General features: G+C 39.1%; 1 protein-coding gene across 3 annotated transcripts; it reads left to right on the top strand.

The window, feature by feature from the left end:
- The first annotated feature begins 39,751 nt into the window (after positions 1–39,751).
- On the top strand, positions 39,752–66,817 carry LOC131244598 (uncharacterized). Of its 3 annotated transcripts, XM_058244112.1 has the most exons (11): positions 39,796–39,942; positions 40,519–40,606; positions 41,947–42,414; positions 47,411–47,585; positions 48,480–48,777; positions 51,282–51,354; positions 51,518–51,608; positions 53,270–53,349; positions 55,481–55,760; positions 66,185–66,408; positions 66,526–66,817. In XM_058244112.1, the coding sequence occupies exons 3-9, from the start codon at positions 41,959–41,961 to the stop codon at positions 55,724–55,726; spliced, it is 1,419 nt and encodes a 472-aa protein (XP_058100095.1). In that variant the 5' UTR covers positions 39,796–39,942; positions 40,519–40,606; positions 41,947–41,958; the 3' UTR covers positions 55,727–55,760; positions 66,185–66,408; positions 66,526–66,817. The 3 variants fall into 3 exon arrangements, with proteins under 3 accessions (XP_058100103.1, XP_058100087.1, XP_058100095.1); XM_058244104.1 differs by lacking the exon at positions 40,519–40,606 and having other exon boundaries at positions 39,755–39,942; XM_058244120.1 differs by lacking the exons at positions 40,519–40,606; positions 53,270–53,349; positions 66,185–66,408; positions 66,526–66,817 and having other exon boundaries at positions 39,752–39,942; positions 55,481–55,754.
- The last annotated feature ends 5,272 nt before the right edge of the window (positions 66,818–72,089 follow it).

The following is a 72,089-nucleotide window of genomic DNA, read 5'->3' as shown; positions in this document are numbered from 1 at the left end:
AAGTGACCTACTCGACTATGGAAAAGGAACTCTTAGCCGTAGTGTTCGCCTTGGACAAATTTAAATCCTATCTAATCGGATCCAAGATCATTATCTATACAAATCATGCGGTACTTAAGTATCTTCTTTCTAAGAATGATTCTAAGCCCCACCTGACAAGATGAATCCTTCTACTCCAAGAATTTGATTTGAAAATTAAAGATAAAAAGAAAATAGAGAACGTAGTGACCGATCACCTTTCTCGCCTTAATACCTCTGATTCCCTTGAGTCAACCCATATCAATGACATGTTCCTTGATGAACAACTGTTCAGAGTCTCTCATTCACCTTAGTTCGATGATATTGCTAATTATCTTGCCACAGGTTCCATACCGACACATTGGACTGCACAAGATAAGAAGAAATTCTTTACCGAGGTGAGTAACTTTTTCTGGGATGATCCATATTTATTTAAATATTACTCAGACCAAATCCTAAGGAGATGTGTGCCAGACGATGAGCATCAGAGTTTCATCTCCTTCTATCACTCACAGGCCTATAGTGGTCACTTTTCTGCTAAAAAGACTATGGCCAAGATTCTGCAGTGTGGCTTTAATTGACCCACTATGTTCAGGGACACTCATGAGTTTTACAAGGCTTGTGAGTATTGTCAGAAATTGGGAGATTGTCCCATCGAAATATGATGCCTTTGAATCACATTATTATCATAGAAGCATTTGATTGCTGGGGCATTGATTTCATGGGACAATTCCCCCAATCCTTTGGAAATTTATATATTTTACTCACTGTAAACTATGTCACTAAATAGGTCGAAGCGATTCCATACCAAAATAATGACCATCGCACAGTCATTAAATTCTTAAAAGAGAACATCCTTTCTCAGTTTGGAACACCTCGAGTTATCATTAGTGATGGGGGCTCACACTTTTGCAATAGACTATTCGAGAGCTTAATGAAGAAATATGGTATCTCTTATAAGGTGAGCACCCCATACCATCCACAGACAAGTGGACAAGCTGAGATTTCCAATAGGGAGATCAAACATATCCTGGACAAAATAGTTAACCCTCATCGTAAGGATTGGTCAACCCAATTGACCGATGCCTTATGGGCGTACCGTACTGCTTTTAAAACCCCTATTGGAATGTCTCCCTTTAGACTTGTCTATGGGAAGGCTTGTCACTTGCCTGTGGAGTTGGAACATAAAGCGTACTGGGCAATCAAAAATCTGAATTTCAAACTAGACATCACTGGCTTGCTACGCAAACTCCAGTTGAATGAACATGAAGAAATCCGGAATGACGCATACGAGAACTCGAGAATTTACAAGGATAGGATGAAGGCGTTTCATGATCAACATATTCTGAGGAAATCATTCACACCAGGTCAGAAGTCCTTTTGTATGACTCTCTACTACATCTCTTTCCGGGTAAGCTTTGATCTCGTTGGACCAGCCCTTACATTGTTGTTACTACTTATCCTTATGGGGCCGTCGAGATAAGAGATCCCGACAATGGCAAGAAGTTTAAAGTAAATGGACATCGATTAAAACTATTTGTTTAGAAATTTAATTCAGAGGACATGTCCATGCCTCTGACTGATCCTGTTTACCAGGTTTGATCTCCTAGTCTGATGGAGGTATAGTTAGGTTTATCGCTTTCATAAGACTAGGATAGTTTGCTTTATGTTGTTCTAGGATAGACGATTTTATGCCATTAGGTTAGTTTGCTTTACACGTTATTTTAGGATAGTTTACTTTCGTGTTTCACTCTCGTGCTGCCTCGCTCTCCTGCTGAGATCTCTATTGAAAAATCTCTCTTGATTCCTTCATTCAGGTACTATCTTCCCATCATGTTTCATTTACTTTCGTTGTCCCATGTGCATTCTATGCTTATTTTCTTTTACATTGAGGACAATGTAGATTTTAGGTTGGGGGTGGGAGATTAGGTAACCTAATCAGTGTTTTCTTGGTCTTGAGCAAAAATTGTGAAAAGTTTTAAATTTTTTCTGGAATTTCAAAACTTTTTTTGGAATTTCTTGTAACTTCGATGTGATCTTGACGGCCAGCTTTGATTTAGAATTACAAGATATGTAATGTTGGATTTATGACTCTTGGATTCAGTTATCTATTATATTTCACAATTAAGTGCGAACTGTTAATCCATGATTAGAAGTTTGAAACATTGATTGAGTCATGATTTCACAAGACACATCTCGCTTACACATTAAGGTTTCAGTTCGATATTGAATGATTAACTTGGTAATCACTAAGCATGAAAGAAACCAACCTGAAAAATTTTAGCATCAGTTTATAAAGAAGAATTGAAAAGGTCAGTCGAATAATCTTCACCATAGGTTTGCTCCCTATAGATGAAGATTTAATTTCCCAAGGTTGACATTCGAAATAGCTGGGCTACTGGTTTTCACCATAGGTTTGCTCCCTATAGGTGAAGATCTGATTCCCTTAGGCGTTACTTTAAAAGTTATGAAAAAAAAAAAGAGTCAAAGCTGGAAGAATGAAAGAATGATCTGTGAGGCACGTTTAGTTTTTGGGTGTTCTAAATGCTCTTGTTACTTACCAATGGTATCATGAAATAGAGAAGTGAATTTTAATGATGATAAGCCGAGATTAGACTATCCACTCATGAATCATAATGTTTAGAATTATTGTTTCTAATTGATGGATTAATACTTTGAACTTGACTATGAAGTTTACCATGCGCTTGAGGCCAGGAGAAAATAATGACCAACATTCATGAATCTTAGAATTCTAGTATATAGATTGTTTTTCAAAAATCACTCGAGTTTATAGAAATTGTCTTGTAATTCTCAACTTCTTTTTTCTTATACTTTGCTCGGGACTAGCAAAGTGCTGGTTGGAGGTTGTGTTGAGGGTCAAATATTGCATATTGGACCCCAATTATTACCTAATTTTATGTACATGACAATGCTTAATGTCCTATTTTAATTGTATTTTTGTTGTAAGGTGAATTTATAGAGCTTGGACGGAAAAAGGTATTAAAAGCATAGATTTAATGCTCAGAATTCACCAAGGCAAGGGATGGACGCCAAGGGACTAAGATCGATGAATTTACACACCAGTGATCTAAGAAATTCGAGAAAGAGAAGCTTAAATGGCATGAAAGTCATCCAGAATGCTATATCATAGGGTTTCCACTATCCGTTCAGCTCGAAACTTCATACGTAGCCTAAGGACCATAAATAAACTGTACAAGTCAATTTTCAGCCATTGGATCTCTTTAGAAGTGGCCCAACAGACAGATCAGCCTATAAATCAGCGAATTGGGGCCCACTAGATATCTGGATATGCTTCAATTTTGGTTTTAATCCCTTAAATGGGGTGGCACAATGAATGATTGGAGCAGATTTTCTATACACATCATGATGGACCGCAAGTGGGACCTGTGTGCACGGTGCACCAGTGCACCGGCCGTGCACTGCATCTCACAAAGTCGGTCAGCGTGCACTGACCGACTCAATCCGGATTCTTCACGCCAAACGTCCAGCGGACTCACCTGTCCGTCCGTTTTTCAGTTGTGGGGCCCACTCATCATCTTATTTGATGATCTGAACCATTCATTCACTCCAAAGTGTAGGCGTGACCATCACCTAGGTGGTGGAATCCCGGAAGACAACGAAGCGCTAATTTCAACCTTTAAAACGGAAGATCGACAGGTAATGAAAAAATCCGTGGGCCACACCGAATTGTTGGGATATGGAGTTTGAAAAACTATTTAAATAAAATAAATTTAAATTGAGAAAAAGAGAAAACTTATCGGTTTATATAAGTCGAGGCATAACGTGAGTCACTCGGCTTGAAATCGAATTTGCTCCCCTTGGACAGCGTCCCAAGTGCAACAGGTTTCCAGAGCAATCGACCTCTAGGATACAACGACTATGACCCGGTCCCAGCGGTGCACTCACTGTACACGAGCTCGAACCACTTTATAGTCTTCACCCAAACTAGAAAACACTTAAACCATACTTTTAATATAAAACAAACTTTTTCTTACTTTTTTAAAACAAATGAGAGTAAGTCTATTTATAGACTTTGTGAAGACACCCTTTCACAAAGGGTTGTTACTATTGGGTTTGAACCCAAGTGATGCGACCCTTAGGCTTCAAAAGAAACAACTTTTCAAAACAAAAATTGAAAGAATATAACCTTTCAGTGAAAAGACACATCCATAGGGCACATGCACACCTATAGCCACAGCTATGGTCCGTCCCAACGGATATTTTGAAACACTAAATTATTTTAAAATAATTTAAAATACAACAATCCCCCACATGTTTCAAAATTTTGACATTTGGGGTTAAGATGGAAGAGTTGTGCAATGGTGTCGGTGTCACCATAGACTTGAACCGACATTAGAGTAAACATGACAGGTCTACAGGAATCAGGTGACACCATAGTCTTAAACCCGATTCCTTTTGATGTAGATCGCAAGTACATGCCACACACAACTTTTCCACTACAAGTGATTCTGCGGTTCGGTGCGTTTCGGCCATACACCATTACTTGGATTTCATGAGTGCTCTAGAGAATTCGCCTAGATTCTCATAGGAAGCGGCCTCCACCTCTACACCCATATAAGTGAATTTCATCAAGTGTACGCAGCAATTAGGTACACCACCAAATATATGCCTATGAATTCATTAAGAGTTCAAAAACTCATCCTTCTTCATTGCTGCTTGCACTGTACACCATAGAAGCTCATTTACATCAGTGCAATCGTCTACCTCGTATCTTGTTGTTTACCCATTGAACCTATCTGATAGGATCTCTACTCATATAGGTTGGGTTGCCAACACTGGTAGCTCATATATTACGCTAAGCCTCATTCCCTTCGATGTATCATTGACTAATCTTTTAGATAGTCACTTGGTCAGAGGATCTATGACCCGTGGGCCTTTTACCTCCACCCATCTTTGCTCCATCAGGCTTTCTTCTCATACAAGTTTAGTCATGTCTTAGTCCCATTGTGGTTAATCATCCTTTCAGATCAGGTAGGGATCATCATATTGACAAGCTATTGCCTCACCAAATATCTACTCATAAATGAGCCTCTGCCTAGGCTGATTCCTCCTTTTGCTCATCGATCAAGTCTTCGACAGTCAGCCGTATCCTCTTTGACTATTCATATTTCAAGCCAACACATACATTTCTAACCTCACAGAGTCAATAATTACGACTCCATCAAGCAACAGATACTAAGCATCAGTTTTATTATGATACTTGTCGTATCACCGGCTCTAAATACAACAAACTTTTTTAGCCTTGAATGTACTCTTACAATTCAAGCAACTTCACTAGCCCACCATTTAACTAATTGGTGATAAAGTTAACATATGAATACCAATCTCAAATGTCCAAATATAGTCTCTAATGAGAATAAAATATAGCCTAAAATTCTCATTGATCCAACAATCATCTTATGAATTCAGACCACTACCAATATTCTTTCTACCATTCATTTGATGGCTACCAATTTGATCACTAAAATATGCAATATGTTTAATTAAAGACACCTTGTCTCAAAGACCTACACATCAACGTTAAACATGTGCATATTGATCCATAACATTCAATATATAGTTTCCTTAGTGCAAATCTTCAATTTTATATAAATCCATTTATCAAATACATATTGACTAAACTTGGATTCCATGCGTTAAGTGGTTTATGCATCCGAGTGTACCCCCACAATTTCAGATTTAGCCTTGATAGATATATCTATGGCCTACCTGATAAACCCATTAACTAAGAGTTAAGAGAAATCTTTGGTAGGAACTATCATATGAATCGACTGGATCTAATAAGTGTTTTAAGTTGGCACATGATCGGATGGAAATAACATTTCCTCCGTCTTTCTAAGCAGGTAATATTATTTAGAGAGTATTGTGAACGATGTCAAAAGTGAATGTAACTTATCTCGTAAATTAGGTATGCGTACTCGTCACTCTATCAACAACTTTATGTATAAGAGCAATAATATGAACTGTTTATAGAAAGCAGCGATAAGTGTGTTAAACAGTTAAGTGATATGTGCCGATGGTCTGTCTGTTATTCGACCCAATATTCTATATTACTTTCTACATAATAAAATGTAAGTCAGAATTAACATTAAATTAATGCACATTTACTACTAGTCCACTTACGAAACTCAAGTCACCATTTGCTTCATGGTAAGTGAAACTCCAGAACGACAAGCATTCATATAATGTGAGTTTCAAATACTTAATATTCATAAAAGTAATACACATGCAAGATCTAGACCTTTTATCTATTGGGCCTGCAAAAGGTAATATTTAAAAATGTACCAGCCTAATCATCCCACATAGGCCAATATAATATTTATATGGAACATTGTAGTTCATATAAGTACATAACCCCCATAATTTCAAATCTTTATAAATGGGATATTTTCCATATATGTATAATTTCTAAGTGTCTGCGTATCAAGTGTCATACATTATCTAATGTATCATATTATAATAGGAAGACTATATTTTGTACATATGACACATGGATACAGGATTCAAACATATCAATCATCAATTCACATAGGATAGATCAAAGGCCACAAAATACATGCAATGATACAAAATGAATAATGTGCATTGTCTATAGATACACAGTGATAAGTGAGCCTATGGTTTGATAGACTTGGTCATTGATCTGATCAAGTTTAATATAACAAACTTATTTATTCCTTGTGTGCATTCATTATTATAAAAGTTATTCATACCAATGGTTGGTTCACGTTATAACTTAATTTTTAGGTCACTATAAATACAAAGAATAACAACTAATGAACTATTTATGTTACAAACATATGTGCAGTGACGACCTTAGTGTGAAACCGTCCATTCTACTGCATTTCTAAAGATCAATATATATCAATATCGATATTCATTCTATGCACATCAATCACACAAAAATCAACTCCTTAACATGCACTTGATCAAAATGATATGTTATATCTGTTCAAACACCAATAATATAATAGGCCATATTTTTTCACGATTCAGACCATGCACTCTTGTGCTACCCACTATTAGTCGCCATCAAATATCTTCCCAAAATCTCTTATCATAAAGTAAACAGTAAACCATCCACTTACAGTTTATAAGTTGGACATGTAAGATTGTCCAATGGAAGAATATTTTGGTGACACATTACACATGGTCCAGCACATTAACTGAATAGTCTTGATCATCAAAATTGGACAAGAGTATAAACCCATGAGCAATTAGGATAGATGATTCTAACCGTCCACTTCATTTTCACTGAATAAGTGATTAGAGTATCAGTTCATTATTACTTTTTTTAGACCCCTTTAGATTTGAGTCATTTTCACCTATTTATTTATTTATTTAATGAGATTGTCCAAGAAATCTCATTATTGGGACATTCAAGTCTTTCCATATTTGGCGATTTTGTTCCCATGTGAGGTCCATCAGATCAGTGGACTGGATCAAGGGTCATCGGAATGCCATTTGCTCTCATGCAACATGTCAAGTTCATATAGAACTATTATAACCACCAGATGCTCCTTGTTAAAACCCTTAAGGGTTGCACCAACTTGAAAATGATGGGAAGACACATAATTAATAATTACATTTTCCAATACTAAGAATTTATTTCTGGCACGTACGTGACGGATTTAGATCCATCAACCGGTTGATTGTACAATGAATATTACCCATCCGCATGTGAGCAACTAGCAAACTTATGAGATAGTGACCACACCATCGACCTATCAGGCCCATTTTAGAAGATACTTTAGAAGATTGCATTTTTAAGTTTCTTTCATATTTTTCTTTTCAAAGTTTTTTTTTAACCATGCATGGTGGTCTACAAAGAAGAATTCCTAATATGATGGGAATCCCAACACAATCTCATTTTGAAATGTATTTTGGGTTGATCTTTATTGTACATGGATGTTAAGATTAGTATATATCCTACTCAGTATGGTTCAACAGTTTGATTTATTTTCATGTGAAGGTTACGTCGGCTCAAGCTATGAGAAAATAAATCACAGATTTTGAGATTTAAAAAGATATGTTCCTTAATGTCATATCATGATTTTGAGAAAATCTACTAAATACAGGCTTTCTTATGAGTGAATAGGGCCTGACAGATTTTACATGTGTGTATGATAGAATGACATGTCTTTGGGACATAAAGACCATATGTATGTCATAGCTCTAGTACCCAAGATAGCCTTAGCCCGACCCATCTGACAACTTGAGGATCATACTTTGTGCTAACGAGGGTTACAACGAACCCGGTCAATTGTTCAGGAATCCAGGCCTCTTATATGTTTGATCATTATCTAATCATTCTCATTTATAAATATCAAGATCTAAAGTACTCTAACCATTCTCAGTCGGTGCATACGTTCACTTTTGTACATGTGGTCCAAAGAACTTACATAATAAGTATCTACAAGAATTTGACCATTGGGTGAGATATAACAACTTTAAATTATATGAGTCATGGCCCACAAATCGGGTTGGTGTGGTTTCATTTTGGGCTATTCCAATCAAATAGATGCAATCGTAATTCTTAAATAGTTTTTCAAACAAATTCGATTTCAAGATTGTTGGGATATGGAGTTTGAAAAACTATTTAAATAAAATAAATTTAAATTGAGAAAAAGAGAAAACTTATCGGTTTATATAAGTCGAGGCGTGACGTGAGTCACTTGGCTTGAAATCGAATTTGCTCCCCTTGGACAGCGTCCCAAGTACAACAGGTTTCCAAAGCAATCGACCTCCAGGATACAATGACTATGACCCGGTCCCAGCGGAGCACTCATTGTACACGGGCTCGAACCACTTTCTAGTCTTAACCCGAACTAGAAAACACTTAAACCATACTTTTAATATAAAACAAACTTTTTCTTACTTTTTTTAAAACAGATGAGAGAAAGTCTATTTATAGACTTTGTGAAGACACCCTTTCACAAAGGGTTGTTACTATTGGGTTTGAACCCAAGTGATGCGACCCTTAGGCTTCAAAAGACATAACTTTTCAAAATAAAAATTGAAAGGATATAACCTTTCAGTGAAAAGACACATCCATAGGGCACATGCGCACCTATGGCCACAGCCATGGTCCGTCCCAATGGATATTTTGAAACACTAAATTATTTTAAAATAATTTAAAATACAACACGAATTTGATCCGAAACCAGTCATTCCCACCTGATTTTTTGAGCTTCAACTAGTAAACGGAGTAGATTTATTTGGCATCACCGATCGTGAGCCCCACCAACGTCGCAGCGTAAGCTCTGTTGCGTAAGGCCCTGTTTCAGCGTCCGAAACCGACACGTTTTGAGGATCTTATGCGATCACGGTCATGATCAAATGGAAGATCTGATCCGTTCATCATGAATACCACCCAAAAATGTCCCAGGGGACGTTATTCTTTTGGGAATAAAGGAAGGAAAATGGGTATTTTTGGTGCTGTCTTAGTGACTACGTAACAAAGTTTACGCAGGGGAGTGCGGAACAGTCCACCGACCCCAGCTGCGTAAAGGAGGTTCTCCACCGACTCCAGCCTCTTACGCACATCTCCACAGCCCCAGCACCGACTCTCCTATGCCTATAAAAGAAAGAGAGGAAGAAAGGAAAGGGGATCCACGGCTGAGACGTCTGAGAGAGAGTTTTAAGAGAGAGTTGTGATTTCTTTATTTTATTTATTTTTATTTTACTGTTTCCTTCTCTTATGATTTTTATGAGAGCTAGTCCAATCATGTTGGGCTAAACCTCTTAGCTAGGGCTAAGAGGTGAAACTTGTAACGTGATGGGAGACTCTTTGCTTGTGCCTTTTTGTTTAGACTGAACTGATGTTGATTTCAGGTTAATTAAGGGGTTGTTTTCAGTTTTTAATGATCTATTGTGACTAAAATTACAATAGTTCTGCGATAGCTTTGAGCATGTTCCTTTCCTTTTTATGTTATGACGTCAGGAAGCCCTGTTGTTCACCATCATCTCTTGGGCATAGTCGGATGACGGTACCCTTTCTAACCTTCATACATTGTTGATTGGTTGGTAATTAGTTTAATTTTGTTGTTTACTTTATCTCCTGGGCATGGTTTGGTGATAGAATCTATTCTAATTCATATACCTTTCATCTCTTAAAAACTATATCAAAGGAAGTTCAGTCTTAATTTCCATGGTTACACTCTTCAACTGGATGAAGATGGGACTCTAAGTCCAGTTGAGTTCTTAAAGCAAGCATAAGATCACCCTGATTTCTACAAGTGGATCCTCTGAATCCCTAGTTTCCTTTCCCTGAATTTTTTAAATTTTAGATAAATATGTCACCATTACTCCTTAAATTTATTTGATTTAGATTTCGTCTTAGTTTAGTTCTAATTCTACTTAGTTTCAAATTACGTATAGGTTTCAGTTCCTTGGGATTCGACCTCGGTCTCACTGAGTTTATTACTACATCACAACCCTATACTTGGGGAGTGAACACTTGTCTCATTCCACCATTAGATTGCAATGGAAGTCAGGGGGAGAGAGAGAAGAGAAGAGAGAGCGGGGGGTGGCTGTTGCACCAAGCCCTCTCAGCTGTCGTGCGGAGTCAGGCAGGGTCCATTGGTGTTGTTGGACCTTTAGCAGACAAAAAGTGAGAGAAAGTAGGAGAGAAAGAAGGAGAGAAAAGAAGGAGAGTAGGAGAAGGAAGATGATGTTTTTTTTAGCGTGATGGTGTTGCACCATGTTAAGTCAAGTCACAACTGCGACTCAGACCGAGTCTGGACCATATTAGTCACGCTGACTCACCGAGATAAATGGGTTTTGTTCTAGTCCAACAAGTCCCGCTGGCATGATCATGATAGCTAAGAAGAGGAAGGGAAGAAGAAAGGAAAAGAGAAGAAGAAGAGAGAGGGGGAGAGGTGGATACTGAGTCAAGTGGGGTCGACCCGCTGGGCTGAGATCGGCCCAAGTTGGATGTGGGTCTAGTCACATCCAAGCTATGTAGGGACTAGAGAAGAAGAGAGAAGAGGAGGAAGGAGAGGCTACGTGTGGTGGTTATTTGTCGCACTAGCTCGACTCGCCCGAGTCAAGGAGCTGAGTCAGGATCGAGTCAGGGCTAATTGGGTCCAGCACGCTGTGGCAGTTCAGGCCTTCTCACTGGTTGAACTGAGTCCTACAACCAGTCAACTTAAGTATGTCAACTTCTAATTTTTATACATTTGAATTGTCAAAATCAAATTATCGTTCTTTTTACTATTGTTAGAAATTATTATTAAACGTTATTAATTCTACTACTTGATTGTTAGTATTAGATATTAACATTTATCATTATTAATGATATTCTTATTTTGTCATTAGTAGATTATTGATTATAAGATTAGTGTTCTTAGTATTAACTGACAATTATTACTTATTATTACTTTATTTCTAATATTATTATAAATTAATTATATGATTTAGATTTCAAACTCTAAACCAAAGCCTAAAATTAGATTAGTGGATAAAACCCTAAATCTAAGTGATCCAAACCATTGGTTATGATCCTAATCGTTGATAGTGTATGAAACTTGAATCTGATCGTACAAATTTTATAATTCATGGTAGGATTCGGTTCTAAGGGCGCACACACCTAGCAACACTAGTGGGTGATTCGATTCATCAGGTGATGATTTCTTCCCCTTGAGCTTTCCGCTTTCCCATTAGCTTAAGTGGTAGTTTTTATTTTAATTTCAGTTGATAATTTATATCTCTATTTCTTAGTTATTTATGCTAGTTGTTGGAATTGAATCCTAAATTATGTACTCAATATTTATCCTGCATGAACATCTATATATTGCACTTGTACATTTTCTCATGCTTGTGGATTACTTGTGGATTGCTTGTAGAACTTGAATTGGTACATCTATCAGTGGAGAACCCTACTTACATATGTACATCCAGACTTGGGATGTAACTTGATTAATTGTGATTATAATGGACCTTCGACTTAGTGGCTACTTGAATGTTGGGTTAAATGGAATATTGATGTGGGCCTACCATCCATAGGTTGTCTACGTGGCTTTTGAGGATGTTCTTTTTATTGTATCGATTTGGTATTTGCCTTATGTAGCATTTAATTTAATATATTGACCTATGTGGCTTTAATTTAATATTTACTTTATGTGGCATTTGATTTGATATTTGCCCTATGTGGCTTAGTTTTGATATTTGCCCTATGTGGCCTAGTTTTGGTATTTGCCCTATGTGGGTTTGACGTATTATTTTTGTGCAACCATGCGATGGTAATTCCACATGTTGAACTATGATTGGCCACTAGTCGATGAGATTTCATTAAACATCCCAACTTGGATTCTCATGAGCCGAGGATGGTGGTATGGGACATTATGCCCAAGATGTCGGCCTACACTGGGTGATGAGCCCCCATAGTGACCTTTGAGCTTTCTTAAATTAGCTGATTGTAATTGGAATAATAATGGTTCGGCTAATCATGCATTCATAACATACGAGAGATGATAGGTGGCTAATTCTGAATGTCGTAGCACGTGCCCTTAAGCCTTAGTTGTAGCATCGTTTCGCTAGCTACCAAACCACCGACTATTGGCCCACTTTGGTGAGTTTGGCACTACGCACGTATGGGATATACTTTCACTGGTGACTGGCTACATGCATGGGTTTTGCCCAAAAGCCAACTGGATGAGCATCCCCAGTTGATGTGCATTCAGGCATCCATGCATTTAATAAGACTGCATCATGTATTATTTTGAATTTTTTATTTACAACTATGCTCTTAACTAATGCGGTGGTGTGTAATCTTAAGAGAAATTCACATTGAGCTGGCCACTCGTTCATTAAATATATAACCGTATAGGTAGTGCAGGTGGCTTAAATAATATCCATGTCAAGATTGATAAAGAGCAGGGTACACTTATCAGGAGCGCATGGCTGTATCTGCCAAGTGTAATTATGCAATCTTGCTGCTCAAGTTTATATGCATTTTATTATTTCTCATGTGTTAAATTGTGTAATTCTTGTATTTATTAACATAGAGACATTGGTTTGTATAAGTCATTTTGGGAAGCCACTGTATATTTTAAATGTGCATGAAAATTCCTTTTATACTCGATTTGTTTCTCTTCCACTAAACTGCCAACTCTAAAAAAAAGAAAAAAATGCACGTGAAATTTAGATTGAATGTCTTTAAAGGTTAACACTCAAGTTTTCGAAAAACGAGTCATATACTTGGGTTTTGAAAACTCACGGCGTTTCACCAGCAAAGCTCTCCAGGCATTTGGAATGATCTGGCCCAAAGTCAGTCTCGAGCGAGAAGTGACCTCCCGCAAATCCGATGGATGGGGAGGCAAAGGCCACATTGGAAGGTGACCAAGTAGATAGCCGCATTGCCCTCATGAGGATTGCCAGGGATTTCGCCAGGCTCGGGAACTCAAAGCACCACAGGGTCTGGTATTTGGTGCTCCGACCTAATCTGAGCTAGGTCAGTCCCTCTCAACCTTGACCCAGAGGGACCAACGTCGAGAGGTTGGTCAGCCGAAGACTGAGTTGTCGTCCTCTGTACTGGGGAAGTCTCCGTCACCCATTGTGACTTAATGGTACTGAAGATGGCGAATCATGCGAGGTCCCTAATCAGGAATCCTGGCTCACTGGCTCAAATTTACCTTGGAAAGCCCTAGGCTTGACCCATTCGTCCAACATGTCGCACATATTGCTCAAAATGAAAAGGAAAAAGAAGAAAGCAGGGGAAGAGGAAGGAGAGGAGCTCGTCGGAGCAGGGTTTCCGACTTACCGAAAATTGCCTCGTCTAAGAAGTTTAAAGGACCAGCAGCGAAAACAAAAGTAAACAGTCGATCTAGTAGGGTTTTCCCCCTTTTATAGAGATCCTTGGCCATAGGCAGTAAATGCTCGTATTTAATGCCACAGCCAAGGAGGCGCTACAACTTACATTACTCTCCACGTGGCGTCCGCCCCTTCGCGATCCCAACCCGATCTCTGAGATAGGGCCATGTGCCTGCACACCACTGGTTGAAAATCGAAAGGATGTCGTACCAATGCACGCACCCCTCCACGTGGTGGCTTTCTATTCGAAGGGCGACCCCACTTCTAAGGCAACACTACATGTTCACACACTATTGGTTGTAAGCCAAAGAGACATCGTGCAAGCCTATGCCTCCACGAGCGCACTGTCATTATCATTATAAATCCTCCTTGATTTCTGCACTTATCCTCCTCGATTTCTGCGCTTACCTGTAACGTCTTGGAAAAATTCATACAAAGACCCAAGTACCACCTCAAGCAGAAATCACTAAGGACCAAATCCTTTAGAAATTAGATGAAAATTGATTAAGAACTAAACTAAGTAATCAGTGGAATTAGCTTGAACCACTTTCTATACGAACTGCAAGACCCAAAACCATTAGAATCGTTAACTCAACATTTCCTAGAAACCTAGGATCAGTCTCAAAACCCAATTGCTCCCGGGAGCACGTGGAAACTTCGTATCGAACCTGGACTGCACGTCAAAAGTACGATAACCGCGAAAGTATACGGTTATGACCACCTTACTGGGCTTGACAACCATCACAGGAATCGAGTCCAAATAGTATCAGAACCGCATAACTTGAGCCAGGAGCGAAGTGTGTGAGAAACGTGAATATCTTTAGAAAATGAACTCAAACTTAAGTGAATTGGGTCGTTCGCTTGCAGGCCAAATTTAAGGTTTAAGACCGTCAGATTCTGACCCAACTATACCCTTGGATCAGGGAAATTTTCCTATACATGTCAGTATACTTGTGGCCCTGATCAAGTGATAATGACCGTTGAACTGAAACGGGTCCTCCACGATCGATCCACTAATTTGATCGGACCGAAACCTGAACCTGGCATAGATCTATTGTTAGGAAACTTCCTTCAAACCGTATGCGAGCAATGGACCTCCAGATGAGCTCCGTTGGCCCGAAACAGACGTCTTTTGGCTATAACCCAAGTATACCATGGCCCTAGGGCCATTGACGTCAGTTCTGGGCCTATATAAGGGCCTTAACCCACCCCTCTCCCATTTCATACGAATTCTCTAACCCTACGAGAAAGAAGAGAGAAAAGAGGAGAAAAGAGTGAGGAGAAGAGAGAGAGATAGGGAGATCGTTGCTGGGATTCACTCCCACGACTCCACACGCTGAATCGCCACCCCACCATCGCTACACCGTCGATTCTGACTTCGATTTGGGTAAGAAATCTTAACCTTAATATTGATTTAGGAATCCAAATAGAGTAATCGATGAAATAACTAACCTATTTCGTGAATCAGGTAGCAGTTGTACTGTAGACAAGGACGTAGTGTTCAAACTGAGTTCGATACGAGTTTACTGACGAAAGGTGTGAACTATAAACGCTTAGGTTATGGTTTTCAAGGCTTTCAATGTTAGGAATGATTTATGTCTGACTTGATTGCTACCATGTGACCTTAGTTACAATGTATTCGATGAATTATATATGTGTGTGAACTATGTGAATATAAAATGCATTTTATGTGTTTGTTGAAATGTGAATGATCTCTTTTCGAGCTTGTGATGGCGATCTTTCCCTTTCCACACTCCTTTCCCTCATGGGGAAGAAGAGGGCTTCCACGAATGAAGTCGGGCCTAATCGCCCTACCCGTTCGAGGAGGCAGAAAAGCGCCGAAGCAAGTTCAAGAGTCGATCGAGAGATCAGGATGAAGCGGGATCTTGATCCCTAGCTTCCTCGAGAGAGAGAGCTCTACTGGCAGATATGACACATGGGAGATTTAAAGGCCGTAGGGTCCTCTTCGAAGCACATATGGACGAGAAACTATTTGTACTTTATCCGACGATGGATCTCCTGTTGGACGCCGGTTGGGGTCCCGTATTTGAGGGCAAGTCTCGTGCGAATGAGAGCATTGTCTAAGCCTTCTATGCCCATATACGAGAGCCACTGCTGGAGCCTTTACAGTTCTCTATACCCATGGGAAGGCGGGAAGCCATTGTTAATGTGGACTTGATAGCCTGAATCATGGGGATGCCGCGTGGAGAGGTACATGCTAGCGAGAAGAACCTTAGGAGTGTGTGTGAAAGAGATCGCCGCACGTGATTTCTTTATGGCCGACTAGTCCACTAGAATCTAGGCAATTGCCTCCGGGTGTCAAAGATGACTCCTGACTTCCGTCTACTCCACCACATCTTCACACACAACATGTATCCTAGATGAAGCAATCGCAGCGAATGCACGCGTCTGATGGTAGACTTCATATACCGAGCTAGGCAAGGAGACAAATTATGCCTGCCTACGTATATACTACTACAGATAGTTCAGACCGCACGCTCTCTTAGGACAGACATTTCACTCCCATTCGACCGACTTATATGCAAGCTTGCTCGTGAATTCGGCTACAGACTTGGCTCAGAAAGGCTTGCACCGATCCATTTCATTAACGACACTACTCTCAACAACATGAATGTTGGGCCACGACAATGTCAAGCCCGACTCAATGAGAGTAAGGATGAGACAGAAAGTGAAGGGGAATAGAGTGATGAAGAAGGTGGAGATGAGATAAAGGAAGAAAATGAGGAAGAGGAAGAAGAGGAGGCCCAAGACTTTGATAGGGGCTCTCCACTTGCTACACATGAGCCCCTCCGTGGTCGGGCTACTATGGAAGCCCGCTTAGCTTAGATCAAGGAGGGCCAGGTCGCCCTACGTCAGGAGGTTAATGAGACCTGGGCCAAGCTTGAAGAGAGTCATGCCTTCATGAAATAGAAATTCAAGAAGGTGTCTCGCACCTTGAAGGCTCTCCTATGCTGCATGCAGGACAAGGGTGCTCCTCCTCCATCACCAGATTCTGACGACTAGTCATATGTGTAATTGTCTCGTAGATTGCCTTGTTGTTAGTCTTTGTTTGTACTAGCCTTAGTAGGCATGGTTGGTTGTTGGTGTGTTTTAGTGGTTAAAACTTGTTTAAATTAGCTAAAATACAACTTCTGTCATGATCCATGAAAGAATAAATCTCAAGAATTGTGACGAATTTGGTTAAATGAAATGCACAAAGCTTCTTTTGATTTGGAATGTAAATGATGTTTCTCATGGAGATGACTCCTGACTTACACGTGTTGCACCCTATGTTGTATGTAGGGAATGCCTCCAAAAACCACTCAGAGTACGACGTGTCTTGCACTTGGCGGATCGATTGACGGGGCATCTCCCCTGAACGATAGCCATATGGACCCTAGCTTGGGCTCAGACTTTGAGACGATGCCGGATTCACAGTCGACCACTAGCCCCACCAATGGGCCAACACCTTTTGCACCACCAGTTCCAAAGCAGAACCGTGCGTCTACATCGACACCTCACATGCCTCAGGCAGCTTCTCCTCCTGATAGGAGGGAGCAGATGATGCTCCTTATGTAGCAGCAGCAACAGCAGATTTAGACCACCATAGCAGGGACCCTTGCCTAGAACATGAGCGTGGCCCCGTCTTCACCACCTATGCACCCTGCTGGAAATACTAGTGCCAGCGACTTATTCGAGAAATTCCAGCACTTCTGACCTCCCACTTTTGGGGGTACTCATAGACCCGAGGAGGCCGAATATTGGCTTGACCATATCTCTAAGATGCTGAAGCCGCTGCACTGCACTGAGTCGGAGCAGGTTGAGCTGGTCACCTACATGTTCGAGATGGGGGCCAGTTTGTGGTGGGATAGCATCCTGCGGATAGTTCCCATAGGGCATGTATGGACATGGGCAACTTTTGAGGCTCGCTTCCACGGGAAGTATTTTCCCCTCACTTACCGTGATGAAAAGGAGGGTGAGTTTCTCCGCCTCCGACAGGGAGGAATGACCGTGTCAGAGTACGAGAAAAAATTTATGGAGCTAGCCAAATACGCTCCTTCGATACTAGCAGATGAACCGATGAAAATGCGGTGTTTTTCATATGGGTTACGGCCCGATATCCGCACTAAGATGTGTTGCGCTTGCATTCCCAATTACGCCGAGCTAGTCAACATGTCTTTACAAACTGAACAAGATGGAGACAGAGTTTCTCAGGCACGTATATCAATGGGCTCGAGGCCTCAGCTCGAATTACAGTACCGCCCAGTCCTAAGTAAGAGGCTACATGTAGACTCACCTCACAGACCCATGGCTCCGCTGACCCAGCAGAGGTGAACAGGCCGTTGGTGTACATATTGCAACAAAGGGGGACACACTAACCCCTTCTATTTTACTAAGATAAAAGACATTGGTCTCACGCCACCTCAGAAGATCGACCATCAGCCGCCACGTGTTATAGCTACTCCACCTCAACACCTATGGCAGCGCAACCAAATCACCCTCAACAAACACGTGTACATGCACTAGCGGCTGGAGCATCTAGGAAAGCAGTTGCGGCGCCCTTAGCCTCTGAAATCACTACCCACATTCAAGGTACCAATGCTATAGTACATATCATCGATGGAAAAGAAGACCAATGTATAGAGAGATCGCTCCCCATTTCATATCAAGGATAGGTCTCGAATTTCAACTCGCTCTAACATACAGATCGATAGACAAATTCTTGAACCCTGAGAGTAGAAACAATTTTAAAGAGGGTAGAAAAGTTATGAACTCAGTCGGGTTAAGTAGGTATACACGTCTACCCGCTCATAAGCACAACAGAGGCTTGGTGGACTAATAGCCCACTGGCCCAGGATCGAGGGAAATTTATCCAGGTTATATGTGAGGTTAGGTCACTAAATAGGAGTTGGATCTTCCTTAGAAGGTTAATAATGAAGTCGTCGAAGGAAAACAATTAGGGTTCAAGTATTAAACCAATTCATATGAAAGAATAGGCCTAACAATGGATTACTATAAAAATTATAAAAATGATATGGTAACTAGAGGTGAACAAATATGTTATAAATAATAGAAGGGTTAAAAGAAAAAAAAAATCTACAACTTCGAGTTGCCAATAGATTAGTCATATCTTTTCACATTAAAGTTTAGTGTTTGGTGTCTATTTAGGAATTATTTATAATCATACTAGGAATCATCCTGTGATTAAATTTAATTATACATATATATATAGGTATATATATATATATATAGTTGTTTTTGTGCAATTAAATTAGGGCCCTTGAGTAGGATTGAGTTTCATAGTTTAATGCTCCGTAAGCTCATATTAGAGGCAGACTACAATAAAATATTATAAGTTTCTTATCCCCTTGTAAACTCAAGGTTCATACCGCGTCGAGGGGATGTCCCTCTTCTATCCTTTTCCGCGGCCTTGTGTTGCTAACATTCCAAACTTCTGAAATATTTTAGAACTCTCGACTCTTCCTTCCCTCTCGAAGTTAATGAAATCAAAGTACAATCTGCCCATAACTCCCTAGCCGTATGATCGAAATGGTGGCATACAAATATAATTTTAGAAAATTGAAAACCCTTCTAGTATAGCCTTTTGACTATGAGCACCATGGAAGAACTTATTATCCACCAAGTTAAACATAGGTTAAACAAGAACTCTCGTTGAACAAGACTCAAAGAACAACCTTATAAACATGAGGCTTGAACCTCGTAATGAATACTAATACTCCTTAAATACTTAAGATGATCAGATTTCGGAATTTCAGAACCATGTCCCTACGAGGCATTTGCAGCTTAACTCATTCTCAATCCTGGGCGATTACCAAAGGACTCACTGCTTTGACCGAACAGAAGACCAGGATTCATCAAAATTAGGAAGTGATACAACGTGTTGTCTGCCTTGGTCAGGCGGGCAATCGACGTATCGGATTTGAGCTTACCACAACTTTCTTTCCATATTAACCCAATCATAAAGAGTAGATTATACCACCCTTAGGTGAACTTTATCATCAAACACTTGGCATGACAATAATGATTTGGACATTTGTTTTCAAACCTCAAAGGTAGAAACCATTATGAGCTAGGCTAGTGTAGTTATTATATACCCTAACACGTATATAAACCTGAAACCAACAGAACTAAGCAAATGAAATAATAAAACTTTTACTTATTACCCTTAGGCAATTTTGAGGATGAAATTTTTCTTTAAAGGAGGTAGATTATAACGTCTAGGAAAAATCCGTACAAAGACCCGAGGGCCACCTCAGACAGAAATCACTAAGGACCGAATCCTTTAGAAATTAGACAAAAATTGATTAAGTATTAAACTAAGTAATCAGTGGAATTAACTCGAACCACTTTCTATACAAACTATAAGACATAAAATCATGAGAATCGCTAACCCAACATTTCCTAGAAACCTAGGATCAGTCTCAAAATCCAATTGCTCCCGGGAGCACGTTAAAACTTCGTATCGGACCTGGACCGTGCGTCGAAAGTTCGATAATCACGAAACTATACAGTTATGACCGCCTTACTGGGCTTGACAACCAACGCGGGAATCGAGTCCAAATAGTATCCAGAACCGCACAACTTGAGCCGGGAGCGAAGTGTGTGAGAAACGCGAATATCTTTAGAAAATGAACTCAAACTTAAGCGAATTGGGTCGTTTGCTTGTAGGTCAAATTTAAAATTTCAGACCATCAGATTCTGACCCAACTATACCCTTTGATCAGAAAAAATTTTCTACACATATCAGTATACTTGTGGCCCTGATCGAGTGACGATGATCGTTGAACTGAAACGGGTCTTCCACGATCGATCCACTAATTCGATCAGACCGAAACCTTAACCTGGCATAGATCTATTGTCAGGGAACTTCCTTCAGACCGTATGCGAGCAATGAACCTCCAGATGAGCTCCGTTAGCCCAAAACAGACACCTTTTGGCTATAACCCAAGTATACCATGGCCCTAGGGCCATTGACGTCAGTTCTGGGCCTATATAAGGGCCTTAACCCACCCCTCTCTCATTCCATATGAATTCTCTAACCCTAGGAGAGAGAAGAGAGAAAAGAGGAGAAAAGAGTGAGGAGAAGAGAGAGAGAGAGAGAGAGAGATAGGGAGATTGTTGCTGGGATTCACTCCCACAACCCCACACGCCGAATTGCGACCCCACCATCGCTACACCGTCGATTCTGACTTCAATCTGGGTAAGAAATCCTAACCCTAATATTGATTTAGGAATCCAAATAGAGTAATCGATGAAATAGCTAACCTATTTCGTGAATCAAGTAACAGTTGTGCTGTAAACAAGGACAGTGTTCAAACTGAGTTCGATACAAGTTTACCGACGAAAGGTACGGACTATAAATGCTTAGGTTATAGTTTTCAAGGCTTTTAATGTCAGAAATGATTTATGTCTGACTTGATTGCTACCATTTGACCTTAGTTACGATGTATTCGATGAATTATATATATGTGTGAACTGTGTGAATATAAAATGTATTTTACGTGTTTGTTGAAATGTGTGAATGAAATTACTATCATGATTTGTACTTGCAATGAAAATTAATCTAGAATACATGTTTGTTATATGTATGACAACTCCTTTATGAAAGGATTTGCTATAATATATGCTATAACTAAGTTAGGGCATGTATGTAGTAATGTGTAGGCTAAGTGTTTGATAAAATGTCTAAATGAGTAATTGTTTGTTGAATTGGGATTCTTAAGGGTGTTGAGATAGGCTTCTCAACTACCTTATCTATGTGTATAAATTCTTTCATGTAACCTTAATTTCACACACGTAATTTATGTATAAAAATGCCTATGTACAGTAGCATGCTTTATGTGTTTGATAAAATGCTCAAATGATTATTGTATTTGAATTGTTTGTTAAATGTTGTTATAACTATCATAAGTGATTACGTATTACAATTGAATGCGATTGGGACTGCTACGCAATCCAGGCCATTGGTAATGGATTTTGGTTGAGTGGCCGAACTAGATTCACCACATTGGATACGTTCGATGAATCTGAGTCGTACGATGATTGTCGACAGTGGTTAGGCCACGTGGAGTGCTTATGCGCTCCATGTCGATCAATTCAGTGTACGCTCGTACCAATCTAACTTGTTAAATAACCCGATTTGCTTATTGTGTGTTTACCATGTATGGACGCTACTGTTTGAATCTAAGGTACCACTTACCAATTAAAACTCATTTCAACCATGGTACCACTATCCGCTAAGACTCATAAGCCAGGCATAGTGGTATGGGACAACGTAGTCGAGTTGTCAGCCTATGCTGGGGTGACGAGCCTCCCCGTAGTGACCAGCGAGCAATCCAAACTCATGAGCCGAATATGGTGGTATGGGACACTGTATTCAAGCCGTCGGCCTACCCCGGCGCAGCCTGGCTGTGGTCCCCAGTCTGTTTGGTGACAAGCCTTTGAAAATAAACTGTCAGTTGGTAGGGCGTTGCTGGTGTGACCTTGAATACAAAATAGGCCTACGCTGACGGTGACGAGCCTCTCGTAGTGACCTAGAGTGTAAACTCTCGAACTTGCTTATCATATGTGATTAACTAGGATTGACGACCCTAGATGGATCATTGTTTGGGTAAATGATATAAAGGGAGGTACCTTAGCTTCCCAAACCTGCTGTATGAACAGGTCTAATTAAGAACTTGGCTAACACGCACATGCACTGCATTGCATGTGCCTTTGGCGATGGAGTTGAGCACAGCGGGAGTGTTGGATGCGCGACCGTGAGATGATGTCGCTAAGGGAGTGCAGGCGAGGGCATGCATCATTATATCATATCATCCCTGTATTAACAAGAGTACTTAGGACATGATTGTTGTACTGCTTTATCATTACTGCTTGACTGAATTGATAACATGTTAACTTTCGCTTTATAACTCCACTGAATTAGCTACTCATTTTCACCTGGGATGATGTTTTAAAACACCAACCAGACTCTGTTGTAGATGCAAGTGGCGACGATGTCTACATTATTGATTTGGATTTCATAGACAAAGAGGAGTTCTCCTATGTTCAGCTATCAGGCGGGTCTATGTAGACCATGTACTGATCGACGGGATTACAGGGACTATATACATTTACATTTTCATATTTTGTAAATTTTGGGACAATACATGTATATATTCAACCTGGAATCATTCTCATACTCTGGGGATTAAGAAACACCTTTATACATTATATACCTATCTCAGTCTTCTACTTGCTTAACTTAATTATCTCTAGAGAATGATATGTTGTTTTAATATAATCTCACTCATGTTTAATACTCTAATATGGACAATATTTAAACATCATTATCTATGTTGCATAAGTGATGCGTTGGAACTCGAGAATTGAGCTTCTGCTCGACCCCCGATTTTCATGGCGTTACAATGCCGCCCTCTCTCTCCTGCAATGATGACCAATTGATCCGACCTCCCAAACAATACTGCATAAGTGTCAGTCCTTATTGACTTACTTCCCAAGCTTATGGAACAAGTTCGGGAGTATGGGGTTACTATTATGGGTAAAAATGAACTGAACTAAGATGACCAATATAGGATAGCAATTACAGGAAGGTAACTCAGGTCACGTGACTGAGCACGGCATCCATGAACGGCTCGACGACCCGACCACAAGCAGAGAAGCCTGTCACCGTCGAGCTCTCGTTGCCACAACTAGCAAGTTACTATACGGGTTAACTCAGTCTCAACCAAACTCTTAACTCTAGAAAACAGACATCAAGACAGCATCAAACCTTAGACTTACAGCTCGGCCTCAGCTGGTCGAGCTCGACTATCTATTACAGTCTTCTCAAGGCCTGACCACTTAACCTTATCGCTAAAATCGTTCTGAAATCTCCACCGAAGATCTCAAAAGACAACAACAAATGACACCTGCCAAATAGAGTACTTTTCCATTCACGAAACTCATCCCGGGGCTATAAATGGAGTCCCAATCTACATAGAGCAGTAAGCACAAAAACCCTAACACATATATACCCAAATTCCCTGTCTAACTTTAACATCGGAGGGTCCCCTACTTGAGTCTAGGTCCCCATTGTTGCTTTACTTGTGCAGGGACTCAGAGTCTTGGTTAGGACGACCAAAAAGCAGCATCAACAAAATATTTGTGTACCACTGTGTGGCCAAGTTCTTTCAAGCTTACCTTGATATATGTGTTTTATACATGCTGACCATCCATTTTTCCAACTTGTTTAGGGCATGATACAAAAAAAAATGAACAGTTTCAAAGCTCAAATGTACTGCATCACATGAAATAGTGGGATGATGAAGCTTTCTTAGGGTCCATCTTAATGTTTATTTGCCATCTACCTTATTCATAAATTAATACAAACGTTGAAGAAGTTAAAAAGAAAAAAGAAAAACATATGCAAGCTTCATTCAAAAATTCCATGCCCCGGAAAGTTTTAACCGCGGGCATTCAATCCTCGTAGTTTCTTGTATGTAGTTTACTTGAGCTTTGGATCTGTTTCAATTTTGTACTAATGCTTTAAATTAAATGAGTTAGAAAAATTGATAGAGGGAATAAAGCACATAAATCCCAACGGCTTAAAATGAGTTAGAAAAATTGATAGATGGTATAAAGCACATAAATTCCAACGGCCTTATCTGGGATGGATGCCGCTGTCAAGGATGGCCACGCAGAGCAGGTATGACTGTAACACCGGAATGGGATTAGGAGCCACCCCCTCCTCACCTAATACACTGTGGCCCTTACTGTGGGGCCCACCTTAATGTATGTATTCTATATCATACTATCCATCCGTTTTGGTGAGCCTAAAAATGAATCCAAATTTCATATGGGCCACACCATAGGAAACAGTGGTAATTGACCGTTTAAAAACTTATTTTAGGCTAAAGAATTTTGGATCAGGCCAATATTTGATTTGCCCTTTCATGTAGGTTTTTGTAACCTTATCAACAGGTCAGATGGGAAAACATTACAGTGGACCTGAGGAACTTTTTAACGGTGGAGCACTCAATCACCACTGTTTCCTGTAATATGGTCCACCTGAGTTTCGGACCTGGTTATTTTTGGGCTCATGCACTGAAATGATCTGGAAAAACTGATGGACGGCGTGGATGTAGAATACATATATCAATAAGGTGGGCCCACTGTGAGAACCACGCCGTCTTCGGTGAAGCTGGGCCGGCACCTGATCCGCTCCCATGAACGTGCAACGTAAGACGTGGGACCAATCGAATCTCGCCTGAGGCCTCGCCTAACAGGACGCGGATTGCGTATCCAACCCCAGCTAGGAACGACATTGGCTCTGAGGGGTCTAAGTGATTTTATAGTTTTATCCACACCGTCCATACATTTTTTCATATTACTTTAGGATAAAATCCCTAAAATAAGATAGTTGAAAGGCTCAAGTGGACTACACAGTAGTGATTAAATACTTACCGTTGAAAACATTTTGAGGGCTACAAAAGTTTTGGATTAAACTGATATTTATTTTCTTCCCTTAATCCAGATATATGTGACTTTATGAACAGGTTTTATGGAAATTAACCATCATGTTGGGCCCTATAAAGGTTACAACGGTGGGTGCCATTTCCACCGCTGTTTCCTGTTGTGTGATCAACTTGAGCCTTGGATCTGCCTCATTTTTTGGATCCATATCATAAAATGATATTTTAAAATGGATGGACGGTTTGGATAAAACCAAATTCATCACAGTGGCCCCTCAAAGCTCCTGACCGGATGGGAAATACCCAGTCCGCGTCCCGCCGAACTCGATGTCTCCTCAGCCTCGCCGAATCCGGTTCCTCCAAACGGACCTATATACCTTTCTCTCTCCACGTGAGTTTCACGTGTGTTCGGCAGTAGATGCCAGCCTTAGGCTATTGTCAAAATGTCCTGCTAAGGCTACTCGCGCATGCACGTTGGATTAGAGTCGTAAACGTGACGCACACGAACGTTCCAGTGGCACTAACGTGTGAGAGATCCCGATTGTTCATCAGATATTATCCCACATTTTATATGTCCTGGTCCAAAATTATGTCCTTGAACTCATCGGACCGTTCACGAATATAACAACAAAATAGACGGCTAGAAATTGACAGTGGCCCGCATTCAACTTGAAGGTAGATCCGTCCGATTCTGGGACATATAACATATGACAAAGAAGATCTTCCTCATGAGCTAACCATTTCTCCATCCACATGTTCCGTTGTGGCACGTGCTAGCAAGAAAATTAAAGTCCTAATCGCGCGTGTAACTACCGTGATTTCAACCGATCTGAACGACCTGAAGAGATTTGTTCGAATACATCCCGAATTACTGTAATATGGTACGTCGGTACTTAATCCTAGGAATTCGATATGTTTCAATGAGGAAAACCGCTTATGTGATTAATCTACCCTTAGATGGGTATTATCTGAAATATTTATCATGTTTATTATTTTAATCTTTCGATTTCACAAAATTTATTTTGATTGTCCATTTTCAAAGCAAAAGATCCAAATTTAAAATTTTAAAATAATCCTATTAAATATATTTTATTTGCTATTTATGTGACAAAATAGTCTAGACCCATCGTATAAACGGCTTGGATCATTGAAATATTGTCCGTATTCGAAAGATAAACTCCTGACGTATCACATTGCAATCCCTCGGGATGTATTCGACCAAACCAAAGCGTATATTCGCGTGTTTGAGGTGATGATTATAATGAAATAAACAATCCTTAATCGAATTTAATAATATAAAGAGAAATGCTCCAGTGCTCATTGTTGCATAGGTTCACTTGGATAGTACATTCAATCAATCTGAACCGTCTATCAAGTTAAAAATACATTCCATGGACTACTACAAAAAAACACAGTGATGAAATGATCCAATCCATTCTTCAATTGGCCTTATGTTCTTTAGCCATCCCCTCTCTAAGCAATGGATAGAACGGTTACAGTTTTTAACAAAAGTAATTCTTTATAATTATAAATAATCCATGATAGACCCTAGTAATAGATGGATCAGATTGTGGATGAGGAATTGTCATGTGTAAATAATCTTGACCGTCATATTAAAGGCCATTGATCAAGTGGTTAATATTTATTGGATTGACATGATTTTAAGATGGTTTCCTATGAAATGTCCTTTTTACCTAATGAACGGTCTGGATTAGTGGATTGGACTATTCAAGTCTCCCAATGCAACTAGTAGCACTATATCTTGCACTGAAGCATTTCTCTTGTATAAACGAGGTGGTAATAATAGAAGATACTCATCTGTTAGTTTTACACCATTTAAAAAATACTGGTGACACATCTCCTCACATGTTGCCCTGATGTACAGTTATCTAGGTCGTCTAATTGTAAGGGAAATTGTGTGTGGAGAATATCTTCAAAACCACACTTTCTAACCGTCCAAATAATGGCTATGAAGTGGACATTTGAACAAAAAATAGTGACCGGCCTAAAATTGAAGGGATAATAGATGATTAGTGTTATCCTATCTCGATCCACAGTCGGTTCAGTGGTTTGGACGGTCCTGATTTCCGTAAAAGTATGTAATGGTGGGTTCAAGAGTCACCACCATTTTTTATAACGTTGAAAATAAAAGACTTTATCTATAACAAGTCATAACAGGAACATTTCGTGGATCGCACTGAAAGTGATCGAAATCATGCCAAACGGAAATCTTTTGTGTAAATGACGAAAGTGCCCATGCGTTTGAAATTTCTTTGACTCAATGATGTTTGATACAGTACATCTGCACGTATTGCCCTTTTGCATCAGGACTTCAGCCATACGGTCTAAGGTCAATTTTAAAATCATCCAAACCGTTTATATGATCTGCGTTAATGTGGATAGAAGATACTCAGGAGAGCGCTTGTATTGGAAGATAGACAGATGGACGTTCTTGTTTTGGTCCATCTACGGTATCTTTCATTATTGAAAAGTTTTTGCTATCCTGCAAATAACGATGAGGTCAATGGTTTTAACGGTTATGATATTTGAAATGTGACCCAGATACAACGGCTAAAGTATAGGTAGTGCATTGAGTAAACTTTGTGGGACCACCCGTGGTGTATATGTCTAATCCACGCAGCCTATTCGTTTTATCAATTCATTTTATGTCATGAAGCCAAAATTAAAGCATATCCAAATCTCAAGTGGATCACACCATTAAAAAAAAAAAAAAAAACCAGTGGGGCTAATGATATCCACCGTTGAAATGTTACTAGAGCCCACGGTGATGTTTCTTTGTCAATCAATCAGCTCATAAGGTCATGCAGACGTAGATGAAGGGAAAATGCGAGGGAATTTTACAAATCACCAGCTCATTAAATCAGTATTTACTTCTGATACCTTTTCAAAAAAGATTTTTAAAAAGATAACCTCATCAATTAGAATGTATTATTACTCCACTGCCTTCCCTTAAGCGGTGAGCAAATGGTTGATGATGCAACTGAGCTCTGCCCGGGTGCTTATGTGAAATCCATCCGAACCATGAATTGCCTCATGTTAAGCCTTAGGATAAAAACTCGCTCTCATCTAAGATTCATGCGAATCAAATTATGAGAAACAACGTATAAGGAAATGCTCACCTACGAAGTGTTTCTCCTAATGCTGTCCACTTGAATTATAGACCGATGGGCCTAATTTTTAGGCCTTATAAATATAAATTATAGGTAGCATTTAATGGTTGGAGTAGATTTTATATAATCATCATAGTTGACCCTATAAAAATCTTGCCCTCATGCCTAAAGTAGGGTTATACATCTAATGTTAGAGTGATTTTCATACAAACATCGTGGTGGGCCCACCAAAATCAAGTAGTTGGTTGTGTGGTAACTTTTAAGACAACCACTCCAACGATGCATCAAAAGGGAAAAAAAAGGCCAAGTCCATAGGTTGGAACAAAGATTATGGTCCACCAAGTGGATATTTTCTAATATATTAAGTGCATGGGACATCCAACACATTCACTAGAATGGACCCACCACAGATGTTGTTTCAACATTGATATCATGGGATCAAGTGCCCATGTGATGGGGGGGAGGGGATGTTGGAAGTTATCCATGAGGTGGACAATAAACTATGATCCATTCGACACCACCCACTCTTGATTGTTCACTATGATGTGCATGTAAGATTCAACTTAGATCATTAAATATGTAATCACATGTTAATCCCAAAAGTGGAAAAAGGAAAAAAATATAATAAAATTAGATTGACTTTTGATTCAAGTGGACCATACACGAGGAAAGAGTTAGGAGAAAGATATCTACCCTTGGATTTTATAGAGACATTTGCAATGATTATATGAAATTCACACCAACCATTAGACGCATACCATAATTTAGACTTGGAGTTCAAGAATTAACCCTATTCGTGATTCAAGTGAGCCACACCAAAGGAAACATTTTGGAGGTCAAGCATTACCTTGTACATTAATTTCCAACCATGTGGTTCACCTGAACAACAATGGGGATGGGGGTTGATTTTTGGGCTTGAGCCTAACTTGGCCTGACGCACTTGGTGGTAGGAATGAATTTTACATAGCATTGTGGTGGGGCCCACCCCACCCTTTGATCATTTCTTCTCGTGATGGAGGGGACAGGTTAATGAATGTAAGAGAAGATAGATTGATAATTATTTCATTAATAAGTTAGGCTTTTGAAAACCTTTCTGAAAAAGGCCCTTAAGATATTAATTAGTTAGTTATTTGTAAAATTTTCTAAATACAAATATTAGCTTCATCCAAAAGTTCAGCGGGGCCTTGTAAGTTTTCAACGTAGGTGTTCAATTGCCACTATTTACTTATGGTGTGGTTCACTTAAGCATGGATACACTTTCTATGATACTTGAGTTTTGGATATGCTTCAATTCTAAGCTGGTGTCCTAAAATAAGCTGATAAAACAGGTGGACAGCATGGATACAACACATATATCATAGTTGGTCGTACAGAGTTTACCCTAAAATGAGTTGATTTCGAGTCCACTCGCCTCAGGGAGGAAGGTATGTATGTGCGTGTCTGAGCTTCTCATTAGGTGATTCCAATATTGTGTATCACACCTCTAAAAATACAAGTTGCATTATGTGGGGTGTGGGTCACACCCAAAAAAAGGAAGGAGAAAAAAAGCTAAGGTAAATTAACCAACGGTTAATATTCTCTACCATGTGTGGCATTTGCCATTTGTATCAACGTGTTACATGTTTTTGCATGTAAGGCGGCTGCTATTGGCAAAATGCAGGTGTTAAATCACGTCCAAGTGAGAATTACAAAAGATGCCATTCCTTCAGTGCTAAGTAGCTTGTGCTTTATGTCACTGTAGCCCCAGTCGAACTCAAGGTGGCATATATGTCAACACCAATCCAGACCGTTCAAATTGTGGGCCCCAATTCTTTGCACTTATTACAAAAAATTAACACGATTGGACAGTCTCAACTATCCTTTGGATGGTCATCGATCCAACGGCTTGTAATAAACCTTAAGGTGGATTTGTTCTCGAGTATAACCACCAGAATAGGGAGCGGAATTGCCTGTGACCCCAGGCTGTGTGGGGTCTACAGAGATGTTCTTGACAAATCAACTCTTCTATCTGTTTTGAAAGAGCACAAATGGACAGGGATTCTAAATATCAGGTGGGCCACACCAACAAAACAGTGGGAACAGCAACGTCCACCGTTGAAACCTTCCAGGAGCTGACCATGATGTTTATATGTCATCCAAACCGTTAATAGAATTATTACCACTCAGATAAACCGTAGGAACAAATACTATCCTGATACAAAACTTCTGTGATAGTCAGACGTTCAATCCCCACTGTTTCGTACAGTGGCCCACATGAGTTTTGGATCTGCCTAATTTTTAGAATCTGCCCTACTGTGGTCTTTCAAAACAGATGGACGGAGTGGATTTATCATTGACATCTCTATGGGCCCCAAAAAGCCCCGGGCACAGAGAGTCACTGCAGTCCTCCCAGGTGATCATATCCATTTTGTGGAGCCCACCGCATATCTTTCATCGAGAAATGGCCCGCACGTATGAAGTGAGTATGCAGGCATACTACCACAGAGAAATGCTCCAGTACACTAAGACACTCCAATCCATTGATCCAGACCGTTCGTTAGGGCCAAGCCACATTTCATAAGATGCCATGCAAATATGATTAATCCGACGAATATTTACTATTTGATCGGTGACCTTTAATACGGACGGTCAAGATTATTTACACGAATATAGGTCCAATCAACAATTTGAACCACTTATATGCTAGGGCCCGCTAGGATTGCTTGTGTTATAAAGAATTACTTTTGTCAGGAAATCATAATCATTCTGTCCATGTCCATAAAAAAAATAAATGATGTCTATAAGAAATAAAGCCAAATTATGGGTGATTTGGATCATCTGATTGATGAGATTTTTTTAAAGAAATTCCATGATGTGTACTTGACTTAATAGACGGTTCAGATTGATCTATACACTGAGCATTTCTGGACTACACGTATCTTCAAATCATATGGTCCTCGGCCATTTTCTACTAGTGGGGTCCATGATTTAGTTATCCAAACCACTGGTCAGTCGGGTCCTACAGTGAATGGGCCACTCCTACCTAGTCTCATGGATGGGAAGATCGTATCCATCCATCTTGGGCAACTTAACTGAACGTCTATTACTGATGTATTTCTATTCTTACCATCTAAGCAAAAATTGAATGGTTAGGAGTTGTCCTACCCAGGAGATATACGGTCATGGTCCATCCACAGACGTGTCCAAGGGAACAATGGACTGGATCAGTGAAACATGGGCAAGTGCATTTTCTCTAGTGGAGGATGATATTATTCTCCGTAAGTTTGACTCTCCAACTCTAGGTGTACGGACTGCAAATAGTTTCCTGATGCGTTCAGGTGCCTTGTTAGACCATATTATTCCAGATTAGAAGATCCTAGCCATCCAATGTATTATTAAATTAGGTTTCTTTAAGCTTTTTATTTAGAGGCCATTGATCAAGGAGTTAGAACCTTTCAAGATGGGAGGTTTTTGGAGGATCTCCAATCGATAGTGTGACCCATCAAATTAACGGTTTAGATAACCTATCCACGGGCTCTCCTTCTACTGAAAGGAGTATGTGACACGGTTCACGGGGAACAGTTTAGGTGTTAACGTGGTTGGGTCCCAACTTGATTTTTTTTGGTATATCCATGCCGTTCATCGGTATGTGATGCCCACCGTTAAAAACTTTTTAAAGGCGCATCGTAATGTTTATCTGCCATCAAATCTATTAATTTGATTGTACGACTCGATGAAGGGAAAAAATAAATATCAGCTTCTTTAAAACTTTCATAGCCCCTGAGAAGTTTTCAATGGTGGACATTCAATTCCTAACTATGGTCCACTTGATACTTGGATCTACCTTGTGTTTTTGGAGCACGCTTTAAAATGAGAGTGTAAAACTGATGGAGGGCATGGATATGGGCCCCAAGGTCCGGGAAACTTCTATTACAGTGTTGTTTTGAGTAACACCTGATCTCTCCCACTCATCGCGCTTTTGATGCACGCTGAATTGTTGTCTAAGATCACCGTCTTATTAGGTTCATGGGATTAGATGGTATTAAATTGTATCTAATAATTCTCTCTCCTTCCTGCTCTGATGCATGTCAAATTATTATGCCCAGATCACTGTCTATTTAATTCATGGGAGTAGATGATATAAAACTGTATTAGATGAATTTAACACTATTATTGCATGGCTGGAAATACTTATGGTATTTTGGCTATCTAATTTCCACATTTGAAATAAAATTCTCCCTCAGGAAAAACACTACATTAAGCAAAATTCTATAAGGTGGATTATAAAATTATTATCAATGGACCGAATTCATAAATGAAACACCTAATGACATATGTAAATTGTTTATATGGATGGATGGTGTAGATAAAATACATGCATCAATGTAAGGCTTATGTATAGTAAATTTCAAATTTTATTGGAAAATCTAATTAGGACCATGTGCAATTTCATCCAAGGTAATCTCAATCCTTGAACTTCCAAGGGGGCGTTTGGCTAAGGGTATTAGATAGGATAGAATTACATTTGGTCTGTACAATTCCATTCAACATTTGGAGATGATAGAAAATGTTGGGAATAAGTGGGATGGAATTTCATTTAGTCCTGTGGAATTGCACTTGGTCTATGCATGATATCATGGATTTCGAAATCCATTACACATGTGGCCCCCACATTGATGCATGCATTTATCCATGTAATCCATCCACATAAATTGCTTACACATGACATTCTGGTTATATATGTGTATAAGTAAATAGCATCTGTTTTGAATTTGTCCGTTGATCACAATTCCACAGTCCACCAAACATGATTTTGCTTAATTCAATATGTTTTCATGGCAAAATTTTTATCTCAAACATGGGATTGGATGGCTACAATACCACGATATTTTTAAACATGTAATCATTGTATAATAATGATGTTAGGGGTTGTTTGATTTTTAATTTCCCTAGTAAATACAAGGAAATAAGTAATTATTACTTACCCCACCAGTTTGAAATTCACCAGAAATTACGTTTCGAAAAGCGGTCCATATCATACCTGTTATTACTGATTTAAATATGTGGGCCCCACCATGATATATGTGAGTTATCCACACCATCCATCATTTTTAAAAATACATTTTAAGACATGAACTCAATAATTAAGAAAATCAAAAGCTCAAATGGACTACACCTTAAGGAACAATGATCATTAAGACGTCAATGGTTGAAAGTTGTTTTCTCCCTAGGGCCCACATTGATGTTTATTTGTTATCCAACCTGTTCATATGGTCACACAGTCATGGATAAAGGGGAAACAAAAATATCAGTTTGATCCAAAACTTTTGGGGTCCTCAAGAAGCTTTCAATAGTAGGAGCTCAATTACCATTGTTTCTTATGTTGTGGTCCACTTGATTTTGGGATCTGCTTCATTTTTCGGTTCATTCCCTAAAATGAGTTGGTTAGAGGGATGGACGATGTGGATAAGACACACATATCATGGTGGGCCCCATGATTTAACATTTTTCTCCTCGGGTGACGTGAGGAGTGTTATAAACGAAAATTTGCGGTCAACATCACCTTGGGAATCTAACTAGAAATATACTGGTAAATAATTATTACCCATTTACCTTGAATTACCTCTGTAATTAGAAAATCAAACAAGCCCTTAATCTCATTTAATCCAATTCAATACTATTTAAGTGCAGGGACAAACACATCAAATCAAATGCAATTTCATCCGAGAATTTTAGGACTATGGACCCCACCTTTTATCCAGTTGTTTTTACGAAACAATACAAACTTAGTTTTGGAGCTTAGACCTGCTCATAAGGACAACAAATTTGAGGACGAAAATACCCCTCCCTTCCTTTCAAAGACGAGCGCTGATGCTCCTCCAACCGAGAGTTGTACGATCGGCTCAAAAGAGATCAAATTTACATGGCCCCACAGCTATGTATTTATTATATCCACAACATTCATCCATATTTCGAGATCATTTCGGAGCATTATCCAAAAAAAAAATCATATCCAAAGATCAATTGGACCACACCACAAAGAGCAGCTGGAAAATTAATTTTCACCGTTACCATAACATTTATTTTCCATCCAATCTATTCATATGGTCACAAAGGCCTAGATGAAGAGGAAAAACAAATTTCATAATGATCCAAAACTTCTGTAACCCCTAAAGGGGTTTCAATGGTAGACGTTCAATTCCCCATTGCCTTTTACAGTGTGGTCCACTTGATAGTTAGATCTATCTTATTTTTTGTCTCAAGCATTAATATGAGCTTGCCAAATAGATGGACAGTTTGGATATAACACTGACCTCATAATGGGACCCATAAAAGAAACACAAAAAAAAAAAAACACACAAAATGCGGCGGCACTGCCGCAGCAGTCTGGCAAAATTTTTTTTTTTTTCAGGGAGAACTTTTTCTTCCTTACATTTTTCTCTAATATATAATTATGTAAATATGTATATATAAGTATATAAAAATATTTTTCTATCTTTTAATTTATTTCTCTGTCTATTTATTTAACAAGCATATCTCCTAAACTAGAATGATTTACTTAACGTACCACATATGATTTTGGGTTAGGAGAAGCTAATTTAGCCAACCAACCTAGTTATTTTCCAAGATTCCATCGGGTTGATGGTCGAAAATCCATTTCATTCACTTTGTGGTCAATTTCAATTACTTCGTGGTCAAACTGGAAATTGAGCAGGGTAAACATGAAATTGAGCAGGCCAAATTAGAAATTCAAGGGGCAAACTAGAAATTGAGCGGGGCAAACATGAAATTGAGGCAAACTAGAAATTGAGGGGGGCAAACATAAAATTGAGCTAGGCAAACATGAAATTGAGCAGGGCAAATTAGAAATTGAGTAGGGCAAACATGAAATTGAGCGGGACAACTAGAAATTAAGCGGGGCAAACATGAAATTGAGCGGGGCAAACTAGAAATTTAGCGGAGCAAACATGAGATCTATGTTAAGGACCGAATGCATTTTATATAGGGCAGTGGCTATGGGAGAGATTCTACCCATTGTAAAACTCTTTCACTTACCTATGTCTTCTCAATCTCTCACGTATAAGGAGAGAAGTTATTCTTCAATACAATTCTATCTTGAGTTGTCTATAGTACTTTATGCCTATAAAACCGTATATACTCAATGTGATTAATTTAAACCAATCGTTGCATTACCAGATGAAAACATGTCATACATGGCCAATGATTCCAATATTCTCTAACTTGGGATAATCATGATATTCTTCAATATGCAATGTATTATATGGTACAGGGTGTAATCCTTTCAAACTCTTAAACATGTTTAGCAGTAACCTTAATATCGATTACACCAGTATATATAATCAAAACTAGAAATAGAAACAAATTGCATAAAAACACTCAAAACTGTGTAACATATCTATCCATCGAGTCAACCAATCGAAACACTTTGATCGATCGGGTCGACATGTTAACTAAAGTTTTCGATATGTCGAAAACTCCAAAACTTTCATGTTTGCCCCGCTCAATTTCATGTTTGCCTCGCTCAATTTTCTATCTATCTCATGCTAGGCTTGCTCAATTTTCAGTTTTCCTCGCTCCTTCTCATGCTAAGCTCGCTCTAATTTCAATTTTCCTTGCTCCCTCTCATGTTAGGCTCACTCAGTTTTCATTTTCACTCGCTCAATTTCAGGCTACTTAGACAATATTGATAGTATTTGATCCTCTCTGACGCAATAGATCATTATTGCATCATAAAAGCATGAATGCTCACTAAGGTACCTACAAAACAATTTCTATGTACTGTGAATTCTTTTCATTTGCTTGGCGTATCCCTTCTTTCACTTTTAATGAAATTATTGTCTTTCATTAGATATTGAAGATTGGATTGACAAACACAATAATCACTATTCAAAACACTTCAACCAAAGCAAACTGTTCTCAAAGGCTGGCTTGAAATGATGTTTACTTGTCACTAACTTGAGTTGGTGTAAGGTATTTGGCTTTTAGGGCCTATTTGGATACCCCGAAATAAGTTACTTTGTATACCCACAGTAGTAGATAAGTAGTTTATTCGAGATAAGTAAGCTTGGCAAGCTCGGTTTAAGATCAATTATAAGTAACATTTTTACTTAAAGTTACATAATCACTTCAGCTCGGTGAGCTTGGTTTAAGATACAAGTATCGACATATATTGAGAGTGTCTCGATAATATTGAGATTCAATCTTCAATATATAAAGCATTGCTCGATAATATCAACTTTGCCTTCGAAATGTTCAGCAACCAACATTGAAATTTCAATAATTTCTCGATATATTGAGTATGCCCCGCTGAATTTCTTATTTGCCCCGCTCAATTTTCAGTTTCCCCCGCTAAATATCAAGTTTGCCCCGCTGAATTTTTAGTTTGTCCCGCTCAATTTCTAGTTTGCCCCGCTGAATTTCTTGTTTGCCTCGCTCAATTTCGTGTTTGCCCCGCTCAATTTTCAGTTTCTCCCGCCGAATTTCAAGTTTACCCCGCTCAATTTCATGTTTGCCCCGCTAAATTTCTAGTTTACCCCGCTGAATTTTTAGTTTACCTCGTTGAATTTCTAGTTTGCCTCGCTCAATTTCATGTTTGCCCCGCTCACTTTTTAGTTTGCCCCGCTCAATTTCCTGTTTGCCCTGCTGAATTTCCTGTTTGCCCCACTCAATTTCATATTTGCCTCGCTCTATTTCTAGTTTGCCTCGCTCAATTTAATGTTTGCCCCGTTGAATTTCATGTTTGTCCCGCTCAATTTTCAGTTTGACCATGAAGTTATTGAAATTGCCCATAAACTGAATGAAATAGATTTTCGACCATCGACCTGATGAAATCTTAGAAAATAACTAGGCTGGTTGGCTAAATTAACTTCTCCTACCCCAAAATCGCATGTGGTACGTTAAGGGCCTGTTTGTTTTTCAAAGAAATGGAAAATACCCAGGAAATAGTAATTATTACAATTTCACCGCGTTTGAAAATTCATGGGAATTTGTGCCCGTGAAATTGGTTCAAAAGATGTAATTTTAATTTTTGAACTGCAAGGTAATGCGAATGATATATCCATTCCGTTAGTCTGTTTTATTACAATATTTTGGAGCATGAGACAAAACATGAAGTGGATCCAACACTCAGGTGGCCCACGCCAAAAGAAACAGTGGCCCTACAAAGTTTTTAACGATAAATATTCGATTCCCTTTTTTGTATGACGTGATCCAATTGAGTATTGGATATGCCTCAATTTTTTACTCATGCTATGAATTCAACTGGAATAGTGGATGAACAGTGTAGATAAGCGAAATGCATCACAGTGGGACCCACAGATATTTTGTAATATTCTTGGTTTTCTTGTCAAAAAGTAAGTAATCAAATCAGGTAAGTTGTAAATGCAGGGGGAAGTAATTATTAATTTTTTACACTGGATTTACCATTTCACCGAAAAATCAAACACGCCCTAAGTAAATCATTCCAGTTTGGATCATTACTCTTGCTCGGGTGGTAGACTCTTAGGAGTTTCAACACCCGGTTAAGCGTTCGAGTATTCATAGGTGGTGAAACTTCACTACTGTGAGTGTGTGGGGGTGTGTAAAAAAAAATAAATCATTCCAGTTTAGGAGATATGCTTGTTAAATAAATAGACAAAGAAATGAATTAAAAGATAGAAAAATATTTTTATATACTTATATATACATATTTATGTAATTATGTATTAGAGAAAAATGTAAGGGAGAAAAAGTTCTCCTCGTAAAAAAAAAAAAAAAACTGCCAGATTACTACGGCACTGCCGCCGAACCTACGGTAGTGCTGCTGCAGACTATGTTTTTTTTTCTTTGCTGTGTTTCTTTTGTAGCTCCCATCATGAGGTCCGTGTCATATCCAAACCGTTCATCTATTTGGCGAGCTCATATTAAGGCTTGAGACGAAAAATAAGATAGATCTAACTATCAAGTGGACCACACTATAAAAGGCAGTGGGGAATTGAACATCTACCATTGAAAACCTTTTAAGGGTTACAGAAGTTTTGGATCATTATGAAATTTGATTTTCCTCTTCGTTTAGGACTTCGTGACCCTATGAATGAACTTAGACGGGAAGGATTTCTCACAAACATCACAATAGGCCTTAAAAAGTTTTAAATGGTTGACTCTCATCAACACTTTTCCTGTAATGTGGTACAGTTGAGATTAGGATATACCTTATTTTTGGTCTCATATCATAAAATGACGTGGAAAAATACATGGACGGCACGGATGAAAAGCATACATCATAGTGGGGCACATAGACGACCAACTATCCGACATTGGCTCGTGGTAGGGGAGTACCCAGTCCGTTTCCGTGAAAGTGGAGGTATTTTCGTACTTAAATTTGCTGTCCGTACGAGCAGGCCTAAGTTCCCAAACGAAGTTTGTATCGTATCATAAAATCTACTGGATGATAGGTGGCGTCCACAGTCCCAAATATCCCATTTCTTCCCGACTAGCTATGTCACGAACAGGACGAGGGATGTCCTTGTCCTTCAGTCCAATAGCCAATAGTACAACCATCATTACAAATCTCAGGAGACGTTAGTACTTCTAGTAAAAGACGGATATAAGCATGTAAATTTGCTAATATTCGAAATTCCACGTACTATCTTTTTGTATCCACTACAGGCGGCCACTGAAGCAAATTGGCGGGTGACAGAAAAGAGACTGATACGTGCAGGTATACACCAAATCGTACTCCGAATGATCTCCACCGTCTATGTGTTCCATCTTTTTGTGATTGGAACAATCTAACACCTTGGGTCCATGTTTTTCGACCTACACAGTACATAAAATACAAGAGCTACGCCATCATATGGGTCCCATGGTTTCTTGCAGATGGACGGTTAAAACTATCAAATCCAATGGTTCACGTTCAAATATTCCATCATAAATGGGCCATTCACTCATCTTGATTATCTATTTGTGGGCCCCATCTTAGATATCCTACCGCCTTCTCCTTTCACCAAAATAGAGCGATCCAACTAACAAATCTTCAGCCTACAGATCGAACATGCGATGTTTGCAATCCGACTGTAAAATGGAATAGCCAGTGAATTTTCAGTACAACGCACCGTCAGTAGTTGGGAGGAACAGATGGACGGCTCAGATCGATGATGGGTCCATCCCTCATGACATAATCTAGCACATACAATTTTCACGATATTACGGTACACAGTAAGTACCAGACCATCCCTCTCAGCTAAACTTAAAACAATTAAATCAGATTTAATCCATTTTGAAGTCCGAACGCCGGTAACTCGTTCTTTTATAAAAATTCCATGCACTGTTCCTGTTCTTGTCTGCTCTCTCTTAGGAAAACAACCCAAAATCTAGGGTTTTTGTCTGGAAAAATCGATTTTTTCTTTATTTTTTAATCAATGGAGAATTCAGGAACCGAATCGCAACCAAGCGAAGGATCGACGCCAGATTTGGCCGATGGGGAGGTATTTTTCGTTCAGTTCATCGAGTTTTTGAGCTAAAATTTGAAAATTTGGTCTTTTGGGGGTTTGATTGATAAAGATTCAAAATTTCATGATAAAGATGTATTAAAAAAAAAAAAAAGAATTTCTGAGTGCATTTTTGCTCCGGATTTTGAATTTTTATTGTTTTTGCAAGTTCTTGCACTGAAAGTTGTGTTTTTTTTTTTTTTTTTTTTTTTTTTCTGGTTTCTATAATGGTTACAAATGGAAATTTGTGATAGGTATGTGATTTCTGATTCATTCGTGTTTTTTTTTTTTTTTTGTTTGTTTGCTCTGAAATTCGAAATTTCTGGTTTTTGTTTCACCAGCTTCGTGTCAAAATTGAAATTTCAGTGGGTTTCCCTTATCGAGTTAGATTTTTCTGTTTATTGAGTATTTTGAGTTCTGAAGTTTGATTTTTATTTTTATTTTTTATTTTTTTGAACTTTCCTTATTTTCTTTTCTTTTTTTTTCCCAATTCCTTAGTAAAATAATTCAGATTGAAGTCTCTAATTGTTACTTTGAAATGATTGAGATAGATTCTTTTGTTTATGCTTTCAGTATCTTCAAAAGGAAAAATAAAAAATTCTAAAGCACTGAGGGGTCGTTTGGATGCCTGTAAAATGGACTAGTGGGAAATGAAATACAGGTAAATGGATTGCAGGGAATGTTTGGATGCTGAAAAATGCCTGTAAATGGTTAACTGTTTATATTTAGTAGTTTCTCATCATAAAAGGGCATTTGAATTAGTGGTCTCACTCATGTGGGTCACCTAATGTCAGCCCTAGGCTTTATTGAGATGGGCTCAACCCATTGATTCATCTTAAATGAAGCCCTTATATTTCATTTGAAGATTTTATAGGGATTAATCTCTCCAACCTTGCTGGCGTGAATACCCTATAACAGGCTGTAAACAATTTACAAGTTATCCACATACAAAACACTATTTACCTGTAAAAGGATTACAGCTTAAAGCCAAGCAGGACAGTCCGTAAACAATTTACACCTGTAATTCAATTGCCTACAATTCATTTACCACTTACAAATTTTAGGGGCATCCAAACGACCCCTAAAATTGATTGCATCGATCACTTGTTTTTCTATCTTATCCTTTTTGTTCTATTCTTTTAACTTTTGGTTTCTTGTTATGTTAGTTTAAGAAAAAGAAAGAAATTTTGGAAATTTTGGTTTACACTTTGCCGGGTTGAGTAAAAAATGACTTCATTATTATTAATATTATTTTGGCTCACCAGCAACCATTGGTGATCCTGACCATTCATTTGTGGCCCATTCGTTGATGGGGCATGCTAAAAGAATTCCCAATCGGATGACCTTAAATGTATGATTGGACTGGCCTCGTTAAAAGAAAAAAAAAAGCCATCTGGAGGCTTTACCGGGACAAAGTAGTAAAAGACCTAGACCTGGAAGTGATCTTAGAAATCAATCGTGTTCTGGGAAAAGATCTCAATATCATATTTGGCAAGAAGAAAAACAAAAACTGCATTTTCTTAGAAGAACAGATACTGGTTGAAACTGCAGATTTCCTGTTCTCAGCTGATTACGTAACTGTATAGGTGCTATTCCCTACATCTGTAGTTACCTATGCTGCCATGGGTTGCTGTTTCGGTTTTTGCCAAGCTGTGACTCTTTTGCCAGTCTTGGACTCTGTTTCAGTACTAAGTTCAGCATAATCCAGATATTTCGGAATTTTTTATTTTATAGATTACACCCTTTGGGGCTCGGTTAGTTTTTAGGATTTCATGTTCCAATCATGTGAGCTATGTGCATAAACTGCATGTTTATATGTGTTTGTGATTTCCTTTGTATGTTGCAGTATTCCGTAATCACATGATCAAACATTAGTAGTATTTCTTCCAGCCACGTCATCTCAGTTTTGTTTAATGCATGTCTTAATGAGTGATTGTCCTGGCAAATGTGGGCAATGCACAATTTCCAATTTGTTTGATGTGTATGTGAATGGTGTTCTAGGAACATAAAAAAATGGAGAAAAATGGAGAAACATCATCAATTCAGCATACGAGGCGGCCGAACCTCTCCTCATTACAGATACCTGAAAGGTCTATGGAAACTCCGTGCCCGAGTTCAACAAGGATTAACATTCCTTCCATAATCAGTCCTAGTTCCACAAGAGCTGGCTTGCCTCCACGGCCAAGTTCAGCAAAAGGCAGATCATCTATGAGACATCTGCTTTCGCAGCGGAGCTTTAAGACTAAAGCTTCAGTTCCTGAATGTGAAAAAACTGTTCTACTCATCCCAGGGATGCCCACTTCAGAAGAACTACAGGATAAACCCTCTACTTCAAGATCATTTTCTCTGACCAGGGTCTTTTCTGCTGCGACAACAAAAAGAACCCACTCTTTACCGGTTACACCGGTTGCAAATTCAGGTCCTGAGTCTGTACAGGAAAGAGATGTGGTGGATCACTTTGATTCAATTGTAAGCGCCTCCTTTACTCGTTATGTGCTATTACTTGTAGGTTCTCTATGACTGCTGCAATAAGAGATCTTTTACAAAGAACTTCTGCTAATAACTTAAACAAATGATGTACTAAATATTTGGGATGTTTGGCTGTACTTGCAGGCCTTAATTACACAAAGTAGAACATGAGTAGTGTACATTTGATTCTTATAAAATGGTTCAGTTAGCTCTGGGCACGTTGGTTGCTCTCTCTGAAGGGGCGTTTGAGGAGTAAATATTGTTTTAATCCAAACGGGAATCGATTATAATCAGTGTTTGCAATATCGATAATATCGATATTGGCAGTCACGATACGAAACCCTCCAAAAATACAAAAAGTACTATTCGAATTGCCAAACTTCCATGTATCGTGTGATATAACACAAAATATCATGAGATATCGCCGATATATCACACAATAATGATATTGCGGATTTTTACGTAGAACTGTAGCCGTGCGATATCTAGCGACATCTCATCCGCATCCCATCCAAAAATTCCACATATATATATTTTACCTATTCAATACGCATGAGAGAGTAGCTTTTGACTGGATTTGGAGTGCCGCGGTCGACATTTCCGGATTATGTAAGAAAAATCCTAAAAGCCTCTTATTTTCTTCAAAGATGATTGTTTTTGAAAGAAATCAAATTTTTGCTGAGGAACAAGGGGATTTGGGTTGGAATTTGCCAAAAAAAGGAATTTTGGAAAATTTGGGAGAGAAATCCTCGCTGAAATCTAGTGTAATGATAGATATGGGAGCCGAAACCTTCTCTGCTTCGAAAAAAAGGCTGTTCAAGCCCTTTTTACGGGAATTGGGTTAGCTGGTGTACCACACACCATCGAGCTGATTGGTGTGTTGACTTCACCAAGTTCTGTGGGTCCCATCATAAGGTATGTGTTATATCCAAATTGTTTGTCCATTTGGCGAGCTCATCGTAAGGCTTGAGCCGAAAAATAAGACAGATCCAAAGATCAAGTGCACTACACTGCAAACAACAATGGGAGATTGAATGTCTACCATTGAAACCCTTTTGGGCAGAAGTTTTGGATCAATATGATATTTGTTTTTCCTCTTCATCCAGGTCTGTGTGACCTCATGAATAGATTGGATGGAAAATAAAAGTTATTGCGGGCCCTACGAATGTTTTAAGGGTGAGAATCAGTGTTCCACTGCTATTTTTGGTGTGGTTCACTTGAGCTTTGGCTATGAGTATATGACTCATTTTTGGGCTCATGATCTAAAATGATCTCTCCAAATGGTTGAATGGTGTTGATATAATAAATACATTATTGTGGGGCCCATGTAACTTTGAACCGTTCATACAACTCGAGCTCTAGGAGAGTCGGCGCTCATCTTCACAGTGTGGTGGGAAGTGGATTGCATAGTAAGTAGCGTACTGAGTAAACTCTGTGGGCCCCACTGTAATTCATGTATTTTATCCACCCATCCATCCATTTTATCATATAATTTTATGGTTTTAGCCCAAAAAATGAAGCATATCCAAAGCTCAAGTGGACCACACCATAGAAAACAGTGCGAACTGAACATTTATCGTTAAAAAATCCGTGGGGGCCAAAGAAGTTTTGGATCAAGTTGATATTTGTTCTTTTCCTTCATCCATGTCTTTGTGATCTTATGAACAGGTTGGATGGCCTTAGGAAAGTTTCAACGGTGGACATCAGTATTCCTACTGTTTCCTGCGGTATGGTCCGTTTGAGCTTTGGATATGTTTCAAATTTGTGCTCAACCCCTAAAATGAGTTGAAAAAACGGATGGACGACTTGGATAAACTATGTACATTCACGGTGGGCCCAACAAAGTTTACTCAATACGATAAGAGTGTATTTAAGTGTAATGTAGGGAGCGGATTAGGTGATAACCTGGCCTTACCCAAGAACGTACAACCCCTACCGTGGGGCCCAACTTGACGTGTGTATTCTATATCTGCTCCATTTATCTGTTTTTTCGATAATTTTACAGCATGATCCCAAGAATTAAGAAGATCCAATTATCAGGTGGACTATCCTCAAGGAAACAGTGGTGGTTGAACACTGTACCATTAAAAACTTATTAGGTTGCACCTTAATTTTTCCTATATTTTATTAGGCATCCAATCTGTTGATAACTTCACATAAGTTTGAATGAAGAGAAAAAGCAATTATCAGCTTGATCCAAAACTTTTGTGGCCCACTAATGGTCAATCACCATTGTTTCCTATGGTATGGTCCACCTGATTATTGGATCTGCTTCATTTTTTGGATAATGTCCTAAAATGATACGGAAAAATGGATGGACAGGGTGGATACTGAATATAAGTTCAATTGAACGACGCATAGCTTAGGACCCTATACAAAGGAAACCTATTATGTGTACTTTTTTTTTTTTTTTTTTTTGAGATTTTATGATTTAAAAGTGTGTATTAAGGTCTTTTTAAATAATCCTTGAAGTTTCATTGAAAAATTCAACCATTTTCCCAATGTTTCCCCATGTTTCCTACAAAGTGTGATAAATTACGTGATACAAACGATATCTCCCGTGTGATAACCGATATGTATCTATATCCCAAGGGTGCGATACATTGCGTGATACTAATATTTTGAACATTGATTATAATCAACCTATGTAATGACTATTAGATAGCGCTTAATTGTTATCAATCCATGTGATAGTCTATTACACAGTGCCCATTTTGTGCTGTAATTGGGGTCCCAAGCTCAGATAAAGGAGGGGGGTTGCATCAGGTTGGCATCTGGCACCAAACTTTTTCCATAACTTACACCATGAATCTGGACGATATAACATTCCTTAATGCCAGGGCGTCCTTTGATAGAGCGGAATGGTGGAACATGATTCATTTAGCAGATCCCAATTGTTTGGATAAGGCTTAGATGATGATGATGTTGTGCATTTGGATGCACTGTGCAAACCCTCATCTATCTCCTGCTCTATAAAACAGGTGCTGAGATGCCAACTCAGCAAAAAGTAGCCAATCCAACTAGCTTTTGCCAAGTTGGCCAAAAAAGCAGGCATGAAACCCCCCTTTTGAAAACCCCTTTTAAGGAAGTGCGTCAAAACGGGCCCCTTATTTAATTACTTTCATCATCATCATCATCATGATCTAATAAGTCTTATCCCAACTAATTAGTGTTCACTTCAAAAATTCAAAATATCTAGACATGGAAATGATGTAAGGTCCTGTTTGGATAGTCAGAAGTGGAGAAAAGAAAAGAAAAGAAAAGAAAAGAAAATGGAATAATTACCCAATGCTGATTTCCATTGGCACTATTTGAACATGGATTTCCATGAATTTCATTTTTAAAGGTCTTGTTTGGATATCAAGTGAAAATCTCATTATTGTGAGATAATGCTTACTTCATATCTTATGATGGGAAATTGACTTAGAAAAGTATAATGATTGTTATGTGAAATGTGAAATCTACTGCTATTTTTTATATCCAAACATTGTGAAACATCCCATCATGAGAAAAGTGTTTCATTTTCATTTCTTTTTATTTCCTCTGGTGTTATCCGAATTGGCCCTAAACTTCATATCGGAACACAAATGATTAAGTTAGATGCGGTTTTGATTGGATGATGGCGGCAGTACCTGTTGCTAGGATCTGGAGGTTTGGAAGTGGGAGCTAGAGCAAGAACAAGGGCAAGAAAGCCGTATTTCCCCAAGTAAATAAGCATTTGACTCCATATTTTCAATATCCATGTCGGCTTGCTTATGCAACCCATGATTTTGGTTCAATAAGAAATGTAGCCCAATGTGCGTGGGATCTCGGAAGTCCTTGACCTTGGTAACTGCTAACCTGTCACATCACTGCAATACACCTTAGGAACCCATTCCCTTCTTCATCAAGTGCATCTTTCACTTACACAAACCAGTGCTTGCATCTACAGACTAATCCTCAAGACTGACAATGTCCACTAACTACAAAAAAAGACAAGAAAAAAAAAAAAGAAAAAAAAAGAAAAAGAAAACAAGGAGTCAAACTGATGCCTTCAATATGACCATTGGGTCATGATCATCTTCATCTCTCTATGATGTCTCCGACATGGTCATCAGGCAACTTTCAACCAAGGCAACAACACTTCAATAGCTTCCCACAACTCCATTGTCTGCCTCAACATTATCTTGCTGAGGGTTTGCATAATTCCTCTCCATTAGTTGCTGTGACTCCAGATCCTCCAGATTAGATTCATCTCCTCCAACTTAGATTCAAGTGCACTTCCCCCAATCATGGTTTTGTGTCATCGACTCCATCCTAGAACTCAAACCAGACAATCTACCATCAATGTTATCTTCAATCTCTCACATCAAAGTCATCAACACATTATTTGCCTCCTACCACTATTGAGTTTGACTCAGCAAGAACACTAGATAACACGAGCACAATAATGCAAGCAAACAAAGCTGCATGAAAATATGCTTACTGCAAGGAAAGTTGAAAAGGAGATTTGCTAGACAAATCCACTAAAAGAATGTAAAAGAAACAAAAAAACGAAAAAAAGGAGGAAAAAATGTACATACCTTTGTTATTGATACTGTGATTCTTGTTACTCTTATTATTAGACGGTTCAAAATAAAATGCTTTCAAATCTGAGAAAGCAAAGCATATCTCTATCCCAATTCAGCGCAAGTGTGGTTCTTCAATTATGTAGTGAGCAAACACATTTTTGTGGCTTGCATTTCTCATCTGACTGGTTGTTTCCATACCTGAGAAAGGATAGCATGTCCCCAAGCCAATTTATATACCAATGTAGTTCCTCAAATCATATGTAGTGAGTGAACACATTTCCGTGACCTGTATTTCTCATCTGTCTGGTCTGATGAGACATCACTTTAAGATTCATTCTAGCCTTTATGGATGTGCATAACCTGTTTTTTAACAACTATTTTGAGACCCAACTAAATAAAATAATGCTCTCTAAGTCTTATTCAAACTGGATTCTTTTCCCTTTCAGAAACCAGAAGTTCAGCATCATATAACACGTTCACTGTCGGTTCCGGTGAATGTCAAAAACAGAAGTTTAAGGCGGATGGATTCTTTAGGAGGCTTAATGCGAGTAATCCCAGCAACCCCTCGTCCTCCAATGGTTGATGGTACTATCCCAAATGATGCCCCAACTACAGATATAGGTATGTTCATCCTGTTTGGTTTCATGGAACTGTATATTTTGGATTAGTTATTACCGGTATGGAAATTCAAATTCATGAATTTTATACACGCACATTTGGTTTAGCAGTATTTGGTGCCCAGTATTGGCTTCATGGTTTTAAGACTCAGATTTGATAGGATCCAATCCGGTTCAATACCATGAGTCACCCCTGACTCAGGTGAGTCCCAACTTGACTCTCAGGACTGAGCAAGTCGATCCGGGTCAGCAAGTCTTTTAACCATGATTGGCGGGAACCTTTTCCTTGATTCCATCTTGCATGATTAGTTCTCAAAATTTTTGTTACCATATTCAAATTCCAATAATTGGTGTTTGGCAGAGATGCTTGCTAGCTTCTTTGCAGATGGAGGTTCCCTAGTTCCAGGCGTCTCCACCATAAACATGGCAGTTGTGCAGGACAATTGGAGCCAATGATCTGGTTGGTTCATAAACCCAAAAATCATGGTGATTTGACTGGCAATGAGAGCTGTCTGATTGGTGCAATTTCAGTCATTGAATGTGCAACACTGTTCTTTTTCTCAGTAAAAAATTTCATTGGTGGGCAAGTAATTTGACGGCTATGATCTGTTGTTCTCTATGATTTATAAGCTATAGCCTCTTCATGCAGTGGCCACCAGATCAGTGCTTCCAATTGCCTTAGAAATGTGCCATGTGTATGGAAGAGATGCTGGAGACAAGCGAGCCTCCCATCGCAAAAGAACTCACGTGAGCTTCCATTGCGAATCCTCCTAATTGCTATTATTGTGCATGCCAGTTCAAATTTACGGAAATAACCACTTCTACATTTCCTTCAGATTTCTCGTATACGCTTTGATTGTTTTGGTAGCTATGTTCTTATTAAATTATTTCTTGGCAGCAACTGAAGATTCTGGTGAAGATATTCCTGAAGAAGATGCAGTTTGCAGAATCTGTTTAATTGAGCTTGGGGAAGGCGGTGAGACTCTTAAAATGGAATGTAGCTGCAAAGGTGAACTTGCACTTGCACACCAAGAATGTGCGGTGAAATGGTTCAGCATTAAGGGTAACAAGACCTGTGATGTTTGCAAGCAAGACGTTCAAAACCTACCTGTAACCTTATTGAGAATACAGAATCCTCAGACCGTTAATAGACACTCAGCAAGCGTACCTCAGCAAAGGGAAATATCTCGCTACAGGTGCTTAAAATTTACAAATTTTTTGTCGTTCCATCCACCATCACAATGGCCGCAGTTATTTCAGAAAGTTACACACATGACATGCAGGATGATTCCCTGATCATAACATTCATGTTTTATCTTCTTGCAAGGGGAAAGAAATGTGAAGGACTTTAATGCAAAGGCAGATTGGCAGCATGTCCTGGCATTGCATGCGATTTCTGGGCCATGTGAGACCCTTCATGAACATGCAGTGGCCTAAAAATCGGGCCTGTCCAGGCAGCATGTCTATGAGAAAAATGGATTGTTAGAGAAACATGACCAACAGTCTGCATTCAATGTACAAGTGGGGTCCACCTGATGAGTCATCCAGCTTGATTTTTGGGACATGACATGTTCATGGTGGTGCTCACCCGATGAATGGCCTGAACCATTCAGACTTTTCTGCATGGGCGCATGTGCAATGAATCTCATTTCAATCTGTTGTCACTCAAATGGCCTTAGCAAGAAACATAAAAGAGGCTGTACTCCTGATTTCTGGGCAGTTGATGCTTTCTCATTACGTTCTTTCACTTTTGACGTCCTTTGGTACTATTCTATTTTGAAATGATATATATGAGGAACCCATTTGGACATGTGCCCGTCATTTCCTTTACAAATTGTGGCATTTAAGTAGACCGAGTCTCCAACTCTAGAACAAACTATGACATCATCATTGTAACTCTTTATTTTTAGTTGTTAATCCTAGTTGTATAATTCTATTTGAGCAATCAAAATCTTGGTTTTCTTGTAGCTCAATGCTAATTTGTTTCACATAGTGTCAAGAGCGTCCTAGCCCTGGTTGTGTGGAAGTATGATACTTTGATACTTTGAGATGGGTTTGTGCCTGTATCTGATGCTTCTATATGAAGTGCAAAATCATGTGGTGCAGCCTGTTGAAGTGAGCTCGTCTCCTTCTAGAAAACTCAAATCCCTTCACTAGGTTTGGATTGTATGAGGCTGCATTCTTTGAGTCACCGTAGTTTGTGGGGCATGGTTCTGCAGGCCCCAAATTATACTCTTTCTTAGGGCGTGTTTGGATAGTAGAAAAAGAAAAGAAAATGGACGACTTTTTCATGATTGAACATTCGCTATGTTTTGGATAGCAAAGGAAATATTGGATTTGTCCAATTGTAGTCCTTTTACAATTGTACAAGTGCCTTTTAACACTTGTTCGCTTTGTGTATCAACCTTCTAAGGGCATCCACTTGAACTTGTATCACCACTGTTTGGTTCGTCCATTAGATGTGCCATCTTGTGGGCCCTAGAGTCCACTCAGACCTTTGATTTGGTCCAAATCTGTCACTGGACACTTGACTAATCCAAATCTTCAATCAGGTCAATCAATACCCTGGATGTGGTCAATCACACAATCAGCCATACCTGGGGCCCCCATCCGATGATTGGGTGGATTGTTTATGTAAATAGATCAAATAACAGTGCTAGTAGAAAGCTGGGGAACAAAGAGTGCTCGTGGGAAACTGGGGAATGAGTAATCACATTACCTCTCTGTGCTTGAATCTTTCTGATTCAGTATTGTTTCTTATAATCTGTGAAATTTCGAGTTGGAGCAGTTAGACCATTGAAGGAAGTGACTCTTTACAGTGACATGGATTTGTCCACCTTCTAGTCTTAGCTAGGTTTCATAATTGAAAGAGTAGCTTGATCTATTTTGCTTCAAATAGAGGCGCACTAAAATGATTTTCTTCTAATAGTTCAAATTTTTTTAATTGACAGATTAGCTTGACCTATTATCGAGATATCAATAGCGTTAATGGTGGCTCTAACAGCCGGCCTTATAGCCGTAATGATATGGGCTGAAACCAATGGTCAAATTTTTATTTTTATTTTTTTCTAGAGGAAGAAAATGTATCGGTCCCCTATTGTCCCGTTACGGGCCAATTTTATTTTATTTATTTTTCCTCTCTTCCACAATGGGCCTTGCAACCCCATATCGTGTAACGGCGCTCACCGTTACCATTACGTAATTGTTTTTGAATACCATGTCTATCATGCTTCAAATGTAGGAACTAAAATGATCTTTCTTCTAGAAGTAGCTAGATAAAAAAAAAAATCGAGAGTTGCTTTATCTATCATGCTTCAAATAGAGGCATTGAAATGATTTTGGTTAGATGCAGATTTAATATTATGTATAACCTTCTAGGGAGTTTCTATGGATCTGTTTGGATGTACTGCTAATCATGGTTTATGGGGCTACCGTGGCATACTCAATATTCTTGCTGTTCGGGATTAATGCAGAAAATGGAACCTGCATTATGTGGGCTTACGCCTTCTCCAATTCACTAGTGAGATGAGAAGTGGAGGGCCTGTTCTTATCCCACTGAGTGATTTGTACTACATCCTGCCTGCCCAGGGAACCAGGATTGTCCACTGTACCCTAAGTTTTTAGTTTGATTTTTGATTGCAGATTGCTATCCTCTTCCCAATTCTTGGAGTTCAAATGGCTGTTGTTGTACTTGTGGCAGGGTCTGGCAGGATGTGCCAGTTCTCGTCATGGTCAGCATGCTTGCCTATTTCTGCTTTCTGGAGCAACTTTTGGTAAATTACCATCTTCTCATGCAAGCTCTACCTTGAAATTGGTGTTCTGTCTCAAAGTCACTGTAACTGACATTATAACCTTTTCTATCTGCTTTTGTAGAAAAGTTCACTTTTCCCTTTTTACTTGATTTGTGATTGCTGTTGATGCTTTTGATGAAAGCAGGTTGGTAATTTGCGGTCCCGTGCTCTGGCTATTTCTTTGCCCTTCTCATGTGTTTTGGGTCTCCTCTCATCCATGATTGCTTCCACAATGGGTTAGATATTACTAAACTTGTTTATTTCCTCAATTCGCTGGCATTTTGTGCGCTTTGCTTTCTGGATTGGGCAAAACATGCCAGGAGTACTATACTGTGTTTTTAACCAAAAGCAGTGTATCTTTTCATTCATAAATTAACATAGTACTCCTTGAGAAATAAAATTGTTCTAATGCCAAAAAAGTATCTTAGGGTCCATTTGTATGTTTTTGCTGTCAAGGCAGAGGGGATGTGCTTGTCAAATGAACACTAGTTTCTTGTCAAGGGCTGCCAACAAGGAATGGGTAGTGCTTTGTGTTGGAAAGATCTTTGCTAAGTGCATGCGCGTGTGCAATAAAGCTCGTGTACATGCCACACGTGCTGGAATGGCACATACGTGAGATCTAAATCCATCCATCAGGTTGGTCTGATCTTGCTTATGTTTTCCCAAAAATAAAATATGGTCTTGAGGTCACCAATATTGGAAACAGGTGGATGGGTTGGAAAACTTTAGCCAAGTTCTACAGGGCCGTACATTTGTTTTGCAAACCTTGGTTCACCTGACCAGTGGATCAACCTGATTCTTTGGCTAGGGCATCAATACAGTGGTTCAGATGGATGGATTGGATCTTGGACCTATCGTGCCATTCTGGCACATGCATGCTGTGTACATGAGCTTTATTGTGCACATGTGGGCTTAGTAAAGCTGGTGTCTGAAAATGTAGCAAATGGGTTAACATGGTTCCAAGAAAAAAGGGAACCGCAAGTGAAAACGTATTCTACCACTGTTTACATTGAGATTTGCATGCTTCATCTTGCCACAGACTGTTATCACATATGTCACTGCCACTGGCACTTTGATATGGGTCTGATACCTGTCATACTGTGCCATATATGTGGTACTGCACTTTTTTAATACTGTTGTAGCTATTAGAAAAATTTGTCCACCTTTATTATCCCACTAGCCTCATGTACTCGGATTTCCCTCTTTGTAAACTCCAAGAATGCCAACTTCCAAAGCTGACATGCTAAGCCATGGTGCTTTTCAACAGACTTGACTCCAACATTATCTGAGGCAAGCTGTCGGGAGGATTTCAAATGGCTTGTGGCAGATGGGAAGATCCATCCCAAGAGTTTCCAAGTATATTACCAATAACCCAACCCGACCCCCCACCCCTGCCACCCTCCTGTTTCAAGCCTTACCCTAGATTGCCAGAAGGCCCTCCTAGCAGCTCATGCCTTTTTTTCTCCTTACATAATCTTTACTGAAAGTTGGAATTAGACTTACGGAAATTAATCTTTTTGAGAAGGAAGTGAAGGTCACATACAAGCCTAAAGAAGTTAAGGCACAGCAATGAAGATGGGGACACTTTGAGGTTATATGTGTGACCTTTCTAGCTAAAGAAACCAGCTGAGTCCAAATTCTGACCCTTTCGTGTGACAGTTCAGTGAGCTTTCACTAATTCACCAGTACTTAATGTGGAAACCTTGTGACTGATTTGATAAATCTCGATTTTTTTTTTCCTTAAAAGAGGAATGTATTATAAATAAATGGATAATGGAAAACTTTCCAATGGATGGTTTGCATTTACTTTTCTTTTTGTGGTCTTTCTCATAGTTCCTTAGCATAAAATAGTCTGTCCTAATTACGGCTCTTAACTTCCTGTATTTTATGATTTCAGTGAGCAAGAGTTATATCTGGGCCTACGCATCATTCCAGTTTGCAATTGTTATTATGTTTGCTCATATCTTTTACACAATAGTAAGTACTATTTGCTTCTTTCCTGATTGAGGAATGCAAGTCGCAAGTGCCTGTCTGCATACGCCAAATGCAAGCACCCCGGATCTGCCAAAGTGGGACTTGTATGCGATACCCAAGCCTTTCACCTGGTGAGCCTTTGCACAAACATGTCCTAGACCAAAGAAATGACTGGTCCATTCTGAAGGTGTGCTACAGGTAGTGTTCCAGATATCAGCGATAATTATTGCTGATATTATTGGTATCACCGGCTGGGAGATACCGAAACCTCCGCAAAATGGTTTTGTCCAGATATTGCTGATATATTGATACAGGTATATACCGCTATAGTGTTGCTCGATTTCTTATAGAACCCCTTGCTTGTATTGAGTTGTATCAACGATATCATCGCCAATACCACTCAATACAAGAAAGGGGCAGACCTCAAGTGCAAAATAGAAACCCCCCCCCCCAAAAAAAAAATAAAAAAAAAATAATAATAATAAAGTCTACTACTTCTCTTCAATGTTTGTGAATCGAATCCGTAATGTTGGGGGAAAATCTAGAAGGGGGGAAATGTGTGTAAATATTGTGAAAGTCAGAAAAAAATTTTAAAAAAAGGAAATTCAAATTTTTTTGGGTCATCTTGTTGGAGTGGATTTCAACAACTCTTCAATTTTTTAAAGGATTTTTTTTTTTTTTTTAAATTATTTAAAATTTTGACAATGTAAAAAAAAAAACTGTTTATTTTTACAAATAGTGACAATTTGACAGTCTCATGAAAAAGCGTGTTAATTCTTTCTATTTATGGATGGATGGTGATTAGTGATGAGTTACATTTTTAATAAAAAAAATAAATTTCGGAGTTGTAAATATTATGAATTTTTTTTTTTAATTTCTACTTCTAAATATAATTATTTTATTTCATAATTATATATGCATTTATGGATGAATGTATGATATATGTATGCGTGGATGTGTGCATTGATGGATGGATGGATGTATTATGCATGTATGGGTGGATCATGTATGCCTGTTCGTATGTATGCACGGATGGATGGATAGACATGTATGTATGTATATATGTATGCATGGATGGATGGATGGATGTATTAGTGTATGTATCATTGATGGATTGATTGATGTATTAATATATGTATTGTATGTATGTATGGATGGATGGATAAACATGTATGGATGTATGTATCAATGTATGCATAGATGGGTGGATGCGTTAGTGTATGTATGCATGGATGGATGGATGGATGTATTAATGTATGTATATTTATGGATGGATGGATGGATAAGCATGTATGCATGTACGCATGGATGGATGGATGGATGGATGGATGGATAGACATGCATGCATGTATGCATGGATGGATGGATGTATTAGTGTGTGTATGTGTTTGGATGGATGGATGTATTAGTGTATGGCTGGATGGATGGATGTATGCATGCATGCATGGATGGGTGGTTGTATGACTTTTTCTTTGATTTAGAAACGACTATAAGTGATTATTGTGTTCCTAATGATTTATTGGTATGAAAGAACTCATTTTGATTTATTGCACTGATTATTTTACCACAACACATGCTTTAGGCCCCTATTAAATGAAAAATTATTATTTATAGTTCTTTTTTGCAAAAAAAATTATTCTTAAATATGTAAAGATGTGTATTTTAGTGTCTCTTGGAAGTTTCACTGAAAAATTCTACCCTTTCCCCCATCTTTCCCTAAGGTTTCCCCCAGTCAGTGATACATTTCCTGGTATCAATGATATTATCGGCAATATCCATATCCCCAGTCATATATACATGTAATGATACTGGGAGGTACAAAGAAAATGGAGGGTTGAAAAGGATAACTAGTGTCTAGTTCAACACATACGTGCAGTCCAGGTTGAAAAGGATAACTAGAGTCTAGTTCAACACATACGTGCAGCCCACATGATCTGTGGACTGCCTAATGGAAGGAATGGATCTCACACGCATGAGCCATTGTGGCATGGCTCAGGCCCTTTTATTTGGAATTGGCTGATGGGCGCTTGCCTTGTGAAACATTCTGCATCCTGAATTTCTCCATTCTGTGTGACCATCTCCATCTTCTTATAGAGGAATTTGTGTTTCCTATGTTCTTTATAAAACTTTTTAGCTCAACGTGAATCCCATTCTCTCGGTCCTTCTCTCCTCGTTCACTGGGTTTGGGATCGCAATCAGCACAAACTCCTTGCTTGTGGAGTACTTGAGATGGCGGATGAGGCGGAATTTGATGTCTGCATATCGCCGAAATGATAGAGGCGGACAGAGGCAAGAACAAGCAAGTGAAAATCTTGGAGATGCAGGGCCCGGGGCTACCGCTGAGCAGCAAGAAACCAGGAGTGAGAATGTGAATCCTTGACATGGATAAAATAATTCCGTGATGCAATTTTCAGGTATTTCTCAAGTTCCATCTTTTGGTCCAATGAAGTTATTTATTCACATGATATTTTTTGTTGTAAGATAATGTTTATGTTTAACCGGTGCTGTTTCGTGGTCTAAGTGCACATTTGGATGCTTGATTAGAATAATTGCAATAATTGAATCGAATAAAGAAGCAATAACCATTGTGAAAGTAGCATTGCTTCATCTATAATTAGCGACTAGCCCTTTCATTGTCATTACAACTGTTTCAAATGCATAAATTTGCAGGGTTTGTTTATCATAATGAATTAAAATGGTGCAACCCCAGCTTTATTAATCTTTTCTTTATTTAGCTGATTTGTTGCAATTAAATTCAATTTGAGCCTCCAAATGCACCCTAAATATATGGAGAGAAATAAAAGCTTGTTGGTAGCAATGTTCATGCATTCACCAATGAACTTGGTACTCAGCCAAGCCTTTCTGTTTTGTGGGGCTCTGAATGCTAATTCTAGGCTCCCATTTCTTGTGAAATAAATCAAATCAAGAGTCACTCAACTAGTTCTCTGTAGTGAAGAATTATAGGATGTGATGCTTGTGGTTATGTGCATGGTAAATACATGACCCACTTCTATCACATTGTAGCATATATGGATCATTCTTCAAAAATCTCCTAAATTGCTTGCTACCTATGTTGCGTGGACATGGTTATCAGTGTCAAAGTCTCATACCAGTACAAAGTGCCAGATTCATCAAACCCCAATAATAGGATCCATCCATGATACACACCTCTCTATATTCATATTTTAGAATGTGTTTATATCTTTCCATTTAGATTTTCTTCATTTTCAGCAGTACCAGATGAGGGGATTCGGTTGAGTTGTCTAGCATTAGTCTGCATGTGGGTCAAATCTCTTCTCCTATTTATGTAGATGTGACACAGGGATGGACGTGATGAGGTCGATCACCGTCTTCGTCAGGGGATACTTACTCCGAATCCACGGAGCTTCTCTGGACTTCTCAGAGAGATTCCTCGAATCCATGAGGAAAAATAGAAAATAGAAATAAATTCGAAAATAAGTTGATTAATGATAAAAACGAATTTACAATCCTTTAAATAGTGATATCAAAGCTAGGAAGTTTCAGAATCAAACTCCAACTCAAACTCCCCAAAAAACACGACTTACTATAAATAGTAAACTTACTATTTATAGACAATCATGAGTTCTACTAGACTTCATGGTTTTCAACCAAAAATAGTAAGTGTCCAATTTGGCCTAACCACTTTATTCTCCTAATTTTTCTAAGCCCTTTTCATGTTGGGCATGACTCCTAAAGCTTAAAGGATTAAGAGTTATGATCGAGCTAAAACTTACTATAAATAGTAAAAACGAAATTAAAATGGACTTTTGATCGTCAATTTGTTGGAATCTCACAAATCTGCCGTGGGCAACCCGGTGTAGCGGGGTTAGTTGGCTAAAGTAGCTTCTCCTACTCCAAAATCATATATGGTACGTTAAAGAACTCATTCTGGTTTGTGAGATACACCTACTTTAGGGTTCTGACGGTCCTGATCATTTTCGCCTCCGATCGGTCCTTCTCTGGTCCATCTTGGCTATGAAAGTGTCTGCGACCCGCTCTACATTAGTTCCCTCCACTGCAAAAGAACTCGTCATCGAGTTCTCGTCCCGCTTCGGTTCATGATACTCGGTTAGGTCCGCGACATTGAAAGTACGCGAGATATCCATGTCATCATGAAGATCAACAATGTAAGTGTTGTCATTGATCTTTCGGAGGATCTGTAACGGTCCAATCTTCTTATTCTTGAACTTGTTGTAGGTCTCGGTTGGAAATCTCTCCTTGGATAGATGGACCATAACATGGTCGCCCACCTCGAACACCTCTTGTTGCCGATGCTTGTCAGCTTGTTTCTTGTACTTGACGTTCGAGGCATGCAACTTGGCTTGCACATCCGCATGAATGCTCACGATTCGGTCCGCCACATGTTCTGTTGCAATACTCATACCCGGGAGCTTGGGCAAAGGGACCAAGTCAAGTGTGTGGCGAGGCACTTGACCATAAACAATCTGGAATGGGGACTTCTCTGTCGAGCGGTTCACCATGTTGTTAAATGCAAATTCCGCTTGAGGCAATGTTAAATCCCACTGCTTCGGTTTGTCACCTGAAATACATCGAAGGAGGTTTCCCAACATGCGATTCACAACTTTGTCTGCCCATCGGTCTGTGGATGGTAGGCACTGCTGAACTGAAATTGTGTATTGAACCAATTCCACAAAGTTCGTCAGAAGTGGTTAATGAACTTCGTGTCATGGTCAAAAGTAATAGTCTTGGGAACCTCGTGTAGCTCCATGATCTCTCTGAAGAGTAGATTCGCTACATGTGTTGCAGCGATGGTCTTCTTACATAGGACAGTGCGCTATCTTTGAGAAACGATCTACTACCACAAACACCGAATCCATGCTGCATTGTGTTTGTGGGAGACCAAGTACGAAGTCTATAGATAAGTCCTATCAAAGGCCATCAGGCACAGGTAATGGGGTGTAGAGGCTCATATTTTGAGATTGTCCCTTGGAGATCTGACAACTATGACAGCGTTGCATTGTTTTTCCAATGTCACGTACCAATTGCGGCCAGTAATACCGCTCCTTCCTAAGAGCCCGCGTCTTGTCTCACCCAAATTGTCCACCAAGTCCACCTTCATATAGCTTTTGAATAATCTGCTCCCTTAGAGAACTTTGGGGGATTCACAGTTGATTCCCTTTGAAGAGGAAACCGTCTTGCATAAGTAAGTCTTTGGGATGACCCTCTTGGCACCTCGTTCATCCATCCTTGAAGTCCTCGTCCTCGGCATACAGCTCCTTAAGACAGTCGAAGCCGACCACCTCATTGCTCATTGTAACAAGTAGTGACTCACAGCGGCTTAGTGCATCGGCCACCTTGTTCTGTTACCCTGACTTGTGCTTCAGAACGAACGTGAATTCCTGCAAAAATGTAACTCATCTAGCATGCATACGATTCTCGTTAGCTTGACTATTGATAAACTTGGAGGTTTGATGGTTAGTGTAGAGAACAAACTCTCTCCAGATAATGCTGCCAGTGTCGCACTGTTTGAACAACTGCATATAGCTTAAGCTCATATGTCAACCACTTCTTTCGGGCTTCACTGAGCTTCTTGCTATAAAAGACTACCGACCTATCATCCGGTGATAAGACTCCTCTAATTCTGACATATGAGGCACCACACTTAACCTCAAACAATTTGTTAAAACTGGGAAGAACCAAGATCGGTGTTGTGGACAACTGATGCTTGATTTTAGCAAAGCTCTTGTCGGCCTAATCGGTCCACTGAAACGGCCCATTTTTCATGCAATCTATAACATGTGCGACTATCGTGCTGAAATTCCGCATGAATCGACGATGGAAGGTCGCCAACTTGCAGAAACTCCTCATTTCATGAATGCTCGTCAGGATTGGTCATTCCTTGATGGCTCGCACCTTTCCATCATCCACACGGGTACCCGTGGACGTCACAATAAATCCTAAGAACAACAGGCTGTCCGTTAAAAAATTGCACTTTTTAAAGTTGAGTAATAACTTGTTAACTTGCAGGACTTGTAGCACCTGCCTGAGATGTTCCATGTGTTTCGTCTCATCCTGACTGTATATCAGGATGTTATCCAGTATACTACCATGAACCGGCCAATAAACGGCTTCAACACTTGATTCATCAAACGCATAAAAGTGCTTGGTGCGTTCGATAGACCGAAGGGCATGACTAGCCACTCATACAACCCTTGGTCTTGAATGTTGTTTTTCGCTCATCATCGGGCCAGATGTGAATTTGATGGTACCCGCTCCTCAGATCTAGTTTACACCTTCGCACTTTTTAGCATATTGAGCATGTCATCCAACCGTGGTATTGAGAACTGATATTTGATGGTAATCTTGTTAATTGCACGGCCGTTGACACAGATGCACCAGCTGTCATCTTTCTTAGGGATTAACAATGTTGGCACTGCACATGGGCTAATGCTCTCACTCAAAAGACCCTTACGTTTCAACTCTCCACTTGTCCCTGAAGTATCTCACACTCTTTTGGACTCATCCGATAGTGAGGGCAGTTGGACAAACTAGCCCTAGGGACGAAGTCTATGCGATGTTGGATATATCGCATGAGGGGCAATCCGTCGGGTAACTCTTCGGGCTAGATTTCCTTAAATTCATTTAGCAACGAACTTAAACTTGGGGGAATGTGTAAGGGCTCCGATTCCTTGCCCTTTATCATTACGGCGTAGACCTTGCCGGTTTTCTTGGATTCCTCCATGAAATCCCGAATGGTCAGGAGGGAACTCTCCTCCACTTTAGAAGCTTAATGATGGTTCTTCGGTGCCATGGGCAAGGACCATCTTTCGATCGTCCTTGACGATGACGTAAACATTGTCTTGTCCTCGGTGGATCGCATCACGGTCCGATTGCTATGGTCGACCGAGTAACATATGACATACTTCCATGTCGACTACGTCACAAAGTACTTGATCCTTATAATTTTTACTAATTGAAAACGAGATAGCGCATTGTTCAGTTACCTTGGTCTCGTTCACCTTTTTTATACAGTCAATCGAGTAAGGGGAATGATAATTTGTCGTAGGTAGCCGCAACTTGTCCACCATCACTTTCGAGACGATGTTCTCACTACTGTCACCGTCTATGATTACATCATAGAGCTTACCGGAATATGTTGTGCCACTGTGGGTGCAACTCCTTTCATGGAGTGTACAATAATCGTCTCACGACCAAGGATTCACCATGATCCTCAGTCAACCATTTTTCGTCACTAGCTCATTCTTCAGTAGCTTATTCATCTTCATCAAATTCAGGGCCTTCTTCCGCTATATCACTTTCAGTGCCCCCTTCGTTAATGGCTAAGTGGGCTGCGGGGCGTTGAGGGCAGGTGTTTGATAAGTGGCTCGGTTGGCCATAACAGTAATAAGTGTTTGACCTTGGCCGACCATAAGGATTAGGAATCCTACTCGAACCCGCTGTTGTGGGTGCCGCATGTTTAGGCCTAGATGGACCGCTCCTTGTGTCACGGTTTGAGGTTGTAGGAGGTTGATGGCCTCCTCCTACTGGTTCCTTTCCTCGTGCTAGCGCTGAATCCTACGTGGGACCCATCATATGGGGTCAAGTTGAAGGATAGGGTCAAGTAGAGACTCTTGCAAGCCGTGTTTCTGCCCTACCTGCCAACTAAACCGCTTATCCACGGTCTCGACTGGGTGCATCTGAACTCGGTCCTAAATTGTCGATCGTAACCCACCTATAAACCGTGCTACTTTCAATGATTCAGTTTCCAACAGGTCATTCCATGTTGCCAACCGTTGGAATTCTTCAATGTAATATGTGACGGTTTGATTCCTCTGTCAGCAATTTTGGTATTGCTGGAATAATACATGCCCATAATCACTAGGGAGGAATCGCAATCGAAGAAGGCGTCTCATTCATGGTCATGATTGGATGGGCGCCTTGTTCTGTCGGGCACGTGAGAGTTGTAATTGCTCCCACCATGCAAAAGCACCAGATTTTAACTTGAATGCTACTAATTTCACATTTTTATGTTCTGGCACATCAATGTAATCAAAATATCTTTATACTTTGGCTAACCAGTCGAGGAAATCTTCTATACGCAATAAGCCATTAAAACTGGGAAGTTCGGCCTTACCTCGATAGTCTTTTTCAACGCGATTTAGTCGATCGCCTCTATGGACTGGTCGTCAGGCAAAGCTGTCATCGATGTCGTCATTGTTGAAGCTCGACTCATCGGGGTAGCCCTACAATTCACCTTTGGTAGTGCCCTATGAAAATCGGGGTTATGCCGTACAACAACCACGGGCGGCTGAGCATTGGGTTGGGCTTGGAGCAGAATTAGCGTATTCGCAAGACGGTTGAGGATTGCCTGCAGCCCTTGTACGGTCAACTGACTCTTCTAGTGGAAAGCTTCCATTCTTTCTAAAAAATAATGAATCTTTGGATCACCATCCATGGGATTTTGGTCCATTCCTTTGTTATTTGCCATTAGCCTAAGGGGAGTCCTCTATCTGATACCAATTGACGCAGGGATGGACGTGATGAGGTCGATCACTGTTTTCCTTGGGGGATAATTACTCCGAATCCACGGAGCTTATCTGGACTCCTCAAAGAGATTCCTTGAATCCACGAGGAAAAATAGAAAATAGAAAATATAAATAAATTCTAATAAATTCAAAAATTAATTGATTGATGATAAAAACGAATTTACAATCCTTTAAATAGTGATATCAAACCTAGGAAGAAGTTTCGGCATCAAACTCCAACTCAAATTGCCTAAAAAACGTGACTTACTATAAATAGTAAACTTACTATTTATAGACGGTCATGATTTCTACTAGACCTCATGGTTTTTGGCTAAAAATATTAAGTGTCCAATTTGGCCTAACCAGGATTCTCCTAATTTTTGTAAGCCCTTTTCATGTTGAGCATGACTCCTAAAGTTCAAAGGATCAAGAGTTATGATCGAACTAAAACTTACTTTAAATAGTAAAAACGAAATTAAAATGGACTTTCGACCGTCAATTTGATGGAATCTCGCAAATCCGGCATGGGCAACCTAGCGTAGCGGGGTTAGTTGGCTAAAGTAGCTTCTCTTACTCCAAAATCATATATGATATGTCGAATAACTAATTCCGGTTTGCGAGATACGCCTACTTTATGGTTCTGACGGTCCTGATCACTTTGGCCTCTGATCGGGCCTTCTCTGGTCCATCTTGGCCATGAAAGTGTCCGTGACTCGCTCACATCAAGATGTCATATGACAAATTGGCTTAAGGAATGGATAATTGAATTTGGAGTTACGATTTCCCTCAAAGGAGTTGAATCTAGCCATCGATATGTGCGGAAGCATACCAATCCATAGTGGGACACAACGGACCACTGGTCTAGATGATTGAACCATGGGCCCTCCTTGTTAGAATTGAAAACCCTAGTTATACTTTGTGAAGCCTTGGGTGAAGGATCCTATATTCCTCTTAATAGAATGAATGTTCACTGAAACCTGGTGATTGTGAACATCTATTTTGGATTGACTTTAGGAATCTTGTTTTGCCAATCACTCCCATATATAGCCATATCTTTGGTTTAGTCAAGAAGCCTTTATATCCCTCATCAACACCAAGATGCAATACATTTACGTCTTTCCAAGGCATTCCATAACGGTAATGGAACAGCCACCACCATTACCTTTTTGATACAGGCTCTAATGGTCATTACGGTCTCTCTCTTTTCTTTTTCTTTTTTCCTTTTTTCTTTTAAAAAAAAAAAACCGAAAAACCTATATTAGCTTTGTAATGGACTGTTAACGGGCTGCTACGGAAGCTGTAATGGCCGTTAGGGGTCATACTCGTAACCAGTGTTCGTGTTGTCGACGATTTGTCGATATTATCGCCGATAATATTGGTGTCGCTGCACTGGCGACACCGAAACCCTAACTTTTCGTTTCTCTACAGAATATCGGCGAAATTTTCGGCGATATCATCGATAAAAATGGGTTCTCACCGAGAATATCGGCATGGTGTGGCTAAAATAAAGGAAAAAAAAAAACCCTTCAATTTCACGATTTTCGTACCTGATCGAAACTCAGAAGAACAAAATCCCTTTGGCTTCGATCGACAGCCCTGTTAGGTAAGAAAAACCTACAAATTTCCCCCTTTTTTCCGATTGGAATATCGTTGTCGCAATTTCAGCGAAAAATATGAAATTTTGCCGGATTTCCCCTCGATTTGGGTCTGATTTAGGGTTTTCAAACCCTCGGTCAAAAACCCCTCGGTGAGAAATCCTCTCGCTCTGATATTTCTGTGTTTAAAAAAAAAAAAAAAAAAACTTCGAGCCTCGGAAGTAGAAGCGGTTGCGTACCGAGGGAAGCGGAATGGTTGGTGTACCTCACACCAGCTATGTAGCTGCTGTAGGTACGTGTCGTGCGAAGACGAGCACTTACCCTCCTCGAGCTCCGAGTTGTACAAATGGTTCAAAGGAGATCAAAGTTACATGGGCCCCACAATGATGTATTTATTATATCTACACGGTTCATCTATTTTTAGATATCATTTTAGAGCATTATGCAAAAGATGAATCATATCCAAAGATCATCTGTACCACACCATAAATAGCAGCGTAGATAATGATTTTCACCGTTAAACAATTTATAGAGCCCACCGTAACGTTTATTTTACATCCAATTTGTTCATGAGGTCACAAATACCTGAATGAAGAGGAAAAACAAATTTTCTTGTTCCAAAACTTCTATGACCCCAAAAAGGGTTTCAATGGTAGACGTTCAATCCCCCACTGGTTTTTGCTGTGTGGTCCACTTGATAGTTAGATCTGTCTTATTTTTTGTCCCAAGCCTTAAGATGATCTCGACAAATGGATGGACGGTTTGGATATAACACATAGATCTTGGTGGGCCCAGGGAGCATTTACCAGTAGCCACCTCTTTACTGGCAGCGTCAGTACGATCTGCATCCCCACGAATTGCCAAGGGGAAGCGGATTGGGTACAGCCCCGGCAACACCTAGCTGTGGGGCCCACCGTAATGTATGATTTTTATCCACACTGTCCATCCATTTTGAAAAATGGATGGACCATGTAGATATACAATGCATACATTGAGGTGGGCTGATGGTCAGGGTCCCACCCACATCCCTATCCTTGAAAAACTTGCTAGGGTCCATTGTATTGTTTTGTTGACCCTTCAAACCGTCAATGAGGTGTCATAAACTCGGAGGAACCTTTAAATAAAAGAATAAAAATAAAAAAAACAAACAAACAAATTTCAGTTTGAACCAAAACTTATGTGGCCCACCATAAGTTTTCAATGGTCAATCACCACTGTTTCCTATGGTATGGTCCACATAAGATTGGGATCAACTTCATTTGTGGGATTATGCATTAAAATGATCCAGAAAAATAGATGGACGGACATGGATATACAACACATTAAAATGGGCTCCATTAAATGAAAACTTATTATGTAATGCATTCTTTTTGTAATTTTTTTATTCCTAAATATGCAAATATGTGTATTTAGGCATGTTCTGGAGTTTCACTGAAAAATTCCACTATTTTCTCCATGTTTCCCCCATGTTTTCCTGCATTTCTGGTTATCAGCGATATTATCGGCGATAACGATATAATATCTTTATCTCCGGCCAGCGAAACTTGTAACAATACCGACAACTCGAACACTGCTCGTACCATGTAATGGTTGCCACCATTACCTTTATGTAGTGGCCTTTACAGCCTCGTATGGCCATTATGGCACACCATGTGTTTTCATCTCATTCTCTTTTCAGGCTTTACGATCCTAACTGAAGTTCCCCTCACTGACGATATATATCACATCGTTGTCTTATGTGACCGAACTGTCTCAATCTGTTCCTGATCATTTTATCTCTTATTGATACTGCGGGGCAGCTTCAAAAGACTTCATTCTTGTTTTTATCCTTCCCAATCTTCCACACATCCATTTCAATTTCATCATCTCTATAACACTCGTCCTCTTTTCATGTTGCATCCTAACTGCCCAACATTCTGTTCTTTATATAGCACGGCTGTTCAATTATTATTATTTTTTTTCCTGGGTACAATTTAGTTTCATTAGTATGCCGTGCATGCACTGTAGAGGAACATCTCTACTTCATTCACTCAGCTCAAAATCTATCAGGAACATCCTCATTCATCTCTCCATCCCTTTGAACAATAAGAAACTAACGAGAGATATATGCGCTTCTGAAAAATCTCCTGGAAATTTTGATGCCTTGGGTGCCCGTTTGGACAAAGTGGCAAGGAACAGGAATCAAAAGGATAGTATCAATCAAATAAAAAACTTCAGAATTTCTTCCTAAAATCTTCATCCAGCATCCAAAACATATATATATATATATATATATATATATATATATATATATATATATATATATATATATATATATATCAGCATCAAAAGAGCACCACAAATGCCTGCCTTTTTGGTTCTGGAAAAGAAGAAAACCTTGTATCTTCTAAGGTTTGCTATCTCACAGATTCAACTCATGTGGCCTGCATGATGGGTGGACTAGCCTTGTTTTCATGTGTGGTCATCTTCAGTGGGGGCCCATTTCATAAAATTGCTAACTCACAGATTCAACTCATGTGGCCTGCATGATGAGTGGACTAGCCTTGTTTTCATGTGTGGTCATCTTCAGTGGGGGCCTCCTTATGCCCTTGCCTGGTGTTCGACCACTTGCTAGGATGGGTTTGTGTGCTGCATATGAAGGTGCCTTTTTTTTTTTTTTGTGGGTTTCTTAATGTGATTAAAATAGCTCTTCGGCCAGCTTTATTCAAGCCTAACACCTTGTGATTTCTGCATCAGGTCCCAAATTCATGGACCCAAGAGAACCCATTGTTGCTGCCTTGTTTGTGTTTGTGTTTGTTTTAATGGTGTGGAAGAAGGGAGCCCAATAAGACAAGAAAAAATGATTCGGAATAGTGATACAAGTGGCAGAAGGCACCTGTGTAGGATGAATCCAAGTTTTGTACTTTTCAGGGCCCACCATTTGGATGATCTGATCAAGGATCATGTTGGTCAACTCTCAGGTAAGACATGCATGCAAGAAACAAGTGGATGGTTTGGAAGAACTTAATGGTTAAGTTTTCGTTCATTTGGACTACATAGTAGTTGAACCTTCTGTTTTTTTTTTTTTTTTGGTACAGATTATCTACCTGATGTGCCCTACCTCACACTTGGATGCCCCTTCATGTGACCTGGTTTGAACTCTCGTCTTGGTGCGTGGAGGGGTGTGCGGCTAGCAAAACTGTAACACAAAAGGTTAAGTTTTTTAAAAGCCACTGCCAAATCATACGTCTGTTGTTATTTGTTTGATGAATAGATGAGATATTCTATGAATAGGGTTTTGCAGATGAAATTAAGCTGCAATGTATATCTAAATGAAAGTGATTTTACTTGGATGTAATCATAAAATGCCCTTCCTGGCCTGTTGTTTGAGTTGACCAAAGGGCGGCTACTCTTCTCAGATGGTTTTTTTTAATTTTTTCATGCTTAGCTCTCCTTTTTTCTTAGGGGCTGTTTGGTTGCAAGCAAAGTTTTGTTCTGCAATGGACTGTCTAGGTCATGCAGTCTTGGACTAGTTATTTCTGATAGCCATTCCATTCGCAGTTTGAGGGGTAAACATGGATTAGGGGGGAGCTTAAAGATAGGGGTTGAAGCTGATATTTGTGTTTTTCCCTTAGTTTAGATTTGTGTGGCCTAATCAATAGGTTGGATGGCAAATAAACGTTACACGGGGCCCTAGGAAGCTTTCAATAGTGCGTAGTAATCACAATTTTCTTGTGGTGTGGTACACTTAAGATTTGGATCTGCCTCATTTTAGGACATGTAAAAATAGATGGACAGTGTGGATAAAAAACATATCATTGTGGACCCCACAGGGCACCTTTCAGTAGCCACCTCGCTGTTGGCTGCGGCAGTAGGAATTCCGTGTCCCCTTGTGTAAGGATAGACATAAGTCTACCCTCGATTCCGTGAATAACACAACCTTTTATTATTATTATTATTATTATTATTATTTATTTTTATATAACATCCAAATGGCCTTAATAACCTTATATTTGTTATGCGGAAATTTAAGAGATTGCACTGAAAATTCTTGATAAACAATCTCTATTGAATTAAATCAATCTAAGCAATATGATAATTGAAATGCACGAAAATACACAGAAATAAAATCAGAAACAGGAGAACCGAAGCACGGTCCTCGCTGTCTTAAAGATAAATACGCCCCCACCTAGGATGACTGGATCTCTGCTCGTTCGTATCTAGGATGTAACAGCCCTCTGCCTCATTGAACGGTTTTGATTGGGTGCATGCATGGCCAAAACTCCTTGAACATATACTTGATGAAGCTTATTTTCAAGGAGCGAATCCATAGTGAAGAGAACCTCGTTTCAACACTCAGGTCTTTTTATCAATTCCCAAGTGGGGTGTGGCTAACAATGGGGTGTGTGCTAACGTTGCTAACCAATTAAAAATAAATAAATAAATAATAATCGATGAAGCTGTTTACCCAAAAGAAGCAAACGAAAAAGAAAAGTGGCTGGTAGAAATCAGGAAAGGATTTTTGGAAATTTTCTTTTCTGTTTTCTCTAGAAGCTCTTTGTATTCAATACGATAGCTGCAAGTGATTGTAAAATTTCAATTTTGAAATTCAAATTTCAATTGAATTTGATTTTCGACTGTTTTGAATCGGTCAAACAAGTGACACATGGCAAAGGGATAAGCAATAAAACGACAAGTGGCATCTCATAAAATGGAAAATCAAATTAATTTTTGGGTAAAAAATTAATCTCATGATACACTCACCCTCACGCACACACACATTACACCCTTACTCTTACCCACGGCCACGGCCCACACGTGTGATAAATAAACATTTGCCAAAGACCTCATATGGTCTCCTAAGGTTTAGAGCATAAACTTCAGAAAAAGAACTTTTTAACTTTTTATAAAGGCTTTTCAAAGCTAAGGACATTAGGATGTAGGACTAAAACTCACCCACTAGAAGACAAAAAATAAATAAAGATTTCACAAAATGAAAAGGCACACTACCTCCTTATTCTATTATCTCCAATTTTAATTTTTTAATTTTTTAATTTTATTTTTTTATTGATATTAATTCAAACAAAACTAAAAATCTCCCGCAATTAAAACAAAAAATAATAATAATGTGCATTAGTAAAGATATATAAGATTGAACCTTAGCTAGTGTAAATATATTAGGTTTGTCAGAAGAATAGTGAGATAGAATTCTGAACTAATTTTCATTGAATGACTTACATAATATATTACACGCATAATTTTTTTAATAAAAGTCTATGTTCATCCAAAGCCGTCACTTTTTAGCCATGTGCTTTATCCAATTTTCATGAATGTTGTAAAGAATGACCCATTCTCATAAGAAGCTACCTGACTTTACACTCATATAGGTGAGTCTAGCAAGAATGTAGGTAGTTATACATTTCACTGTAACATAGCTATAAAACTACAGGTCATAACACCACCACACCATAGGAATCCCACATGATAATGTACTGTTGATATCAAATCACTCAAATACAACTTGTTTTTACCCATTGAACTTATTTTTGGAATATCTAGTCATTAGGTTGGGTTCCCGTTGTTGGTGATTTAGTTTATATGAGTCTTAGCCCAATTCCCCTCGATGTGTTCATCACTAACTCTATAGATAGAGCTTTAGCCAGTAGATCAAAAAAATTGTCCTTAAAACCTTGCAAAGTAAATTGCAATTACTTTACACTCTAGTAATTTTTTGACTAAATTATGTCTCAGACATAAATATATAGTTTTTTAAATTATAGATTCAATTATTTTCCTTTGCTATTGTAGCTTGCAATCAAAGTATAGGACTATAGCTGCTACAGGTTTATCCCACGAAGGTATATCTGAGAGCAGATTCCTTAAGGGGTGTTTGGCACATGGTATTAGATGGGATTAAAAAAATATAGTCATTGCATTTGATGGGGATTGTCCCTTATTACCATGGGATAGCATGGGACAAACATAACTCTATGATGTGTTTGTGTCATGGTGGCATTTGGTGGTTAGTTTGTTGATCATTTAATAGATATACCATTAGCATTGGAATCAATGAAAATAATGCGTATGTTTATATCCGTACCGTCCATCTGTTTTGCAACTTCATTTTATGGCATGGGCCCAAAATGAGGCAGATTGAAAGCTCACGTGTACTACAACATAGAAAGTAGTGGGGACAATGATGCCCACCGCTGAAATCTTCCTAGGGTCCACCGTGATGTTTATTAGCCATCCAACTTGTTCATAAGGTCAAATAGACCTGAATGAAGGGAAAACACAAATATCATCTTGAACCAAAACTTCAGTAGCCCCCAAGAAGTTTTCAATGGCAGGTGTTCAATCCTCACTGCTTTTGTAACGACCCTAAATTTTAGTGTACTAAAAAATAAAATAAATAGTTAAATATTTTATTTTTAATTAAAAAATAAAAACAAGTCAATAGCTGAGTTGGTAAAGATACTCTTGGTTGAGAGAGAGAAAGAGAGGTATTGACTCTTGCCATCATTACTCTTGATTTTCGGTGAGTTACCCTTAGATCTTTTTTATTTTTTGTTTTGTTGTTAATTTCTTCTTGATCTATACATTGGATGGTGTGGATCATCAACACGATCATTGTATAGATGAGTAGAGAAAATTTTAACAAAGTGATGCTTTATAATTTTAGATCTGGTCAATAATATTTTAGGAATAAAATTAATTACTGGCATCTGACTGTATTAAGATAGATCTGAACGGGACATTTGATCCTAAGCACCAAAAGATAATAGTGCCTTAAATTTCAAATCGATTCGATCAGTGGATGGGCCATTTTATCAGATTTAACCATAAGAATAATTTATACCTTAAATTTAAAATGGTGATCGGACAGATCAGATCAGATAACTACTATGTATGTTCATTTTAAAACATATATAAATTGTTGTTAAGAGAATATGGGTAGATTTGACCACAAGGTGGGCCACACCGATCAAATTAAATTGCGATCATTACCTTGTATATTTGCTGATTCAATGGATTTTCATATGCATTAGATCTGATCTATATCATATAAATAGACTCCGTGTTAGATCTGTGATTGTATCCAAAGTCTTAGATGGATCTGATCGTTGAACGGTCCACAACAATTGAAAAGTAGTAACGATGCCATATGATTATTTTGGATCTTGAATGGTCCAGATCTAAACAATCCTTTGGTCGTTTCCTAATTTGATTTTGTGGAAATCAATGGATGGTTCAGATCAACCTTTTATAAATGATAAAACCTTTAAAAGTTGAAAATAAGGAAAATTCTAAAATGTGCAAATCGAGCATCTAAAGCAAGTATAATCGGGACGTTGTTGATCGATCGACGTTGGGTTTTCAACCGATCGAACATTTCAAATTTTTTTTTTTAGAGATTTTAGTTGTGAAAAGTCAAAATTTCTCGATAGATCAATTTTCGATTCAAATGAGTAATCTTCAATCGGTCTCAATCGATTGATAGAATCCTGGACCAATCTATCATTTGCTGAAATTAAAAAATAGATTAAGTTTATAATTGTTGAGGCACAAAAAATATTCCATCTCATTGCATGTCCATTGCATTGGTCAGAGAATTCCATGATAGGGATCCTTTCCAGGGTTGTGCACTCCTTATTTTGGTAAAAATGAGTGAACGAGGGTATTTTGGTAAAAATGAGTGAATAAGGGTATTTTGGTAAAAAAGAGTGAATGAGAGGTATTTTGATAAAAATGAGTGAACGGGGTATTTTGATAAAAAGGAGTGGATGAGTGTTGCCTTATGTGGAGGAAGAAGTGGTTGTACACCACTATTTAAGGAAGAGATTGGTAAACACCATTATTTAAGGAAGAATGTTGGATGTTGTGTAAAGAAAGAAGTGGTGGTAATCACCACTATTTAAAGAGTGAGGGGCCTGGAATGCCTATAAATACCCCTTCCCATGCCTCATTTGGGGGGTGAGTTAGAAGACAAGGAGGAGTAGGACAAGAAGTGAATAAAAAAAGGTGGAAGGAGTTCCCCTTGTGCGAGCCGCGCAATCCCTTTGGGAAGGAATTCCCTTTGCGCGAACCGTGCAAACCCCTTTGGGAAGAAGTTCCCCTTGCGCGAACTATGCAATCTCTCTGGCAAGGAATCCCATTGCACAAACCACGCAATCCATTTGAATACTTGGCTTTATGCGCCACTTTTCCCTCTCCCATGTCTTAAAGTCTTCTTCTTTGCGCCACTTTGTGTGGAAGCATGTCTTAAAGCAAGGTTTCTAGCACCACTTTGAATGGAGGTTTGTCCAAACCCAAGGCTCTTGCGCCACTTTGAATGGAGATTTGTCCAAACCCAAGGCTTCTAACGCCACTTTGAATGGAGGTATGTCCAAACCCAAGGCTCTTGGGCCACTTTGAAGGGAACCATGTCCAAATACAAAGCTTTTGAACCACTATTGGTGGAGTGCATGGTTTGCGCGCCACTTCTCATGCGCCTTTGTCCTAACAACAGGCTTTTGACGTCACTTTGCATGAGACCTTGTCTTAATGCATGGCTTTTGTGCCCTCTGGTCTTGAGGGATAGTCTCCTGTGCCATTCTTCAAAAGCTTATGTGTTCCACTTCTAAAAAAGTTTGTGCGCTCTCACCTTTACATGGGCTGTGTA

This window comes from Magnolia sinica, chromosome 1, assembly GCF_029962835.1.
Source record: "Magnolia sinica isolate HGM2019 chromosome 1, MsV1, whole genome shotgun sequence".
NCBI lineage: Eukaryota > Viridiplantae > Streptophyta > Magnoliopsida > Magnoliales > Magnoliaceae > Magnolia > Magnolia sinica.
Note: the sequence above shows the minus strand (reverse complement) of the source record. Positions and strands in the feature narration are given on the sequence as shown.

Bases quoted from the DNA above. Each gene is read 5' to 3' on its own strand.
- LOC131244598 (XM_058244104.1), top strand. From the start codon at position 39,877: ATGGAGAATTCAGGAACCGAATCGCAACCAAGCGAAGGATCGACGCCA. The intron at 39,943-41,946 runs GTATTTTTCGTT...ATGGTGTTCTAG, and splicing joins CAGATTTGGCCGATGGGGAG to GAACATAAAAAAATGGAGAA. The intron at 53,350-55,480 runs GTAAGTACTATT...AAAACTTTTTAG, and splicing joins CTCATATCTTTTACACAATA to CTCAACGTGAATCCCATTCT.